The following is a 72089-nucleotide window of genomic DNA, read 5'->3' on the forward strand; positions in this document are numbered from 1 at the left end:
CCTTGCTCACTTTGCCACTGGATTCAAGCTAGCCTGGCTGATGATGGCTTATTAGCCAGAAACCGATCCCAGGATGCTTGTTTCCGGTCCACAGAAGACATGGCTTGGCAGTTCGGGCTGGACTGTTCCCATGAGGCACAGGGTCAGACTGATTTGCATATGGCCATGTCTGAACTTGGGTGGCGGAGTGAACTAAAGAATGATGATGGATTAAACCCAGATCAGTTGACTGGGGGTGAGTGTTTGCAATGTTCAACACTCTGTCCATCATCCCCTTTGGTTTTGCTTTGTTCGCCCTAAGTTGGCAGGGAATGCCCAGACGTGGGTCCCTTGCTCAGTTTGCCACTGGATTCAAGCTAGCCTGGCTAATGACGGCTGATTAGCCAGAAACTGATCCCAGGATGCTTGTTTCCGGTACAGGGAAGACATGGCTTGGCAGTTCGGGCTGGACTGTTCCCATGAGGCAAAGGGTCAGACTGATTTGCATATGGCCATGTCTGAACTGGGGTGGCGGAGTGAGCTAAAGAATGATGATCGATTAAACCCAGATCAGTTGACTGGGGGTGAGTGTTTGCAATGTTCAACCCTCCGTCCATCATCCCCTTTGGTTTTGCTTTCTTCCAACTACAACCTGCCAACTCCAATATCTCCTGTACATCCACATTGAATATGTTTCTGCCATCCTCCGATAGGTAAACCCCATTAGCAGCAAAATAGACTTTCATGTGTTAGTTGATTAAACTGCCTTATGAAGTGAAAATTCCTGCATGGTGTGAATTTCTGCATCTGGTCATACCTCTCAACCTTTCAGAGAATCTTTTTTTTTTTAAAGAATTTTTTATATAGCATGAACTTGAACACATTCATTTTTGTTAGGCACAGGGAGATTGTGGGCCAGATGTAGGAGAGAAAATACCAGTCGGTAACGGCCGAAAATCGGTATTTTCTGCCGTTACCGACCAGTATTTGGCATTTGAGATGTAGGGGACAGAAAATCGTCGGATTCGGTAAATATACCGAATTGGTAAATTTACAGATTCGGTAATCTTTCCGAATCGGTATACTTACCGAATCGGTAAATTTACCGAATCGCAACGGTTTGCGATTCGGTAAAGTTACCGAATCGGTAAATGTACCGAATCGGTAAATATACCGAATCGGTAAAATACCGAATCGGTAAATAAGAAGAGGCAAAAAATAAAATCGAGATGTAGCTAAGCTCTGAAATATCGAATTTGCCTGAAATTTGGTATTTAAGAGTCGGTATTTACCATGGATTGAAATCAGGTGGTAACCAGGTGCAGACTATAAAAAAGGACCCAAAATGCAATACTGTTTGCACAATGGCGGCATTCTATGTCATTGCGAGACGGCTACGGCTACAGGAGGAAGGAGAGAGGGAATGGCAGAGACAGGAGAAGGTCTACAGGCAGAAGGTCACCTTGTTCATTCAGACAGAGGCAGAGATACTCCAGAGGTACAGGTTGGAGCCAGACACCATCTTGGACCTCATCATGGACCTCCAACCACTGTTGGAGCACACTACCCCAAGGGCACATGCCATTCCACCCCACGTGCAGGTGCTGTGCAGCCTACACCTGCTTGCGTCAGGGAGCTACCAGAGTGTTGTTGCTGCGGTAGGTGGTGTGACCCAGAGCAGCCTGTCCCGCTTTTTAAAAAAATTCCTTGACGCCATGTTACAGAGGATGGACCATTATATATCTTTCCCTGCAACCCATGGCGAACTGCTCCAAACTAAAATTGACTTTTACCAGATGGCGCATTTCCCCAATATAATTGGCTGCATTGATGGCACCCACATTCCCATTTGTCCCCCTGCTGCCAGCGAATACATATATCGGAATCGTAAGTCCACCCACACCATCAATGTGCAGGTGATCTGCAATGCCAAGTCCGTCATCACTGACCTGGTGGCCAAATTTCCTGGGAGTACCCATGACTCCTACATATTCCAAAACAGCGGCATCTATGCACGGCTGACAGCAGGGGAATTTGGCAAAGGATACCTCCTAGGTAAGACACATTGTGCGACCACATTAACACCAATTGCAGTAAGAAGTACATGTATGCATGTGAGTAATGTATTCCCATTTCCTTGTAGGGGACAGTGCATATGCCCTACACTCCTTCATCCTCACCCCCTACCTCAACCCCTCAACACCCAGCCAAAGGAGATATAACAGGGCCCACAAGAGCACAAGAAATGTTGTTGAACTTTCTTTTGGCATGTGGAAGAGCAGGTTCAGGTGCCTGCACAACAGTGGAGGTGCCCGGCAGTATGCCCCCCCTGACCTGCTGTAAAATCTTTGCTGCCTGTGCTATGTTGCACAACCTTGCTGTGAAGAAGGGCACAGAGGTGGAGTTGTCAGACTTCGAGGATCATGACGACGAGAATGCTGTGCCTGAAACACAACCTGCTGGAGTGTCAACACCAAGTGATGGCAGATACAGACGTGAGGAGATTACACGCAACTATTTCTGAGTGAGTAATGAGACACAGACAGGTTGTGTATGGGAACAACGTATTTTAATGTTGCATCAACGTTCAAGCACTGCAGTGCAACAAAATAAACATCATAGACGTGGGGACTGTTTGTCCCGGGTTACTTCACCCATGACCAGTAATGTTACTTGCGGCCACGCTTCCCAGAGCCACTAGGGTGTTGGTCGCTTGGTTCAGTGTGCCCTGCAGCCTCAGCTTGGCGCCTGCTACTCCTCCGTGGCTCACCAACAGTGCTTGCCATGCTGCTCCGGCTACTAGTGTCCTCAGCCTCTGCCACATCCAGGGCAGGATTCTGTGCTGTTTGTGAAATCAACAGTGCCTCTAGTGCACTCGTAATTCTGGCCATGCCACTGGTGACCTCTGCTGTATTTTGTGTCAAGGCCTCCTGCATATTTATGCCCCTCCTGCATAGCAGGGATGTGGCAGTGGCCAATCGATTGATGGCCGTATTGTGGACACGGGCATCCCTGTGCCTTGTGTGAGACTGACTTTCAAGTTTTGAGCATAGCTGGTTAATAGAGTTGCTCATCTGCTGCATCCCTGCTGCAATGTCCGAATTTGTTTTAACTATATCTTTATTTGTGTCCACAATGTCTCTCATGCCCTTCCCCATGTCTCCTATTTGCACATTCAGGGCTAGGAGTTGTCGTTGGCAGGCTTGGATGGATTTGCCCTGCATCCGTTGAATGCGCACCATGCTCCCCTCCAGCCCACGGAAGACAGTACCCTCACCATGCCCACCTGCATTGCTGGGTCTGCATTGTCCTCTGCGACCAGTGACTTTCTCACTTGTGGACTGCAGTGCTGCTGACCTGACTTCTACGGTGACTTGATCCTCACCCTCTGCTGCCCCATTAATGGTAGTGGGGCCACGACACGCCTCCTGGCTGGTGGGCTTGCAGGAGTGGACTGATGATGTGATGGTGAAGTTGCAGGAGAAAATACCAAGGGAGGGGATTGTGAAAGCTGTGGGGAGTGCAGAAACTCTGGGGTCTGTACAGTCTCATCTTCATGGGAGATGGCAGTCGTGTCTCCTTCCTCCTGCGAGGCTTGCACTTGGCTTGGACCTGCATCCTCACTCTCCTCCCTCACTGGTGCAGTCCCTTCTGTCTCACTGGGTCGACTGCCTGATTTGGCCCCTAGGTATAAATAAACTTATATATCAACTGAGTGCTACTGTGTCACAATCACTACAATAAATGCTTTACACATTTCACTGTCTTTTATCTGCATTCAGTTCACTGACTTGCAGATGTCTAAGCTGTTGTACATGGTCTTACATTTGCTGACTACATTTCCCATCATGCATTGTTCCTGTATAGTGATAGCAGTACTGGAGTGGGGTTTGCTTGTACATAACAGGCTACTGGGAAGCAGGTTGGTATGGGGGGTTATGCAGCGCATGGTCTTACCTTTTTTTGCAGCAGCTCTGGCTGAGCTGTCCACATCTCCCAGTCCGCGGACGCTGTCTGCCTCAATGGTTGAGGCCACCAACTCCTCCAGGTCAGTCAGGGGGGGCGCTGTGTTCCTGCCACCACCAGTTAGGCCTGCCTGCTTGTGGATATCTGACATTTTTTTCTTGGTAAGGCTCCTGAGGTCATAGAACCTTTTTTTCAGATCCTCTGTATTCCTGTGGGTGACTCCCACTGCATTCACTTTTTCGGCAATTTCCAGCCAGATTTTTCTTTTTCAAGACTCTGGAACAGTGACGGAGTGTCTGCCAAAATGTTTGTTGTGCACCCTCACAACCTCCTCCACAAGTACCTGAGGCTCTGTGCAGCTGAACTTTATTTTCCTCTTTCTTTCTGAATTCTGGCTTTCACTGCTGCTTGTCATGTTTGAGTTGAAAAGGTTTCAAAAACTCTCCCTGCTGCTCTGTGACTCTGCTCAGCTCTGACTGCCTCTCCGGAACCTTCTTATTAGTTGCAGCTGCCTGGGTAGCCACTTCCTGGTAGGGAGGGGGAGGGTGGTAGCACCTGATTGGCTGTTTTATTAGGTTTCACTTTTGCTTGCTTTCCGTTTCGGATTGAATCGGTATTTACCGATTCGGTATTTACCGATTCGGTATTTCCCATTCATTCCTATCGGCCTTTGGTCCATAGGAATGAATGGGGAATACCGAATCGGTAAATACCGATTCTGTATTTTCCGAAAGTCATATTCCGATCTTTACCGATTCGGTAAAATATACAGATTTTTTATCTACATATCATTTACCGATTCATGAATACCGAATCGGTAAAATTCGGTATTTAAGAATCAGTAAATTGGATTTACCTACATCTGGCCCCTAGGGATTTGCCCAGAATCACAGGATGTTCAACATCATTGCAGAGACTCGAACCCGGTTGCCGAATTCGAGGTCGACTGCCCTAGCCGTTAGGCTAACTCGTCTGAAGGGTGAGCCCAAGATACTAGTCTACTGACCTCTGCAAGATCACAAAAATTGACATCACATTCTTTTTGACCCAGTGACATTACTGGAGTTGGCATGAGGAGGTTCTCACACAAATCCAGCATGCATTATAAAGCAAGCTCATGAAGAGACTTCATAAATTCAACTAAAAGTTGTAGATACCAAGTAGGGTACTGCCAAGATGTTCCCCGATACAGCCCAGCAATGTCCCTTTGTCCTTGCTTAACCTTTAAATGTAGGAATTTTCCACTGCCTGATGCCTGCACTCCCTTCCGAGTGTGTCTGTTGGCCAAATAAAAATTGCAATAAAACTATTTTATTGTCATTTTATTTTTGACTTCTAATCCACAAGTCTAGGGCAGGGCAAGGTCATGTTGTGTCAGCATCAGTGAGGAGTGGTGGTATGCACTGAAAATGCGCATGTCGGTTTTACCGGCCGTCCTCATCCGACCAAACCGACATGCAAACTTGGATATCTCCAGGCTGTTCTCTTGGAGGTATCCCTAGTGCTCAGGGCAGAGACTCCCACACCAGCCAGCTCTGCTCAATTCCAGAGCTGCTCTCCTGCTGGTAGTAATAGCATGAGAGCAGTGTTGGGATTGCATTGGGAGTCTGGGAGCCTGTGCTCCTGGGCATTGGAGTGTCAGAAGCAGAGGAGCAGCATGGTTCTGGAGCAGAAGATCACTGGGCCGGCTACAAAAAGTAAGCACATATATATATTTTTCCTCCGTACTGCCCCCAGGTCAAATTGGCAGCAGCCACAGCTGCTGTAAAGGACACTATGAGTTTCACACCAGATGCTATCAGTTTTTAGGTCGAGGACTGCGTCGCACTGTGTAGCAGTGTGGGCGAAGCTCCGAGATTTAATGTTTCTTAGTTAGGGGGCTTGAACCCACCCCTCTTCTCCATTGGCTGGGCTCCTAAATGCTGGCCAGCCATTGGAGGAGAGGGGCGTCACTCCCTTTAAGCCCCGTCTTTTCCAGATTCGGGGGCGTGTTTTTTCGTTTCTTTCTCGCTGTGACATCATCATGAAAAAAACACGCCCCCCAGTAGGAAAAGGACGGGGTTTAAATGCAAATGGCGGTCGCTACAAAGGGGCTGCATGCATATCTCTGTGCACAGCCTGGACTCTCTGCCAAAATTCGCCTGTCCATGTCATCCTAGGTACCGGTGTGCAATCGGCACACAGTGAGGCTTTGGAGGACTGCCGCTCTCTTTAACTGCTGCTCCGGCGCTCGAGAGTGCGACTCCGTGCACTGCCCGAGGCCGTCATCAAGAAGAGGCCTGAATCACCGCCGCGGGCCCTGTGCCACTGTGGGAAGACGTGCGAGTAATTTTTCCCCCGTGTTGTACCCAGAAAGATCATTGCTACAAAGTGCGTGGATGAAGCGGAATTCCAGGAAGAGAGGAGAGCCGCCGACGTCACCACTGGTCCGCACTGGGATTGGCCCCAGCTGCCGGAGTTCCCTTCGCGTCATCGAAGGGCCACGCTGTGATTGGTCTCAGCGCTCGTGAAACCCGCAGCGTCATCAACCAGCCGTGCTGCCATTGGTCCAGATTGGTCCAACTATAAGAAGTCAGTGACTATGGGGATGAGTGATGTCAGAGATCATTCAGATGTTAGTTCTTCATGCTTTATTAGAACTGCTTCCTGCTCTATTTGCCTAGGCTGTTTGACATATTTTCCAAATCAAAATGTTCAATGTTTTTAAAGCACGAACATTATATAGTGAATAAGTGCACACTTTTAATGTATTGCCCCTCCCTCTGTCTTGAACAGGTTCAGAGTGGCAGTCACTCTGTGTCACTTATGTCTGTGGCAGTGTAAGAGGTGGGAGAGCTTTACCTAGGCAGGATACTGCCTGCAGCAGGTGTTAAGAATGTTCTAGTGATCTTACACTTTTCTCTCTTTTATATGGCTCAATACTGGATCACAGATGCTTCAAAAGTTGGAAGTCTGTTGACTCTGACATCACAAGCCCCCTCCGTATTCGCATTGTAGCTGGGCATTGCCTGACCCATGGAAGCGCTCTATATAAGCATTGTGCATGAATATACAGGTTGACATGGCACTTTAAACATTTCAGCACTTGCTACAAAGCTTGTCTATACACATCAATTCCTGCTAAAATTGCGCTTTTGTAAGTATTGTTTTTAGGTCGAGGACTGCTTCGCACTTACTCATCTCCTGCATCTCTTTATTCTGTCTTATTCCTCTCATGCATCTCTTCATTTTGTCTTACTCCTCATGCATCACTTTATTCTGTCTGTCTTTTTCCTCACTGGCATCTCCTTATTACATCTTACTCGTTTCCTGCATCTCTTTATTCTCTCTTACTTTTACTCCTCTCCTGCATCTCTTTATTCCGTCTTACTCATTTAAAGCATCTCTTTATTCCGTCTTACTCCTCTCATGCCTCTTTTTATTCCATCATACTTGTCTCCAACATCTCCTTATTCCGTCTTACTTTTGTCTCCTTCATCTCTTTATTCCATCTTACTCCTTTTGCACCTTTCTAGTCTCTTACTCCTCTCATGCATCTCTTTATTCCGTCTTACTCCTCTCGTGCATCTCTTTATTCTGTCTTACTCCTCTAATGCATCTTTATTCTGTCTTACTCCTCTCATGCATCTCTTTATTATGTCTTACTCCTCTCATGCATCTCAATTCTGTCTTACTCCTCATGCATCTCTTTATTCTGTCTAACTCCTCTTATGCATCTCTTTATTCCGTCTGACTCCTCTCATGCATCTTTATTCTTTCTTACCCCTCTCATGCATTTCAATTCTGTCTTACTCCTCATGCATCTCTTTATTGCATGTTACTCCTCCTATGCTTCTCTTTATTCTGTCTTATTCATCTCATGCATCTCTATTCTGTCTTACTCCTCATGCATGCTCTTTATTCTGTTTGTCCTCTCGTGCATCTCTTTATTCTGTCTTAATCCTCTCATTCATGCATCGCTTAATCCTGTCCTACTCCTCTCATGCATCTCTTTATTCCGTCTTACTCCTCTGATTCATGCATCTCTTTATTCTGTCTTACTCCTCTCATGCATCTCTATTCTGTCTTATTCCTATCATGCATCTCAATTCTTTCGTACTATTCATGCATGCTCTTTATTCTGTTTGTCCTCTCGTGCATCTTTTTATTCTGTCTTAATCCTCTCATTCATGCTTCGCTTTATCCTGTTTTACTCCTCCCATGCATCTGTATTCCGTCTTACTCCTCTGATTCATGCATCTCTTTATTCTTACTCCTCTCGTGCATCTCTTCATTCTGTCTTACTCCACTTTTACCTTTCTAGTCTGTCTTACTCCTCTCATGCATCTCATCTCTCTAACCGTATCTTTTTCTCTCATACATCTTGTGTGCATCGAAGTCCTGTCATGCTTCTCTCTAGTTCGCATTTTACACCTATCATGTCACTGTCTTGTCTTGCTTACTCCTCTCATGCATATCATTATTCTTTATCTTATCATGCACCTCACTGGTCTTGGTTTTACTCCTCTCATGCACTTCTCTAGTCCTCATCTTACTGTCATCATGCAGCTCTCTGGTCTGTCTTACTCCTCTCTTGGATCTCTCTAGCATCTCCAGCATGTGTCTTGCTCCTCTCATCCACCTCTTGTCTCTTACTCCTTTCATCCACCTCTAAAGTCTGCATCTTATTTCTCTCATCTATCTCTGTAGTCTCTTAATCCTCTCATACATTTCTCTAGTCTTTGTCTTACTCCTCTCATGTACCACTGCAGTCCATGCCTTGCTCTTCTTATACACATGGTTAATCCAAGTCTTACTCCCTCCATGAAGCTCCCTAGTCTGCTTCTTACTCCTGGTGTGCCCACTGCCTTTGTCTTACTCCTTCCATGAAGCTCTCTAGTCAGTGCTTGCGGGGGCGGTGTAGACACTTGGGGGTAGGGGCACAGTATGGTGCCACCAGCGTGGGTCACATGGGGCACTGTACGGGGCAGGGTGGTACCAGGACGCTCATCCCCCTTTAAATGTGTCGTAATAGGGGAGGGGTGGGGATGCCGGGCTCCACCCGGCGATCGGTGCCAACCCGGAGCACCTGACTCTCTCTTAAAGGCACCATGCCCATCAGGACGTGGTGCTGACAATCCTGACGTTCAGGGCCTCTGACTCCACTGGCTCTTGGGCTCGCTGCTGTGTGGTGCAGGATATGCAGGGCAGTCTCACCTCTTCCCGTGCTGGCTGTTTCCGCCTTCCATAAAGTAGCGGATTTGCATTTGTATTCACTATAATATTCAGTGGCAAGTGCCTGTGGCCGATTTGCGTTTTTCACTCCTTGTTATTTTCAGCGCATGCTACTGGTATTTATTAATGCTAATATGTGTTAATATGTGTTAATCCTGGATTTTCTGTGCCTCTGTTCCCCCGGTTTTTCTGTGCCTCTGTTCCCTGCTTGTCATCCCGGTTTTTCTGTGCCTCTGTTCCCTGATTGTCATCCCGGTTTTTCTGTGCCTCTGTTCCCTGCTTGTCATCCCGTTTTTTCTCTGCCTCTGTTCCCCCGGTTTTTCTCTGCCTCTGTTCCCCCGGTTTTTCTGTGCCTCTGTTCCCTGTTTGTCATCTCGGTTTTTCTGTGTCTCTGTGTGCGTGGCTCTGTCTGTGTGTGCGTGGCTCAGTCTGTGTGTGAACAATATAGGGGGGTGTGGAATGCACTCCTATTCGTACTGTCTTAACTTCGGTTAGTCTCAATGTACTCCTTTTGCGTGCAGCTTAGTTATGGTGTCCTGCCCAAAGGACACTAAGTAGTTTGACAACATTAAGAAATGGGACGTATTCTCCGCCCCAAACCAAACGCACAGCGCAATGTGCCACCTTGGCTCAGCTTAATCCATTTTTAACCACTTTATCTTGTTTTCTTCATCTTTATTCCCATCCCAGGCAGAACATTAGAAACCTGGAAAAAAGGCATATGAAGCCGTGTGGGGACGATATTTCAAGAGTTAAAACAAAAAGATGGGAATAAAGATGAAGAAAACAAGATAAAGTGGTTAAAAATGGATTAAGCTGAGCCAAGGTGGCACATTGCGCTGTGCGTTTGGTTTGGGGCGGAGAATACGTCCCATTTCTTAATGTTGTCAAACTACTTAGTGTCCTTTGGGCAGGACACCATAACTAAGCTGCACGCAAAAGGAGTACATTGAGACTAACCGAAGTTAAGACAGTACGAATAGGAGTGCATTCCACACCCCCCTATATTGTTTACACAAGTGATTGCCCAGCCGTGGGGTTGCACCCGCTGAATTAAAGGATCATCAACACGATGGAAACAGAGTTAATTCCCCGCACGACACTTGGATCATCTGGTTCGTTTTTTAAACAGTGTAAAATTTCGGAGGACATGAACTATGAAATCGAGCCCACATTTAAGCCATCAGTATTATAGCGTTACATTGAGACTATTACACTAAGGTTATGTTAATTATTTTGCATCATGGGAGTTGTAGTATTTAGCTGATGCTAACCTAATTCTGTAGTTGACCTTGATGAGGTAAAGTCAAAACAGTTGGTGATTGGGATGAGTTTAAAAACGCAAGGGATTGTGGGAGGAATAATGTTGTTTGGGAGAAAAGAAGAGAATGGGCGGTTTTTGAACGTTGTCTGGCAGGTACGTGCTTATTCATGAGCAGGAACAGAATGTTACACGATTATTGTGCCAAGTAAAGAGTTAGTAATGATATTGAGCACGGTGAGAGCTGAGGGATAAATTAAATTAAAGTGGAACATGGAGTTTTACCGCTAGGACTGACTGTTGTCTGTTAACTAGGAGAGGAAGGGGGAGCTATCATTTGAGTTACAAGCATCCATGGGGGACGAGCAGAGTGAGATAAGAAATCTATGAAGTGAGCAGTTTAACCTAAGATAAAAACGCTTCACGAAGAAATGCTATTAAGATGTAAAGAGAAGATTAAATGCTTGATATAATTTCAAGATGCAGTAAAATGTATATTTATGGGCTGTTATTATTATTTGTTCATTTACAGTGACCCCCGAAGAAGGGCAATAAATGCCCGAAATGCATTGGGTTCCAGTTAATAAAACACTGCTTTTTACGAAACTATTGCATCAATCATGTTCTTTCAAGAGGCCGGAAGTGGCACAGGCAGAACATTAGAAACCTGGAAAAAAGGCATATGAAGCCGTGTGGGGACGATATTTCAAGAGTTAAAACAAAAAGATGGGAATAAAGATGAAGAAAACAAGATAAAGTGGTTAAAAATGGATTAAGCTGAGCCAAGGTGGCACATTGCGCTGTGCGTTTGGTTTGGGGCGGAGAATACGTCCCATTTCTTAATGTTGTCAGTCTGTGTGTGCACATGGCTCTGTCTGTGTGTGCGCGTGGCTCTGTGTGTGTGTGTTCGTGGCTCTTTCTGTGTGTGTGCCTGGTTCTGTCTGTGTGTGTGTGCATGGCTCTGTCTGTGTGTGTGTGCGTGGCTCTGTCTGTGAGTGTGTGTGTGCGTGGCTCTGTCTGTGTGTGTGTGTGTGCGTGGCTCTGTCTATGTGTGGCTCTGTCTGTGTGTGTGCATGGCTCTGTCTGTGTGTGTGTGGCTCTGTCTGTGTGTGTGTGTGTGTGGCTCTGTCTGTGTGTGTGTGTGCGTGACTCTGTCTGTGTGTGTGTGTGCGACTCTGTCTGTGTGTGTGTGCGTGGCTCAGTCTGTGTGTGTGTACGCTGCTCAGTCTGTGTGTGCATGGCTCTGTCTGTGTGTGTGTGTGTGGCTCTGTGTCCGCGAATACTCTCTACTACTCTCTAATGCTCACCTATTGCCATTGTAAATGACAATACCATTTATTTATGTTTTTTGAAAAAAATTTGTTAAGAGCAATGCCAATAGCTCTACCTTTAATAATGCCGAGACCATTGCATTGTAAATGCTTGTTGTTTTTTAAGTCGGGCTGCTGCGGAAGTGAAGCACTTGATAGAGCGCGCAGGTCACCCGACTCTGATTTTACCAAATATACACTACTGGGCCCATAACGTGTTTTATCACTATTTCATAAATCAGGTAACCTACACACCGCTATCAGTAATTCGAGTTTTCCTTTCTATTTATTTCCGTGTACCTGGCTTACCAATCCTCGAGAACAGGTACCTATGATCACCATGGATCAGGAGCTAATTATGAGATTCAAGCAGAGAAACACCAATACCATATACATTTATATTTTGTTTATAGATTGTAATACCCACAAACACAAGAAGTTTTAAAAGCTTTATCCAGTCAATAAAATCATCATTTGCAATGAGAATGAAATTCACACAGATCAAAACATCTATGACTAAGATTAGAAAAATAGTGTAACTATGAATCAATGTAGGGATCATCTAACAATTGAGAAATAAAGGAAATGGGAGAGAGAAGGAACACGCTAATTTTGTCTAATAGATTTGTATCACGTTACTAAAGGTTGGGTAAGAACAAGGGAAAATTCTACTAAAATGCTAATTTGAATATACTAAACGATATAGAAGAAAACGATACTCTCAGGGTGCGTTTAATTTCTATAGGAAAGGTAACAGTGGAACATACTAGATATGCAAAACAGTTCAATGTTTGAGTAAGGGTAAGGAGAAGATAAGGAACATGCTAGAAAAATACTTTTCGTGAGAGTCAAATGTCAGATATAATTCACATAGGCAAGATTGCTTTATTAAGGAAATAGGAGAGAAAGATTTAGATAGACAAACACCCACATATATTATATTTACCTAGGACAGAATGAGGACTAACCCTGGCCACGGGTCAGTTGGGAAAGGCGGGAAGGACCCTCAAGGACTTAGAATGCCAGTAGGTGAGCAGGTACAGCTCATGGATAGTCAGGACAGGATCACCCCAGGATTTGGAGCAGGAGTGGGCTCATCAAAGGGTACGACCAACACCTGCAGCTTCGGATGCAACGCCTGCGCTACGCCCTCTCTGCAAGGAATCTGCCAATAACCCCAATTGGGTTCTCGAATCTCCCAGTAAAGTGCTTCGCCAGCACTTAAGGTTTCTCCACCCCAGACTAAGTTTGTGTAAATTACGGACAGAGTGCTCCGCAGCTCTCTGTATCAATCACCTATAGAGTTTGTAGGGTCAGTGACAGGTCAGCTATTCTGACAAGTCAGACAATTTCTCTAGCAAAACCTAGGCCAGTTATACTGTTTTCGGGGCGATGTACCACCCACAAATGTTGCAAGTGAAAGGATCCCCAACTTCGGATTGGACAAGAGAGGCGGTTAGGTCCTGACACCACCTATATTTTGAACTTTCCCAGAATTAATATTCAGTTTTCGAACCCACCCCTTACATTCCAGTTCCCATGGCATAGAAATTCAGAACACAATAGGGCATACAAATATTATTGCAACATGTAACAAGTTCAGGTACAAGTCGAAGTCTTCTCCTGGAGCAGGGGTCACTTTCCCAGGAGCATCTTAGCTTCGGCAGCCAGCTGGCTAAGTTCCACTACTGCGTGATTCGTTTCTCCTTCATCACGTGGTTAGTACTACACGGGCTACAAAGATGGAGTGGCTCACCGCTCCCAGGCCCACAAAGATCGATACATGAAAAGTAAGCGAAAACAATTTAGAAACACAGAAAAATTGAAGACACTGTATACCATGATTGGCTTTACTACACCCCTTACTTTATAATATCTATAGCATTAGGAGTTAAGCAGAACAAAACGGCTGTGCAAAAGCAGCGGTCGCAAGCGAAGAGCATGTTAGAACAAAGCGGCCATATTAGCTGCACTGCGCATGAGCGAAAAATTCCCTCCAGAACTGCGAGTGCGTCACATCACATGGGTATGACCGACGCATGCGCAGACTAGAATCCCACATAGCAGCGACCATTTTAGCTGCAAGCGTAGTTAGGATTTTTAAACACATAGGCAAGCATCACTGGAACAACCGCGTGTAGTGTAAAAGTGCAATATTAATAAACAAAACATGTTGATTATAATGTTACATTATGCGAGGTTCATGAGTTTCAAGCAAGTCGCGTAGCGTGCGAATCCTTGCTCCAACACACTGATATAATTTCCACTGAAAGTAAAAGCCAATCTGCTCATTTCTATTTCACTAAATCATTGCTTGGGGGCATATCTCAGCCCCCAAAGCACTGGTTTTAGGGGGGGTATGATATTGTTGGAAAGCGGAAAATCTCCCTTATACATTGATAACTCTCCCTTGTGGATATCTACTTGGGAGGTCACCACAGGATGGCGACCCCTAAGCAGGGAACTACTCACTCACATAACGTGTGTTTGTAAGCACACGTTTACCCACAACGGAAAAAACAGATACCCGGGGAGTCCATAGTGGATTTTCTCGTATGGAGCCCAGAACGGTTTCTTACCCACAGTGCCCTGCAAAAATCAAACTTTGCCTAAAGTTGCAGATTTTCTTTGCATTTTTGGGATGTAAACCTCCATGAGACACTTCACCCTGAACCCCCCCACCCAGTGTCTAGGTTTCAGAAATGTCTCTGGATGGTTGGTTTCCATGGGTAGTGGCTGAGCACCGCCCAAAATACCGCAGCTAACCTATAGCTGATCTCTCAACGTAGCGCTTTAGGGCTGTTTGTGTCACAGACTCTTAGCTCACCCACACAAGTGGGGCACTGTTGATATCAGGAGACATGTGGGAACTGTGGGTAGTAGGAAATGTGTGGCTCCACGGGATTCCAGAACTTTCCATCACAGAAATGTGAGTAAAATGTGTGTTTTCAGCCAAGGTTTGAGGTTTGCAACAGCGTCTGGGTAAAATAGCCTGGGGAGAGCCGCGCGAGTCAGGACACTATGGACTCTTTTCAGTTTTCAGAAATGTGCAGGTTTGTTAGATTTTCCTAGGTTCTGAATGAGCTATTGTTTAGGCCATGGGAGTGACTCAAGGTTCTGACCTGAATGTCAGCCTCAGTGATGTGGGTCTCAAAAGGTTCCCTTCCCTTCATGATTCTCTTATCATTCATGTCTTCATCCTCAGATGTGCCCAGACCCCTTTGACCAGTGACATTCTTTCAGAATCAAAGATCCTCTATTGAGGTGCATCAAAGATCCTGGCTCTTCCTTCCTCCAATGTCTATCCTACCTAGCTCTCAGGAATGCAACAATACACAAATCTGTCTGGGGCAAACCTCTAACTCCCCCTGCTCCTCGAACAAGCCCCGGGACTCCCAAAACAGACCCCAGTGCCTTTCATGTGTTCTGCACATTACAAGTATACACACACCACTGTGCACAGCCGTCCATAAATCCCATTCGCCCTTACGCAACACTACACGCTAACTCCTACATGTGGTACCAGCTTTCTGGCCCAAACATAGCCCACCACCTACACGTAACCCTTGCACGCTAAATCTGAAGCACTGCACCTTCTCAGAGGCACATTTGTATCCCAAAGTCCATAAGCAACCAGGCTTGTTATTTTCTAATGCACTATACCTTCTCTCAGGGCCGCATGTATCTCAGCATGCACGCGCAACCACATGCGCCGTTTCAGGGTGCACTGTACCTTCTAACAGGCAGCGTTGCGCACAATCCCATGCAGGCCAAGGGTGAGTTAAGCATATAGCAGGGGGACTTTATAAGAGTTGGCCAGGAGGCAACATTCCCGTGCCGCAAGTAAAAAGGTGTGTTCACCGCACTGGTCACTAAAAACTGAAAGTCTGGGGCCTCATTTATGAAAAATGACGCATCGCTGCGTGAAAGCAGCGATGCGTCACTTCTCAGTGCGCACTCCTTGCGACATTCCTGATGCGTCATATTTAATGTATGACGCATCATGTCGCAAGGAGTTACAGATACGTCAGTATTTCTGACGTATCTGTAAGGGCAAAAGTGATGCATTGCTGGAGTGTGTCACAAAAGTAACGCAACTCCAACAATGCGTCCTTTCACATGGGGCAAGCCCCATGTGAAAGGGCCTGCGTCAGTCTTACACCTACTGTGAGGCAGGCGCAAGATTTTGACGCAACGGCGTCCTAAAAGTGACGCAGTGAAATCTCATAGATTTCAGTGCGTCACTTCTACGACCCTTCCTTGCGTCAATACGCCCCCCTTGCATACAATATACCTGACGTAGGTGTCATGTGGCGCAGGGGTTTACAAAGTGACGCATCCACCTAGATGCGTCACTTTGACACAACAGGGTGCATTTTTTACGCCACTGGTGCGTCGCAAAAAGTGACGCACCGGCGGCGTAAAAGTGACGCACAGCCTCATAAATGAGGCCCATGGTATGCTGCCGCCAGTACGCCCGCGCTGCTTAACTCCCTGTAAAGGCTGTAGCCTTCCACCTTTTACAGATGATGCTTTGGGCGACCCTCCTGATCTAAGCAGATCACACTGTCCATGGGACAGGCCTAGGTCATAGCACACACGCATGACCACAAATCATTACTAAAGATTCAGATGTCCCCACAGCTGGGACGCTGTGTAGTGGTACACGTCTATCACAATGACTGTTTGCCGCTATGACTCTGCTCAAGCTTCATATGTTAGTTTCTCACTGACAGATTCTCAGACTCCTCTGATTAAGTACATTTACGAAAATGCACTTCATGGATTTATCTAATCATAATAGATTGCTTACATAGCACTCGAGGAGGAAAATCATAAAGCGATGTTCCAACCTATGTTACTGTTGCCCAACTAAATGGTACTAGTTGTATCAACCTCAGAAGGATGAATGGCTGAGCAGCTCCACCAAAATTGAACCCTGTCACCTTCCTGTTACACACATATATCTGCAGTGAGTACGTGAGTTCACATAGGTATATTAGCAGCTACATGGCCCATGCACGGACAACTTCCACGTCGAATAACTCACTGCAAGGTCACATACTATGCATTTTGTAGCCCGATAAAAACCTCTCTTGTAAAAGCCTATCCCTAGCGCCAAGGAACAGAGGCTTCAGACAAGAGAAATAGACAGGTACATGTTCTTTCTCGGAGTGCCGGATTTAAACATGTGCCACCGCCTGGTGATGGGAAGCAGGTGTGGGGGGCAGTCCATCCTTCATGCTAGGAATGCTGCTAACACGCAGTGTATTAGGGCCTGCTGACATTAAGGGCGAGCCTGTCACTCAAACCCCAGCAGTAAATGTCTGCTGGAGTGACAGGCTGCACCTCTGTCCAGCCTGGTACAAGGCGTATTTACGGGGTGTGAGGCCAGAAGCGAGCAGCGTCAGCATCCAGCGGCCTGGGGTGTATTAAAAAGCTATGAGTAACGGGGGCGTCGGCAGGAGCGGTCGTAAAACATCCCAGGACAGACAGAGTAGCAATAAAAAGAACAGGGCGGCATTCACCCGGGCAGATCCATCGGAGCCTAAAGCATGTCAGAGAAAGACAGGTACATGGTACGGGACCAAGCCTCTTCTCTCGTCCCGTGAGGGGCCCCAGCCCGCGGAAATTCCACTTGGAGATGCAAATACTTTATGGGTATTCCCAAGGAAGCCAAAAGGCTCTATTAATTGTGTTTTTACAGCGCTTCCGATGCCTTCCGCGCTGGCACGGAATGGATACAGTATGTTTCTTGGAAGGGGAGTTTGCCTCTGATCGCGCATCGTGGGCTACCAAGTCTGAGTGGGTTTTGATTTATCTATAATTTCCTATAAGATATGGTAGAACAAAATCTATAATGTGTTGGTGCTGGCGGAGTCCCAGCGTTGCCAAGGGCCTGAGTGCGTTACATATCACATGCTGAAGTCTGGATACTAGAACAGCCACTATTGGGGCGCAATGGTCTCTTCAGAACGGTGAGTCTCGCAGCAGGGAGCACCCGGGTTCCCAGGCCACCCACAGCCAATCACAATCCTGCATTGCAGAGTTCCGATTGGTCTGAGCGCCCTGGTTCAGCGCTCAGGCAGGCAGTGGGGACCTGGGCATGTTCTCCACCAAGGCTGTAATGCAGCCTGGCGGAGAACATGCAAAGTGCACATGTTCTCTACAGCCAGCCAAAGTGCCTTACAGAGTGCCCACCACTCCTCCATATGCAGTGCTCTTTCAGCTCCACCCGCACATAACCAACTGAGCCACTGCAGTAGGAAAAATAAAATAATTATAACGCTGCATTATGATCATTTTATTTTTCCTCTTTCATCTGCTCAGAGAGGGGTGGGGCGACGCTCCCCTGCCTTAGTGGAAGAGCCGCCCTGGGTAGGGGCAATCCCAAAGCGTTCCAACCCCCTCCTCAAAATACGGCGGTCCAGGATGGGTTTCCGTAAACTGGAATAATTGTGCACGAAATTTGGGGGCCAACCATTGAGTCCTGTTCTGCTCATTGACGGACATAAAAGTAAATCGCTTGAGGGGGTCAGTTTCAATCCATCCACAGCAGCGAGCGGGACCCTTCGCAGCCTTCAATGGCTACGACAGGTTCCCTGACCTAGTGCCATGCTCATATTCTGTGCCATATAACCATCCCGTTGAACGTAGTGTAATTTTCTGAACTCCATTCAGAGGGCCACAGACAAACAGAACCTACTGGGCCCAACCGCGGGGGTTGAGGTCTTTTTTTCCTGATGTCCCAAAGCCTGACCTTCTATGTGCCCTGAGTAACTAGACCCAGCACTACCACTTCAGCACTTGACTATCTGTGGTAGCATGGGTCAAGCAGTCCATGGCTTCTCGGTAGAGGGGAGGTAGACACAGGGAGGTGAGCAGTCTCACAACTCAAAATACGTTCAATAGCAGCAATAAATTATTGTCCAGAGAAATATGTGCTTTTATGAAAAAAGGAGTATTTATATGCGAACACAAAGTAAAATACAACATTCACAAAATACACATAGTCTCCTGCGCTTCGGGCTTCAGTGTTTTATGCTGGGTCCTTGATTACCACTCCTCTCTCTCTAGCACTAGTGGTTATTCCCCTTTCCCTATAGGTGACATTCTGGTTAAGCCCCACTAGTAATCCGAGTCTCAGGAGTCCGAACCTTTATTAAAGTCAAAAGTACCCTAGTGCTGAAGCTCTATCTTGTAAGCAAGTTCCACCAAATCAATCATTCTTACTAACATCAGCTGGATTTGAGCGCCAGGAGCCTGAGCGTGCCCCCATTTGGGGGCACTGAAGGTAAGTCATTCGCACATGGCCCGGGAAGGGCTACGGTAGGGTGTCTTCCAGTTCTTCACATGTGGTTCTGCAGAGGTCAGAGGGGGGTTGTCAATGCTCCTTTAATGCTGGTAAGTTTCTTTGGATCCTCCCCACAGGTAGGAGCAAGGGATATGAAACTCATGGTGCTGGTCCACAGTCACAGCTTGTGCTCTCATGCAACAACTTGGTACCTGTACATGGGCAATGATCCAATCAATTGTCTCCTCACACCTTGCTCCGGGGATCCAATTTCCAGGATGCCCGACTGGATCTCATGCCCTCCTACAATCCCTTCTCCCTCCCAGGGTACATTGGTCTTGGCAAGCAGACAGACGCTGGCACTACAGACTCCATGGGCAGGTTGTCTTAGATTCCCTGGGTCATGTCAGCTCACTTAGCTGGGAGACTAACAGGCGTTGACACCCAGTCTTACTCACAAGCGGCAGAAGTCTTACAGAACTCCCCCTCCTCTGGCAGCCCAACTGGCTCCTTGACAGTTGACAATTTTGGAGGTCTCGAGCTCCCTTTGGTATAGACCATTTCCAGACACTACGTGATTTAGATTCTGAGTCTTTGAAATGTATGTTGAAGGTCTGCTTCCTTTTGAAGTGCTCTTTCCTCTGTCCTGCCTTTCCTCCCAGTCACCCAGTCATGCACCCTTTCATTCACCAATAACAGCCACTGACACACCCACAAACTCAACCATACAGCCACTCATTCATCACTATCATTGACAATTACAGCCACTTACACACCCACTCACTCACCCATACAGATTCTCATACAACCACTCAATTATTCATACACCCAATGACACACACGGGGCACGGGGTTGTGTTCCCTACCTTTGTTAAACCCAGATAGCCTAGGCACTTTGGCTCGCAAAGTGAAATCTGGGTCCCCTGAGGATCCACTTTGCCCCGAAGTGTTCAAGGACCTGGCGGCACATGACATCTCTCCGCTTTGTTCCTTGGTCAATGCGTCTTTGACATCTGGCGTCGTTCCACTTAAATGGAAGCGAGCCATGGTTCGTCCGATCCTGAAGAAACCTAGCCTGGATGGAAGCAAGCCGGAGAGCTATCGGCCTATTTCACTCTTGCCGTGGCCGGCTAAGGTGATGGAGGCACACGTAAATGCCGCTCTCTCGGAACATCTTCGTCGAGCTGACATACTCGACGCTACGCAGAATGGGTTTAGGGCAGGTCACAGCACGGAGACGGCTCTGCTTTACATGGTAGAGCACCTCCGCTCCGTGCTTGACGCGGGACAAACGGCAGCGCTGGTGCTATTAGATCTAAGCGCTGCCTTTGACACCGTCTCGCACCCTATCCTTCTGCAGCGTCTAGAGGATGCTGGTGTTTCCGGCATTGCGCTCGACTGGTTCCGGTCATTCTTATCAAACCGGGCCTTTAGCGTGACCGTCCCACCCTTTCAGTCAAAATTCCACCCGTTGAACCTGGGCGTCCCCCAAGGCTCCTCGCTGAGTCCTACGCTGTTCAATCTGTACGTAAGGCCGCTAGCTGAGGTTGTCAAACTATGGGGTATGACCATGGTGTCATATGCCGATGACACCCAGCTAGCGGTCACGATCAGCGGGGATGCGGAGGTTGACGCTCCTAGGTTTCAACAAGGACTGAGGGCGGTCGCTAGGTGGATGACGCTTAATTGTCTCCAGCTAAACGCTAGTAAGACCGAGGTGATGGTATTCGGTAGGCGACCGGAACTGTGGGGAGAGAGATGGTGGCCGGAGGAGTTGGGTCCCGCTCCCATCCCAGTCGCCGAGCTTAAAAACCTCGGAGTCTGGTTGGACCCTTCCCTTACGTTTGCATGCCACACCAAACGCACGGCTGCCTGCTGCTTCGGCATCTTGCGTGGGCTCCGTCCTGTGCTAAAGTTCTTCGACGCCCCCACCCGGCAACTCATGATCCAAGCGACCGTCATCTCTAGATTGGATTATGCTAGTTCTTTGTTGGCCGGGCTGAATGTAGCTGAGATAGGGCGCCTGCAGCGGATCCAGAATGCAGCTGCGAGAGCGGTGGTGGGTCTTCCAAGATTCTGTCCCACCTCCAGCACCATTCGAGCACTGCACTGGCTCCCGGTGGCGCAGCGGATTCAGTTTAAGGTCCTCTGCGTCGCCCATAAGATCTTGAAGGGGTCCCCGGCAACGATCCTCACGACCCTCTTGGCCAATTATATTCCGGCACGACCCTTAAGATCGTCAGATCTCGAACTGGCCGTGGTACCGCGCTTTAAGCGAAGCAGGGCCGGTGGTCGCTCATTTCGAGTGCGGGCCGCTGCTCTGTGGAATTCCTTACCCCCTGCAATTCGCGCCATGAGCGATGTGCTCTCTTTCCGTCGCGCCTTAAAAACATTTTTATTCCCTTAGTTAGTGTGTTTTGTGCTGTTTTATTTAGTTGTGTTGTGTAACTGCCTTGTCTGGCGCCAAGACGCTCCTTAGCTGGAGCATTTGCGCGCCTAATAAAAACTACATAACATAACATAACATAACACACCCATTCGCTCACCCAATACAAAAAAATTCATACACTCATGTATACAGTCTCTCACATATCCATTCACTATTCTATATACCACTCATACACCCACTGACTTGCCCATACAGGCACTCCCACGTCAGTTGTACTCAGTAAGTTTTAGAAAACACTCACACTCACTGGTTGATGTAAGCAGTGAAGTCATCAGTGATGCCATTTGAGATGTCATCAGTGATGTCATGAATAATGTCACTGACCATGTCATGAGTGATGTAATATGTGAGATCATAATTAGGCGGCCGATCACCTGGAAAGTGAGTGTGACGATTGTAGCAACCCTGTTGAGGCTCTGCTAGTCTGTGGAACACAGCGCGCTCATTAGGAGCATTTTAGCTTTAAAATTGTAGCCTATTTTCGTGTATTTTACTCGGTGACAAATTTTTTTGTGCACACTTTATCTGTGTAATTTTTAAAAAAACGTCCTGCTTACTGCATTTAACTTGCATTTAACCGTTGGCACACCGCGTTTTGGAGCGGATCCCTTTCCCTTCTGGGGCTCTCGTGTAACATCAGCAGCAGCGGACATCTTGGGTGGGGGCTGGGGATTGGAGCGGTCTAGTCGTCACAAGGACGCTAGACCGGTATATAACGCAGCCATGCTGACGCGCAGCGGGCACGCGCGGCGGGCTCGCCGGAGCACCGCCGGAGTCACGCCAGAGTCCAGCCCGTCTGCGCCCGTCCGCGCACGGACGGGCCCGGGGGCGGGGACTCTTGGCCAACGGCTTCTCTACTCCAGGGAGGAACTATACACCCTTAATAGAGGTGAGCAGCCTGTTGATCAGGCAGTCCTGTCGACGCTTAAGAAACACGCTATACTGCATCCCGGTAAGGCCACGCCCCCGCCGGTTCGGTTTCCTACATTAAAGATAGGGAGCCTTAACACTCGCTCGCTCCACTGCCATCACTTAGAGATCTACAACATGCTTCAGGATAGTGACATCGATATCCTGACTCTCTCAGAGACCTGGACGGGCGAGAACTCAATGCCGGATATAATCGCCGCTCTCCCAAGCGGATATGATGTGATGTGGCACAACCGCCCAGGTGGCGCCCGGGGAGGCGGGGTAGCTATCTTCTACAGGAAGACCCTGTTAGTTGAAAAGTTATTATCTGAGACAATTGATCTGACGGATGTGATTGGGGTAAAGGTCACTGTGCACGATGTGTGCTGGGTGATCCTGTCAGTCTACCGTCCGCCCAATTCAACTCCACTCTTCAATGATCTATTCTGCCCTATTATATCCGATTTATGTTCCAGATATATGAAAATCCTGGTAACTGGAGATTTCAATTTACATTGGGATAAACCCAACTGGGACTTACCCACGCGCCAGCTGGACACTTTAATGTCTGCGGTGGGTTTTAAACAAATTGTACATGTTCCCACACACGAAAAAGGTCATACTCTTGACCCCGTGTGGACCACAGACACCAGTCTAACCCTTATAGACGTAGCCCCTTGTGTCTGGTCTGACCATTACCTGATATCCTGTGAGGCCCGCATTAAAGGCTGTATCACCAGCTGTCCGCCTGGTATCAGGAAAACCCGGAAATGGGCTGAGGTTGATCTAGCATCCCTGACTAAAGCGCTCACGGCAATATCCCAGGCCACTGATCTGGAATGCAGCTTGGATCGCGAATATTCTGATCTTACCGGGAGCATGACCCGGGCCTTTGATCAAATAGCGCCGGTGAGACTACAGCAAATAAAGCGATCCGGTAAAGGAGCTCCTTGGTTTACGCCAGCCTTAAGGGAAACAAAAAGAAAGCTCAGAGCTCTAGAAAGAGTATGGAGGAAAACCAAACAGGACTCTGACAGGAAATGCTATAAAGCTTCCCTTCAACAATATAAAAACTTGATGACCCAAGCTAAAGCGGACCACTTCGAGTCCCGCCTAAGTCAGGCAGCAAATATTCAGAAAGAGACCTTTAAAATATTGGCAGAGTTGAGCAAAAAAACCGACAATTCTAGGGCTCCTATGGATTGCAACACCTTTCAGGCCTACTTTTTAGAGAAGGTGAAGCTCATCATCCAGGAGATAAAGATTGGGGTGGGATCAGGGACTGCTATAACATCAGCATCTGAGATCGTGACCGACTGCTCCCTTGAAATATTCCCAGAGATGGATGCATTGATCCTAGAACAACTGATGAGGAAAATCAAATCTGGTTCCCCAGCTGACCCGTGCCCACCTGAGATCTTCCGTGTGGCGCGCCCCTTGTTGGAGGAGTGTATCATCTCCCTCCTTAATAGATCTTTAGACACGGGGTACTTACCGGCTGAACTGAAGGAGGCGCGTGTAAGACCTTTACTGAAAAAGCCTGGATCTGATCCGGCGATGTTAAAGAACTATAGACCGATCTCCCAGTTGCCCTTCCTTTCTAAAGTTCTCGAGCAGCATATACTAAAGTCCCTGTCCCTCTATTTGGAAACTCACCATCTACTCCACGAGCGACAGGCAGGTTTTCGTGCTCATCACAGTACCGAGTTGGTGATGCCATCGGTGTTGGATGAGCTAAGAGGCATGGCTGACTCCAAGAAACCGAGCGCCCTGATTTTGCTGGACCTATCAGCGGCGTTCGACACTGTCAGCCATGCCTTGCTTTTGGACAGACTGAGGGACTTTGGGATTAAGGGCCAGGCTTTTCAATGGTTGCAATCATTCCTTACAGGAAGGACCCAAAAGATACAACTGGGGGACGAAACATCCGAGGTGGGGATTTTAGAGTGCGGGGTGCCACAGGGGTCCGCCCTGTCCCCGCTTCTATTTAACCTCTACTTGCAACCATTGATTGCCTCTCTGGCCACTATGGGCTGTAAAGTCTATAACTACGCGGACGACACGCAACTGCTGCTAAGTGTCGATGACACCACGGCCGCGCAACTCCAAGCTCAGAACATCTTGCGGTTCACAGTGCAATGGATGACAGATAATCTGTTAAAAATCAACCCTGACAAGACCGAGGTACTAGTAATTCCATCTACTGCCTCACCTTGGGGTGATCTCTATTGGCCTACAGAGCTGGGCCCGGCTCCAAAACCAAGCTCGTCTGTAAAGAGCTTGGGGATCAAACTGGATGACGATCTGTCAATGGCCCCTCAGATCTCTGTGGTTGTGGGAAGTTGCACGAACATCATTAGGCAACTGCGGAAGTTAACTCCCGTCCTCTCACAATCCATGATGCGATCAATAGTAACGGCCACCATCATTTCCAGAATTGACTACGGGAATGCCCTGTACCTTGGCTTACCGAAAACTCTGACCAGTAGACTCCAGGTCATAATGAATGACGCTGCCCGGTTGATTTTCAGATTACCGAGGAGATCCAAAACCACTCCCCTACTACAAAGCTTGCACTGGCTCCCCATCAAAGAAAGAGTGGAATTTAAGAACTTATGCACGGCCCACAGGGCAATTTATGGGAAAGCCCCATCTTACATCAAAGATCGTCTGCAACTTTATTGCCCCACGAGAACACTTCGATCCTCAGACTCCCAACTACTGGTCTGCCCTCGCTACAGGCTAGTGACCAAGGGAGGGAGAGCCTTCTCAGTGCTAGTCCCTCAGCTATGGAACAGGTTGCCGGAGGCACTGCGTCGGGAAGGGAACCTACTACGTTTCAGGAAGAGCCTGAAAACATTCTTGTTCAGACAAAGTATGAGCACAGTGTAATCCCATCTTGCTAAGTTATTGTTACTACCATCTTTCCTGGCGCTTAGAGGCCTGCAGGTGATTAGGCGCGCTATAAAAACCCAATAACAATAACAATAACAATAACAATAAGCAGTGTGTTGCAGGGGCGTAAGTTACAGTTATCCCAGCTAACTATAACTGCTGAATTTCTCTGGATTTCACAAGTGAAATGTCAGCCTAACTATAACGTTCCAGACTCTTTGTTTTTTTCGATGAATTTCTAAGTTAAAAGAAATTCTATTTCCTATGATGTTTCCGTAACCTTTGGTTTTTTTCTGTGAATTTCTAAAATTTTTACAATTTTATTTCCTAACTATAATGTTCCTGTAACCTCTGGGCTTTTTCAGTGGATTTCAACCTTTATTTTTAACTGTAAATCCTTTTTTTTACATTTTATCTACTCAACAGATCCCTTGCGGATCTGTAAACCAAAAGCACACATTCAATGCAAATGAGCATATTTAATATTTCTAGTAAAGTCTTTTGAACGGATCTCATATTGGGTATAACAGAGTCTAAAGGAGTATATTTTTAGGTGCATAAGTGGATTTGTGACTGGGAGTTACAGTGTCTTTATGGTATATAAATGGGGGTGACAATGTCTGTATAGGCGGGTCAATGGATGTAACATTTACTGTATGGGTTTGTGAATGGTTGTGATAGTGTCTCTATAGGTTTGTGAATAGGTGTCACAGAGTCTGTACAGAGTTGTGAATGGATATGACAGTCTCTGTATGGCTTTGCGAATGGGTGTTACAGTGTGTCTATGGTATATGAATGGGTGTGACACTGTCTGTATGGGATTGCCAAGGGGTGTGACATTGACTATATGGGTTTGTGAATGGGTGTCAGTGTCTGTATGGGTTTGTGAATGGGCGTTAGAGTTTCTGTATGGGTTTGTGAATGGGTGTGAATATGTCTGTATGGGTGTAAGTGTATCTGTGAGAGTCTCTGTATGGGTTTGTGAATTGCTATAACAGTGTCTGTACAATATCTGAATGGGTGTGACAGTGTCGGCATGGTTATGTGAATGGGCGTGTCAGTATCTCTATCAGTATGTGAATGGGTGTGACAGTCTGTGTAGGGTTGTGAATGGATGTGACAGTGTCTGTATGGATTTGTGAATGGGTGTAACAATGTGTCTATCGGTATTTGAAATGGTGTGACACTGTCTGTTTGGGTTTTAAAAAGGGTGTGACAGTGTCTGTATGGGTATGTGAATGGGCATGACAGTATCTCTATCAGTTACCCACTGATCAAGGGGGCCTGGCTGTGCCCTGCTTTGAGTACTACTATCTGTCAGCCCAACTTCAATGGATCGCCAGATGGATGGCAGACTGCCAGCATAATGGCACAGCGACCTCAGGCCCATCTTACACGCTCCCTCAGATCCTTGCGCTCTTTCACCCTGGGACGAGGGTGCGACCCTCTGAACTTCTTTTTCTGAACATCTCATACAGATGTTACTGTAGAAGCCTCTACTTAACCCAAGACACAACACCTTATGCCCCTGCCCTTCCTCTGGAGGGTATCCCTGCGGGCCGAGCAACACCTACGTCTACTACTCTGCAGCACTGGCACGATGCGGGTGTACAAACGCTGGGGGATCTCTATAAGGAAGGCTCACTTATTCCGTTTACTACCCTGATGTCTGGCAAGGGACTCCCGGCAGGACAGTTCCTACTTCACCGGTCTCTGATAACTACACTTTCAACAAAATGGGGGGATCTTGCAGTAGAACTGCAAACGCATCTTACAGTGCAATATTTACATGCCATGGGACGAGGTCAACACCTAATGCAGTGGTTTGTGGCTTCATTGCGGCAGCAGGCAGTGTAAACTTAGCCCCCCTCAGACACAAATGGGAACATGGGTTCGGCTGACAACTCACAGATAAAGACTGGGAGCGAGCGCTGGCTAGCCCGGTACAGAGCCCTAGAAACACTAGATTTAGACAAATCCAATTCTATATTGTGCATAGAGCGTACCTCACACCAGCCAACGTCAATAGATATTTTAACCCCAATGATTCAGCCTGTCACAGGTGTGCCACTGTAGATGCGGACTTGGTGCTCATGCTTTGGGGCTGCACCAAACTGGCTGCGTACTGGGAGGGAGTGGCAAGTATACTCCATACCTGTACTGAATGAGAAATACCTTTCGACTGGCCCACGTATTTGCTCCACATGTTCCGTAGGAGGCACAATCCCAAAGTCAACTCCAGACTCCTGGACCTAGGGATGGTAGCAGCGAAAAAATTAATCACTAAAAGGTGGAAAGCACCTGACCCCCCCCCACACATACAGGCATGGAGGCGTTCCAACTATGGAGTGGGCTAGGTTAGAGGGTATAGCGATCCGGCGTGAGGAAATCATGGGCCTCAGGAAAATACTCATATCCACTAATTGGGAGGCAATCCTGACGTCACTGCAACAAGATGCGGATCTGCCTGACCAGACCACACATAGCCCTGCCCCGATCGAGTGACTTCACGCACACGACACACACACTCACGGTCCCTTACAGGCACTAGACTCGCTGTCTCGCAGCAGCGAATTGACACTCTGGGGTGACCATGCTTTGGTCACCAACCTTCACGGCAACATATAAGGGCACATTAAACAACATGCATACGTGCAGCAACTAACAGCTGAAGGAGGCCACACCAGCTCTAATCCAAGTTTTGTAACACGTCTCCCCATGTATTGTTCTCCCCCCTCCTTTATTGAATGCACAATATGCCAGATGTACCAACCTTGAGCAGGGAATGGTGTAGTACTTACTATGTAGCACATTTTATTAGCAAACACTGTAATGTGATGTATGCGATGTAGCCAGACAATTGTGACATATACAAGCTGACGCATTATCCTAGTTACTGCGAAATCTTTTAATTACGATGCATCATGTATGTAAGACACAATGAAAAGAGATGTGATCTGTTGCTACGTGTTGTAGCAGTGTTTTACTAATTGAAGGCTCAATTGTAAAACATGCAAAATCAATAAAGATATATAAAAAATGACATTCTCTCTATCAGAATATGAATGGATGTGACAGTGTCTGTATGGGTTTGTCAATGGGTGTGACAGAGTCTCCATGGGTATGTGAATGGGTGTGACAGTGTATGTTTTGGTACGTGAATGGGTGTGACAGTGTCTGTATGGGTTTGTGAATGGGTGTGACTGTGTCTGAATGGGTTTGTGAATGGGTATAACAGTGTCTGTATGGGTTTGTGACAATAGATGTGACAGTGTCTGTTTGGGTGTTTAAATGGGTGTGACAGTGCCTGTTTGGGTATGTGAATGGGTGGGACAATGTCTGTATGGGTTTCTAAATTGGGGTGACAGTGTCTGAATAGGTTTGTGAATGGCTGCGATAGTGTCTTTGTGGGTATGTGATTGGAGTTGACTGACTCTCGATCAGTATGTGACTGGGTGTGACAGTGTCTGTATGGGTTTGTGAATGGGCATGACAGTATCTCTATCAGTTACCCACTGATCAAGGGGGCCTGGCTGTGCCCTGCTTTCAGTACTACTATCTGTCATCCCAACTTCAATGGGTCGCCAGATGGATGGCAGACTGCCAGCATAATGGCACAGCGACCACAGGCCCATCTTACACGCTCCCTCAGATCCTTGCGCTCTTTCACCCTGGGACGAGGGTGCGACCCTCTGAACCCCTTTTTCTGAACGTCTCATACAGATGTTACTGTAGAAGCCTCTACTTAACCCAAGACACAAGACCTTATGCCCCTGCCCTTCCTCTGGAGGGTATCCCTGCGGGCCGAGCAACACCTACGTCTACTACTCTGCAGCACTGGCACGATGCGGGTGTACAAACGCTGGGGGATCTCTATAAGGAAGGCTCACTTATTCCGTTTACTACCCTGATGTCTGGCAAGGGACTCCCGGCAGGACAGTTCCTACTTCACCGGTCTCTGATAACTACACTTTCAACAAAATGGGGGGATCTTGCAGTAGAACTGCAAACGCATCTTACAGTGCAATATTTACATGCCATGGGACGAGGTCAACACCTAATGCAGTGGTTTGTGGCTTAATTGCGGCAGCAGGCAGTGTAAACTTAGCCCCCCTCAGACACAAATGGGAACATGTGTTCGGCTGACAACTCACAGATAAAGACTGGGAGCGAGCGCTGGCTAGCCCGGTACAGAGCCCTAGAAACGCTAGATTTAGACAAATCCAATTCTATATTGTGCAGAGAGCGTACCTCACACCAGCCAACGTCAATAGATATTTTAACCCCAATGATTCAGCCTGTCACAGGTGTGCCACTGTAGATGCGGACTTGGTGCTCATGCTTTGGGGCTGCACCAAACTGGCTGCGTACTGGGAGGGAGTGGGAAGTATACTCCAAACCTGTACTGAAAGAGAAATAACTAAATACCTTTCGACTGGCCCACGTATTTGCTCCACATGTTCCGTAGGAGGCACAATCCCAAAGTCAACTCCAGACTCCTGGACCTAGGCATGGTAGCAGCGAAAAAATTAATCACTAAAAGGTGGAAAGCACCTGACCCCCCACACACATACAGGCATGGAGGCGTTCCAACTATGGAGTGGGCTAGGTTAGAGGGTATAGCGATCCGGCGTGAGGAAATCATGGGCCTCAGGAAAATACTCATATCCACTAATTGGGAGGCAATCCTGACGTCACTGCAACAAGATGCGGATCTGCCTGACCAGACCACACATAGCCCTGCCCCGATTGAGTGACTCCGCGCAAACGACACACACACTCACGGGGGCATATTATCAAGGGGGTTTATCTCCGCTTTTTTGGCTTTAAAAGCCAAGAAAGCGGAGATAAAATAATCTCCCTATTACCAAGCTGTCACTAACACCAGTTAGTGACAGCTAAAAGGAGATAGCGACCATCTTGGGCCCCGCTTTGCATGTCAGTGATATTTATCACTAATGACATGCAAAGTGGGCGTGCCAAGATGTTAGCGACTGGAAACAGTCCCTAACATCGCTATCTCCTATTACCAACTTTTGGAGATATTCGCGCTAAGCGCGAATATCTCCAAAAGCTAACACCTGCCCTGAGCAGTTCTTAGCCATGTTATCCAATGGGAGGTGGATAACATGGCTAAGAGCATTTGCTCGATAATGCATGAATATCGCTGACTTTTCAGCGATATTCATGTATTGCGGCCGTTTTTTATCGCATTTGCGATAAACCTTGCTAATAGCAAGGTTTATCTGCGATAAAAATCGCCGATGTGCGGCGATAATTTTTGTCTCTAAACAAGTTAGAGACAAAAATTATCGCTAGTTGTTGGTAATATGCCCCACGGTCCTTTACAGGCACTAGACTCGCTGTCTCGCAGCAGCGAATTGACACTCTGGGGTGACCATGCTTTGGTCACCAACCTTCACGGCAACATATAAGGGCACATTAAACAACATGCATACGTGCAGCAACTAACAGCTGCAGGACGCTACACCAGCTCTAATCCAAGTTTTGTAACACGGCTCCCCATGTATTGTTCTCCCCCCTCCTTTATTGAAATCACAATATGCCAGATGTACCAACCTTGAGCAGGGAATGGTGTAGTACTTACTATGTAACACATATTATTAGTAAATACTGTAATGTGATGTATGCGATGTAGCCAGACAAGGAGTATTCTGCATCATTCAGAAACTCTGTCCATCACCTTTTCCAAAATTGAAGAGGGTATACTCAGACGTGAGTCCCTAGCTCATTGCACCATCAGGATTCAAGCAAGCCGGGCCGACGAGGCTGAAATGCCAGAAACCGGTCCCCGGTAGCTTGTCTCCTTCCCAGTATAAGAATTGGCTTGGTAGTTTGGTTTGCCCTGTTCCCATCATGCACTGGGACAGGAACAGACTAATTTGCATATAGCCAGGTTCTGAAGCTGGGATGGTGCAGTGAGCTAAAAAACGGTGATGGATCAAGCCCTGATCTCTTGACTGGGTAGGAGTATTCTGCATCATTCAGAAACTCTGTCCATCACCTTTTCCAAAATTGTACTTACTATGTAACACATATTATTAGTAAATACTGTAATGTGATGTATGCGATGTAGCCAGACAATTGTGACATATACAAGCTGACGCATTATCCTAGTTACTGCGAAATCTTTTAATTACGATGCATCATGTATGTAAGACACAATGAAAAGAGATGTGATCTGTTGCTACGTGTTGTAGCAGTGTTTTACTAATTGAAGGCTCAATTGTAAAACATGCAAAAGCAATAAAGATATATAAAAAAATGACATTCTCTCTATCAGAATATGAATGGATGTGACAGTGTCTGTATGGGTTTGTCAATGGGTGTGGCAATATCTGTATGTGTTTAAAAATGGTGTGACAGTGTCTATATGGGTTTGTGAATGGGTGTGACAGAGTCTCCATGGGTATGTGAATGGGTGTGACAGTGTCTGTTTTGGTACGTGAATGGGTGTGACAGTGTCTGTATGGGTTTGTGAATGGGTGTGACTGTGTCTGAATGGGTTTGTGAATGGGTATAACAGTGTCTGTATGGGTTTGTGACAAAAGGTGTGACAGTGTCTGTTTGGGTGTTTAAATGGGTGTGACAGTGCCTGTTTGGGTATGTGAATGGGTGGGACAATGTCTGTATGGGTTTCTAAATTGGGGTGACAGTGTCTGAATAGGTTTGTGAATGGCTGTGATAGTGTCTTTGTGGGTATGTGATTGGAGTTGACTGACTCTCGATCGGTATGTGACTGGGTGGACAGTGTCTGTATGGGTTTGTGAATGGGTGTGACAGTATCTGTATGGGTTTCTCAATAGGTATAACACTGACTTTATGGGTTTGTGAATGGGTGTCACAGTGTCTCCAAGGGTATGTTAATGGGTGTCACAGTGTCTCTATGGGTATGTGACTGGGTGTCACAGTGTCTGTATGGGTTTGTGAATGGGTGTGACCGTCTGTATGGGGTTGTGAATAAGTGGGCCAGTATCTGTATGGGATTCTCCATAGGTGTAACAGCTACTGTATAGGTTTGTGAATGGATGTCACAGTGTCTCTATGGGTATGTGAATTGAAGTCATAGTGACTTTATGGGTGTAACAATGGATATGAGAGTGCCTGTATGGGCATGCGAGTGGGTGTAGCAGTATCTGTAAGGGTATGTGAGTAGCAGTGAGAGGAAGAGAAGTTTTATATATATATATATATATATATATATATATATATATATATATACATATATATATATATATATATATTAAATTAAATTAATATTCCTTCTCTGCTTAAGGACGGTGGAGTCGCACTGCACTGGGCTGAATTACTTTATTTTAATAAAGCAGGTTTGGCAGTCCTGACGCGTTTCGTCGAACACTCGACTTTTTCAAAAGTATGCCGCTTTTATTTGCACGGAGTTCCCGCAGTACCAGCTTGTTCAATTAGTGATGCTTTTATTTCATATTTTTCATTTCCCTCTGGTGGGCATGCTGGTCCTTGTAGTTCTTCCATGCATTGCCTGGGTCCTCCGGTGGATTTTCAATTTTGCCTAGTGCCCCGCTTCAACCCCTCTTCAGGTCGATGCAGGAGTCATGCTGGAGCCGGTCTCCAGCGGTAGCCACTTCCCTTTTGTGTCCGCTTTCACGGTGTTTCAGGTGTAGTCCTGGTCAGGGAAATGTTGGCGCTCTGGCTGACTGTGCGCTGCTCCCACGGCTGGACCATGCCGTAGTAAATTAAATTGATCTTCCTTCTCTGTTAAAGGACGGTGGAGTCGCACTGCACTGGGCTGAATTACTTTATTTCAATAAAGCAGGTTTGGCAGTCCTGACGCGTTTCGTCGAACACTCGACTTTTTGAAAGGTATGCCGCTTTTATTTGCACGGAGTTCCCGCAGTACCAGCTTGTTCAATTAGTGATGCTTTTATTTCATTTTTTTCATTTCCCTCTGGTGGGCATGCTGGTCCTTGTAGTTCTTCCATGCATTGCCTGGGTCCTCCGGTGGATTTTCAATTTTGCCTAGTGCCCCGCTTCAACCCCTCTTATATATTTATTTATTTATTTTAAAAAAAAATTACCTCAAAACTATGACACCGTGGGGTCTGAACAATGATGAGGAGATGTGGGTGCATCTGTAGATCAAGAAGGGTTGCTCTCCAATAGTTCAGAACTGGAAAAGAAAAACAGAAGGCTCTACTACTATACTTATGATCTCCTAAGATTTAACATTGTATATATACATTTTTCTCAAGTAACAGCTATAATTAAACCCATACAGAGCAAAACAACCATTCTGAGAATAAGTTGTGAAGTTCCCATTGTGCCAAAAGAATTACTTAGGGGATACACCCCGCTATAGTAAAAAACAGGAATTTGCAAAAAACGAATGGTGAATATTTGAACATGGGACTGTTTTAATACTTGATGAACTTAATGAAATGAAGTGTGCATGTGAATAATGAAATGTTTGCTGCTGTCAATGTTTTTAAATTTGCACTAGAGCACTTTATATTCGCCATAATAACCAATGAAATGCATGTGTAATGCTACACTCCAAAATGGCCACCACGTTTACCAAGATTCACCATCTTCTATGTCGTTGAAAAATGAAATGTGAGGTGGGGTTTAAAATGGCGATCATTCCTATGCACAAACTGACACTGACAAAGCTTTTTACAGTGAAACGCATCTGTCGAGGGTGAAGGGGGTCTGAAATAAAGGCTTTCACAACAGGATACCCGTGTGGTTGTCGTTTATCAACTAGGATTAGTTGATTTGTGCTGCTATATATATATATATTTTTTTTTTCAGCCTGCTAAATTCACAGTGAGGTTGCATGGGGGACCATGCTGAGCTCAACGAGCAAAACACGGATTTTGCAAATGAATAAAAAAAATTGGGAGGAATTTTCATGGCCATAATACATCCTCACTCATCATTGTAAGCCTACCCAAGGGGTCAGAAAACCTCTCACCTGACTCCTTCATTTAATATTCACTCTACATTTCAAACCCAGCAACTGTTCCCTGGTAAACAAAATGGTGGACGCAACTTTTCTGTGAAGGTGAGGTAGGTCAATCAGGAGGTCGGTAGTGCGCATGAATCCGCAGAGTACCCATGGGTGGATCTATGTACCAAAATATAGCTTTCTCTCAAATTAGGTGTAATTCTAGGCAGCGGTTAGGGCTGTAGTCATGTCCATTGGTCCTATGGGAGTTAACATGGGGGGAAGCATTTTGGGACCGCCTTTTTTTCTCTGACCCTGCTTGACTGATCACCCCAAAACTTATCAGACATTGGTTGAAGTACCAGGCAAATTTTCGGAGAAAATGTCATGGAGATTCAAAGATATAGGCACCTGAAAATCACCTTTTTGATGGAAACTGTCCTAACTATAACTACCTACTGGTGACCGCCAATAGGTAATATACACATATACATATATGATGGAAAATTGCCCCTCTGAAGGGTCACCCCAAACATTTTGCCTTCCTCCTCCTTTTCTGACCTCGTTTTTTGCTGGATATACAAGAAAGAAACGGAAGGTGCACACAATTAGAGTCAGTAGAAATAGTGTATTAAAGTTTCTTCTTCTTTATTCAACAGTATTCATAGGACATAGGCACAGCCAACGCGTTTCGTTCCATTTGCCTTTTAGGAACTTCGTCAGGGCTGTAAAAAGTTACAAACATATATATACATAAATATACATTTAAAATGACACATATAAACAAAAAAATAATCACAATAGACTAAATACAACTGGCCCAAACACACACAGACTAATAGGACCTACTGTCTACAGGAGACTAGTGACAAAATTTAAAATACAGCAGCTACACTAACTGCATAGAATTATTAAAAAGTGTTGTGCCACTTGTGTGGAAAAAACTTTACACAAAATTATTTACAAAGATTTACAGCTAAAGAGGACTTTTTTGCTGGCTTTAGTATTCTGAGTACTTTACCACTGCTATACAGTGCTAAAGTACACGTGCTCTCTCCCTAAAATGTGGTAACATTGGCTCATACCCAATTCACATATTTAATTCACATATACGAGTCTAGTAAAGTGCACTACATGTGTCCAGGACATGTAAATTAAATGCTGCTAATGGGCTTTCAGCACTGATTGTGTCACCCACATAAGTAGCCCTTTAGCGTTGTCTCAGGCCTGCCAGTGCAGTGCCGGTGGGTGGAGTTTACTGCACCCTTCTCCTCACCTGGGGTCTGAGTGTGTGCAGACATAGGGATCCAATTGAGTTCAGAAAGACATAGAACTATCAAGTGCACCTGCTGTAGTGGGCCATTGTCCATGTTCTATCGACCCTAGCAAGGAAGTCCATCAAGGTATTAATTAGTATACCCTGGCTTTAGGCTGGAGGGGAGTTGTGTTGGAAAATGGCCCTTTAATGCAGTGGTATAAGTACTGGGTCCATGACCCAGACATATTAGATACTTCTAGACCTACAACTGGACTCTGTCAGAAGAGCTGCTGACTCAACTGGGCTGCTGATCTTGAAGACCAGCTTATCTGCTTATTTCCCTACTGCCTGCTGCTCTCTGACTCTGCTGAAGGAAAGCTGGACTCTGCGATCTTCCAAGCGATCTACAATGCTTGTTGGCTTGCCTCCTATTGCTTGAGACTCAGGGAAATCAAACTCTCTACCCCTCTGCTGTGGCTGTTTCACTGGACATGGCCCATCTAATTGCAACATGGTTTTCGATGCAATTCCTGTCTGCTTGTCGTAGAACCTGTGCACCGACCTGGGTGTGGGAATCAACATCAGCGCATTGCTTCAAAACCAGCAATTTGCCTCCAGAGATTGGTGCATTGGACAGCATATCGCCACTGCTGCAGCTTGGTGAAATCGATGCATCCCCTCGACTGCGTGGCAGAAAAGAGTGCATCACTCTAAGCCTCTTGCTAGTGGCACCTAACTTCGGAACTGACTCATCACCTTCACTGAGTGGAGAAGATCGACGCATCTCACTGTTGGAGACCAAGAAAGGTACTGTGTTCACCCTGGCCTTTGGGGACCCTGTACCTGGCCGGTGCTCCATCGCGGTCACCTGCACTGTGACTTTTCCCCATTCCAGTGCAGCCAAAAGTAACCTTTTTAGCACTACTTGCTTCTAGTCGCTTTACTGCATTTACTTCTCTAAAATGTAATATCTTTTTATCAATTTTTGTCGTTTTGGTCTTAATTCAGTCAGACAAATATGCTCTATTTTGCTAAACTGTTGGGGAGTCTTTTTGTGATGTTTTCACTGTCTTATTGTATGGGTTATTGAACAAATACTTTACACATTGCCTTTTAAGTTAAACCTACCTGCTATGTGCAACGGTACCAGAGGGTGAGCACAGGATAATTTAGGTTGTGTTTCGACTCACCCTGATTAGGATTGTGGTCCCAAGGTGCAACCTCTGCCAACTAGAGACCCACTATCTAACAATATACATATATATATATATATATATATATATATTCATTGAAAAACCACAAGGACGTTATATTTAGGCTCGAATTTAATTCATACAAAACCATTGAGATTCAGAAGTTAAAGTTAGCTGAGCTAACTATAATGTATGCCCTCCCAATACACTGCTTACGACCTCACATATTATGTCACTTATGACATGGTCAGTTACATAACTGATGACATCTCAAATGAAATCACTGATACCATCATCTAGTAAGTGTGACTGTTTTATGAAAGTTTATGAGTATTAAATACATATACCAAGGTACTATAAAAGTTCAAATAGTATGCTTTCTGTAGTACTAATGAGAGATAGTATTTCTAACATACATTATGTGTGTGGCTGTGTGACTGTGTGTATCTGTGTGTGAGTGGGTTTCTGAGTGCCTGTATGGGTTTTGAGTGGTTATAACAGTGTTTAAGTTGTTGTGTGAGTAGCTGTGTGGGTGAGTGAGCGCTTGTGTGAGAGACTGGTGAGAGACTGGGTGAGAGAGTGGGTGTGTTAGTGGCTGTATGGATAAGTAAGATGCTCTGTCATTGGCTGCATGGGTGGGTGAGTTTGGGTATGAGCGGCTGTATTGTAGATTATGTTTTTGTGTGAATTGTTGTATGGGTGAGGTAGCGAATATGCGAGTGCTTGGATGGATGAATGAATGGGTATGTAAGTGGTTGTGTGGGTGTGTGAGTAAGTGAGTGTGTGAGTGCTTGTATGGATGACTGAGTAGCTGTGCGGAGAAGCTACATGAGTGAGTGGGTTTATGAGTGGCTGTATAGGTGAATAAGTGATTCTGTGAGTACTTGTTTGAGTCTGTGAATGGGTTTGTGAGTGGTTGTGTGGGTGTGTGAGTGGGTGTATTGGAGGTTCTATATTGATGTGAGTGGGTGTATGATTGTTTCTGTGGATGATGTCATCCGTGATGTCATCAGTAATGTCACTAGCCATGTCATGAGTGATGTAATATGTGAGGTTACAAGCAGTCTATTGCAGACGTATAAGTTATAGTTACTTCAGTTATCTATAACTGTTGAATTTCACTGGCTTTGTACGAGTGAAATTTGAGCCTAACTATAAGCTTTTTTTCAGTGAATTTTCAAGTTGTTTAAAATTCTATTTCTAAACTATCACATCCCTGTAACGTTTGTTTTTTCTGTCAATTTCTAAAGTTATTTTAATTATATTTCCTACTTATAAAGACCCTGTAACCTTAGGTTTTTTCAGTGAATTACCAAGGTTTTTTAACTTCTATTTCCTAACTATAAATCCTGTGTAACCGTTGGTTTTTTAATGTGAATTTCTATGTTTTTTTAAATTTTATTTCCTAACTGCAACTACTAACCTATAATAACAGTGTGTGTGATTGCAGGAATGTCTCAGTAGGTCTGTGAGTGGCAGTGAGAGTGTTTGAGTGGGTCTGTCAGTGGGTGTGTGAGTGTCTGAGGTTGTCTGTGAGTTAATAAATATGTTTCTGAGTGGGTGTGTGGGTGGGTGCGAGAGTCTGTGAGTGGGTCTTTGATTGGGTGCATGAGTTTCTGGTGGCTCTGTGAATAGCTGCATGACTCACTGAGTAGGTACGTGAGTGGGTGCATGGGTGTCTCAGTGAGCCCGTGAGTGGGTGCATAAATGTCTGAGGGGGTCTGTCAGTGGGTTTGTACATTTCTGAGTGGGCCTGTGAGTGGGTGCATGAGTGCCTGAGTGGTGTTATGAGGCACTGCATTAGTGCCTGAGTGGATCTATGAGTGGGTGCATGAATGTCTGAGTGGGTCTGTAAGTGCATGCATGAGTATCTGAGTGGGTCTGTTAGTGGGCACATGTGTGTCTGAGTGGCTGCATGAAAGTCTGTGTAGGTATGTGAGTGGGTGCATGAGTGTTTGAGTGGTAAACAAAAGACCTGTCAGTTGTGTCTCCAGAGATCCATTTGGAATAGTTAGCCTTTACATGTGCATTTTAGTTAAAAGATCCATGTTAGTGCGCGACTACACCTTGGCTTTGATTTTCTACCTATTCGAGCCTCTGAAACAGAAACAGAAATAAGACAAGGCTTTGTGTTTGACTTCCCAACGTGTGGCACAAGTTTCCAGAGAACATCTACAATGTATATTTAGATTTTAAAAAGTTTGTTCAGGTTGAGGATAGTAAAGGTGTGGCCGAACCAAAAGAAGCAGAATGAGTAATGTTTTCTGATGTGTCACTAGTTTAAAAACAAAAGGGAGACGAAGACATACTTTTTTTCAAAACTGTAAAATATTCTTCCACAGTGTCTTAGTAGAAAAGGGTGGAACGGTAAGAGTACCTTCAAGGGATTTTCTTAATGTCAGTTGGAGCTTCAAGCTTGTGATGCTAATTGGTGACCAGAGACAATTTAGGTCAAGAGTGCAGAAATGCAACAACAGTAACTCATTTACTCTAAAACAGTCACAGTAAGTGATCGGAGAAGAAATACCAGAGGTGGAGGGTGTATATGGAAAATTGTATTTAATACTCTAAAAATGATTAAAAACAGGGTACAGAATCAATGTCAACAATGTTACAACCCTTACACCATCCAACACTTACCCTACTATTACGTCCCCCTGGAGTTAGAATAGTAATTTTAACCCCTACACTATCCAACACTTACACTACTATTACATTCACATTAATTAAAAACAAAAATACTTACCCATACTTACGTTGTAATGGCATGCGTTGTAATAGCAGCTGCGTTGTAATGGCATGCGTTGTAATGGCATGCGTTGTAATGGATCCTGCGTTGTAAAAGTTTTGTTGTAATGGTATACATTGTGAATGTATGCGTTGTAACGTTATACATCCCTGCCAGTAGCTGTCTTGGTAACCACACACTGCACCATTGCAGTCCACAGACATGTTAACAGCGTTAATAGATTTAATATGTTTTTATGTTTAGGATTCGTTTTCTAAAATAGATATATACACTTTTGGTGTTGAATATTCTCTTCGTAATTATCCTGGTGACTGTGATTGCATTGTCTAAGTGTACGAGATACCTATCTGTGACCCATATTGTTTTCATCCCCGGGGGCCTGGCCATAATTTAATGGGGGGAAATGGACTCTCCTGTGAGGCCTGGTTTTAACAAAGCAGTTCAACCATTTTAGCATAATGGTAAGTTATAACATAAGAAACCAAATATTAAGGATTGTGGGTTTTAAAGCAGATCCAATTTACACTATAACTTTGTAGTAGCTATGGACTATAAATCCAGAGAGAATGTCAGGCTGCCCCAGATGTAGGATCAGGATGCTGACTTTCTACACGTGATCTGGAGGTGCCCAGAGATCTCAATAGCTTCTATCACTCAGAAGCTCCACTTGGCCACGGGATTGGAGGTCCCCAGGAGGATAATCCAGAGTTTACTGGCGTACATCCCGTTCTGAAAGAAAGAAAAATGAGTTGGAAATGTCTTATTCTGGGTTTAATTTTGGTTAAGCAAAGATTTGTAATTGGACTCGCTTTTCCTTTGACCCGGACCAGGGACGGACTGCTGTATTTCCTATCACTCACCCGGATTCTCCTCAAGGCTGCTGCTAGCGGAACCCGCTTCGCGGGTCCCGCGTCGCCCTAGGACCAGGGGCAGAAGACCACTTGTTGCAGAGCGGGACCGAGGGCTGCGAGCGTCGGGGTTTGGACTCCGTTTCCCAGGAGCCAAAGGGAAACCCCGAGCCCGTGTCACCTGGGCTGCTCTCCCTCATCGTCCCGCCCCCTGCCGCTGGGTCGGGATAAAGTGCCCCGTGTGATTTGTGAAGGCGGGACTCGCTTTTCCTTTGACCCGGACCAGGGACGGACTGCTGTATTTCCTATCACTCACCCGGATTCTCCTCAAGGCTGCTGCTAGCGGAACCCGCTTCGCGGGTCCCGCGTCGCCCTAGGACCAGGGGCAGAAGACCACTTGTTGCAGAGCGGGACCGAGGGCTGCGAGCGTCGGGGTTTGGACTCCGTTTCCCAGGAGCCAAAGGGAAACCCCGAGCCCGTGTCACCTGGGCTGCTCTCCCTCATCGTCCCGCCCCCTGCCGCTGGGTCGGGATAAAGTGCCCCGTGTGATTTGTGAAGGCGGGCCTCGCTTTTCCTTTGACCCGGACCAGGGACGGACTGCTGTATTTCCTATCACTCACCCGGATTCTCCTCAAGGCTGCTGCTAGCGGAACCCGCTTCGCGGGTCCCGCGTCGCCCTAGGACCAGGGGCAGAAGACCACTTGTTGCAGAGCGGGACCGAGGGCTGCGAGCGTCGGGGTTTGGACTCCGTTTCCCAGGAGCCAAAGGGAAACCCCGAGCCCGTGTCACCTGGGCTGCTCTCCCTCATCGTCCCGCCCCCTGCCGCTGGGTCGGGATAAAGTGCCCCGTGTGATTTGTGAAGGCGGGACTCGCTTTTCCTTTGACCCGGACCAGGGACGGACTGCTGTATTTCCTATCACTCACCCGGATTCTCCTCAAGGCTGCTGCTAGCGGAACCCGCTTCGCGGGTCCCGCGTCGCCCTAGGACCAGGGGCAGAAGACCACTTGTTGCAGAGCGGGACCGAGGGCTGCGAGCGTCGGGGTTTGGACTCCGTTTCCCAGGAGCCAAAGGGAAACCCCGAGCCCGTGTCACCTGGGCTGCTCTCCCTCATCGTCCCGCCCCCTGCCGCTGGGTCGGGATAAAGTGCCCCGTGTGATTTGTGAAGGCGGGACTCGCTTTTCCTTTGACCCGGACCAGGGACGGACTGCTGTATTTCCTATCACTCACCCGGATTCTCCTCAAGGCTGCTGCTAGCGGAACCCGCTTCGCGGGTCCCGCGTCGCCCTAGGACCAGGGGCAGAAGACCACTTGTTGCAGAGCGGGACCGAGGGCTGCGAGCGTCGGGGTTTGGACTCCGTTTCCCAGGAGCCAAAGGGAAACCCCGAGCCCGTGTCACCTGGGATGCTCTCCCTCATCGTCCCGCCCCCTCACCCAATTGGAGGAAGCGGTCAATATTAATTGTTGAGCCCTGCTGCGCGGGAGCGCGCGGGAGCGCCCGGGGCTAAGCCCGGGCAAAGGGCGGGCCCTCTGAGGCCCTCGTAGGCCAGCGGAGGCCAGGCAGGGCCATCCCCCTAACAACTGCTGTACGTAGACCCCTATCTCCTATATTTGGGTCATGGCTACTGAGGAGGACACCCCAGGGAGAAAGGTCAGTCTGCGTAATGGGTCCCTGGAGAACTACTTCCAAAAAAAGAGTGAGGGGGACGAGGACTCCACACTAGCTAAACGTAGGGCAGAGCGTCGCCGTTCTGTCGAGAGTATGAAGCTCAAACCTCTCTTGGATAGCTCCTCGCTTGCCAAAAATCAGGAAGTAGGTTCTATACACTTGAATGTGGCTAACACCAGTTTAGAAGACGTCCCCTTATTATTCCGTGACTTTGTATCCACACCGTCTCTAGTGGAGGATAATATTTCAATTGTTACCCCTACTCCCGGCCCCAGCCGCACCAAGACAACCTTTAAACCTAGGCAACAGAAACCCAAGCCGTCACCTGCGGTACAGATTCACCGTCCACCACCAAGTAAAAAAAGAAGGAAATGTAGGCAGGTCCTAGGCAAAGCTAAAACCTCGCATTTAGATTTTGGGAATAAGGATCAAACCCCCCCTCTAAATGATATTACCTTAGCAGACGTTCAGGACCCGGCACCCTTAGTAGATCCAATACTGATTTGCAGCTTACCTGAAGCAGCCACAGAGGTTGGGCCCCCAGACAATAGTACCAGTAATATTGATAGGGACATTACATCCTCCCCAACATTGATGGGGAACTTGGAGTTCATGTTAAGATCTCTCCTTGTACCTATCAACGAGTCGATCAAAAAGGTGGAAATTAGACTCACCATATTGGAAGCTGCTATGACTAGTTTAGCTACTCTGGCAAAAACCCAAGGGAGTGGGGTGGCGCAACCTACACCTGCAATAAAGCCCCCCCCCATGAATGCCCAAAAGACCCCACATGTGATAGCTCAGCTGTCCAAGGAAACATCCCAACCCAAGGGTACAGCCGACCCTCCCCCTGTAAACCCAAAGCCTCCTAAAAAAGACAGGTTACCTGCTGTTGAATCAGGTGGTGCTCCAAACACATCAAACCCTAAGGTCCCGGCAAGCATCAGTCAAGATGATCAAGGGGAACATAGCAAAAATAGAGTAACATGCAAAAAGGTGCCGCCAGTGGAGATTCCCCCTGAAGCGGTGCCCTTTGTGGTGGTACTAACAGGGGTTCCCCAGCTAACTGCTAACAAAAAAGAGGGATATGTTGACCTGAAGAATAAAATCATTCATTGGTTAAGAACGTACAGACCGATAGCGCCAAATATAGATGGAGATATAGCCCACGTCAGGCGCATTAATTGGTTGGGCTCCAGAACAAAAGATCTGGAGGGGGACCTAGTTGTGATCAACTTTAGAGACCCTCGGGCAGTCGACTACATATTAAACTGGTCATCAGGAAATGGGGGAACTTGTATAATCCCTCGGGCCCTCACATATTTTTACCCTAGGCAAGAGGATGCTCCCTTTAAATACCCAAACAAGTCTTATCCCCTTAGGCCTCCACCCTTACCACTTATACTGCCCCATAACAACAATTATAATTATTTTGGGCAATATTTTCCCCTACCACCGGATCAGTTCTCTGCCTGGTCTACTGTCCCTTACAGGCATACGACAAACCATGGTAATAGGATGAACCATCTGAGGCCTTTTACTCCACTGGACACTTACAATCGGTTTTCCCAGCTTTCTAGGCTGGAGGATTGTGATTGATGTTCAGCTCTAGGGGGGGAGGCCTGTGAACCTCTGGGTGGGGAGGCTCCGACAAGAGCCCTTGGTAGTATAGATATAGGAGACGACTGCCCACCACTAGTACAAACGGTTAGTACATGTGACGTTATAGAGGCTCCTCCTTTTGATGAGCCAATGTCTAGTGTGATTGGTCACCCTATAATACCTACTCTCCGGGTTCAGGAGGGGGGGGGTCTTAAGAACAGGGCGGATAGGATAGGTGTAAATGGGGGGGAGTTAACCCTGGTACCCAATGATCGGCAAGTAATAAATTTCCTTTCATGGAACATTGCAGGCCTAAAAAGGAAGCTAGATATCCCTGAATGGCACGCGTTTATTGAGAGGTTTGATGTCTGCCTTTTTCAGGAGACCTGGTGTCCACTACCCCTACATAAATCAGGGTACACTACTCATTTCCTGCCAGCGACAAGTAAGGGGAAGGGTAGACCTGCGGGTGGTCTTATGGTGTGGATCAAAGTGGAATTAAATTTGGAGGCCACACCCTATAACCTTGAGTGTAAGGACATACTCCATCTTTCCCTTAAGGGGAAGTCAGTAGGTAGCAGGCTTGACATCTTTAATGTCTATGCGAGGGGGACACCTGGGGATTCGGCCTCTTTGACACTAGCAGCTCTGGACTCCGCCCTAGATAATTGCCCTGCTGCAGCAAAAATTATCGTGGGGGGGGATTTCAACTGCACGTTTGAACCCCTCCTCGGGGATGACCCTTTGGGTATCGAGGAGGAGGATTCAAAATGGTCCATCCCAAGTTTATCTCTGCCTCCCATTAGGAAGTGGTCGGCTAGGGCAATTCAACTTAATACACTGACTAGGGTCCATAAGCTCAGAGCCCTCAATGGTAGGACTACATCCGATCAGGTTGGGGCACTGACCTTTAATAGGCTCACTGGGCCATCTCGTATTGATTACATCCTAATGGATATTAGTTTTTGGCCGGAGCTTATAGATATGGAAGTCCTCCCAACCCAGGATAGTGACCATAACCCCTTGTGCTGTAAGTTCTATTGGGGCACTCTTAAAGTTAAGAGGCCGAATGGCCCTTTAAAATCATCTAAAGAGATTATCCCCTATAGTAACAACCGAAGATTAAAATGGGACAAGGCCAAACTTAAGGAGGAAGATCTTGGGGCGATAAAGCAGTTGGTGGAGGGCTTGACCTCCAAGCTGGAAGACGGGTTGGATGAACATAAGACCAGCAGGGTACTATACCCCCCTCTTGACTCAGTATATAAGGATACAATCGATCACGTTGGTAAATATTTTTCCCCAAAAGGGAAAAGAAATAGGGTGGCCTTAATCCCCCCCGCTACTAGTAAACCATGGTATACGCCATTGTGTAAGGGCAAAAGGAATCAGCTAACAAAAGCCCTAACCTTGGGGGATCCTTCGATGGTTAGAGCGGCCAGGAAGGATTACCTCAAAGTTCAATTAAAGGCCAAAAGTGAGTGGGAGGAACAGCATTGGCTGGATTTATCCAACGCTGTTAAAAGCAGGAACCCGAACCTGTTTTGGGATCTGATCAATGGTTCTAGACGTAGGAAAATGCAACCCTTGGCTATCCATATAACCAGCCAGCAGTGGTTTGACCATTTCTCACTACTGTATGGTGGAAATGTGGAAAAGCCCAGCTGTGAGGTAGTTAGCCGGTGGGATGGTGATCTCGTAGGGGCGGACGAGCCTCCCTTTACGTCTATAGAAGTAGAGACGGCGATTAGACATCTAATCCCGAGGAAGGCAGCAGGACAAGATGGGATCCCCGGAGATTTGTTGATAGCTGAGCCGCAGGTTTGGGCTAAATTAATTGCCACAATTATGAATCTGATCTCCAGGGGTCACCAGGTTCCTGAATCCTGGAAGGGGGCGGAGGTCGTCACTGTGTACAAGAAGGGGGCTAGAGAAGACCCTGCGAATTACAGGCCCATTAGTCTGATTGATATAATTCAGAAAGTAGTCGGCAGGGTCATCATTTCAAGAGTAGGAGATTGGATAGAGGGGGACAGTATTCTCTCGCACCTGCAGGCGGGTTTCAGAAGGAAGGTTGGCACGATGGATCAGGTCTTTCGCTTTTTTGTTATCTATTGGAAGGAAGTCACCATCAAGAAAGGCAGTCTATATATGGCCTTTATAGATCTCAAAACTGCTTTCGACCTGGTCCCCCGTGCAAAATTATGGGAGATTTTAGGTGAAATGGGATTCCCAAGTGGTCTCCTGACCCTTGTCATAAGGCTCCATGAGGGGAACTATGCAAGGGTTAGATGGGGAACCCAGGGGAATTTGACAGAGAAAATCCCTGTGCAAAGAGGAGTACGCCAGGGCTGTGTTATGGCTCCGACTCTTTTCTCCCTATTTGTGAATGGAGTGGTGGACCATCTGAAGGGGGAGGAGTCGGATGCTCCATCCCTGGCGGGGGAAAGAATCCCCACTCTCCTCTTCGCCGATGACACCATACTAATCTCCAAATCCCCTGGGGGCTTACAAAAACTCCTGAATCGGTTTAGCTCCTTCTGTACTGCTCGAGGCTTAACCATCAATACCTCAAAAACTAAACTGATGGCATTCTCCCCCTCTAAGAGATTTAAAAATAACTTCTTGTTGAACGATGTCCCCCTGGAGTTGGTCGAGTCCTTTGACTACCTTGGAGTCAGGATAAATAGCCGTATGTCATGGAAGGATCACTTGGCCAAAATGTTACTCAACCATCAAAGGGTTTCGGGGATGGTCCTGAGGGAATTCCGTGAATCCAGCAGTAAACCTATCTCCCCGGCGATGGCCATTTATGAGGGCCAGATCCTCCCAGCTGCACTATACGGCGCTGAACTATGGGGGTTCGAAAATGTATCCGATTTAACAACTGCGGAAAACAAATTCTTAAGAAAGTTGGTGGCTCTCCCTGCCTCCACCCCATTAGTTCCCTTGAGACTAGATCTGGGTAAGAGAGCATTAAATGACCTGGTGAGACTACGCCCGTTGCTCTACTGGACCCGCCTACGTAGGACGGAAGAACTTGCTAAATATGCCGAGGGGCTGGATGACCTCCTCCTATTGGATACCGGAAAAAAAATTGGATGGTTGTACAAATTGAAGGACTTAGTGCTCAAGTTAGGCCTAAGAGACGCTTGGGAGACACAATCGCCTCCATCAAAGGAGGTGATCAAAAAGCTATACTGGGACTGGGTCCTGAGTAACATGTGGAGGGACCTAGAAGGAGGCACTCTTACGGACCTATTTTTGTCATTTAAATGCACGAGGAAATTAGAGCCCTTCTTGGACTTGATAACCAAACCCCTTGACCGCGCTCTATATATAAAATTGCGTTATGGGACACTTCCGGTGCACGACTTTACGTCAAGATGGTCTAATTCTGGTACCCCCCTGCGTTCATGCCCTGGATGTGCTGCACCAACTGAGTCAGTGGCCCATGTATTTTTTGCCTGCCCTGCTTACAAAGGGGCGCGCAAATCTTGGCTGAAACCTGTGTGCAGGGAACTGGGTTTGAGGTGTCACAGATCAGCCCTTCGGGTCCTCTCTACTGACTCCTCATCTTCCTTCATGATTTGTGGGGTAGCTAAGTTCTTGGGAAGTGTATGGATGATACGATCCCGCCTACTGAAAATCCAGTCGTGATGTTAATATACTGACGGGGTCTATAAGTATCACAACGGTGTTGGAGTTGCAAATCGTTCTTTTAATTCTATTTTAAATATTTATACCTGTTTGGAAATGTATTGTATTGTATATGTTTACTTTTATGGTGACAAAGTCGCCGAATAAAGTACTTGAAAAGCTTCTTCTTGTAATTGGATGGTGTTATGAAGTCAGCATACTAGTAGTTGGGAGTGGGTGGAGCTAGGGGGCCAGAGGAAGAGGAGGAGCGGACACAGGAAAGGGCAGTTAGAGTAGGGACAGGGCAGGAGCAAGAAGTGGTGAATAAAGCTCAAGTTAACATAATACCAGTGTCTATATTTATTGTAGCACGATGCTACAACTGGCGACGAGGATGGGATTGAGCAAGACTGCAGCCCACAGAATCGTGTGAGAGCACCCTGTTCCTTGCAGCGCTGGAAAAGAAAAGCCTGCTGCTGTGTAATGCTGCCAGCCAAAGGAGAGACCAACAGTAGGTGACCCTGCCCCTCCTGTGATCGTGGGAGCCCAGAGGGAGCCGCTACCACGAGCGTTGAAGCGCTCAAGAAAAGGAAAGTTTCGCGCTGAAAACGCGAGTCCCGCCTGATGCGTGAGCTTTGGCACGCTATCGGCACTGAAGAGCGGGAATTCAGGAATCGAGTTGGGAGCCCACCCCAACCCGATCTGGCGACTGTGGTGGCCAAGAGACGAGTAAATCCTGGGGTAGATCGCCCCACGAAGGCCTGCTGTCGCGCGCTGCTGAGCGCGAAATAATTGGAGCCTGAGCTCCGATGTCGGAGAATCTCACGCCGGATGCGTGAGGATTGGCCCGCCGCAGCCGAGGACTCTGCAACGGAAGGCGGGAGCCCACCCCAACCTCACCTGACTGCAGTGGCGACCAGAGGGAGTTGAATCGGGAAGATACTGCTCCTGGAGACGACGGCCGGTGAGTCTTGGATGAAGAAAAAGGCTGAATGCAGAGAGAGACAGTAGTGCCTACCGATAATCACCGCGGCCATCTTTGAATCAGGCAACTCTCAAGACACCCTCCCTGTGCAAGCTGCAGGCGGCCATCTTGAAGTCAGGCATTGAGCAAATGAACAAGCACTGGCAGCAGAAATAAACAAGCATTGGCCAACAAACAAGCATTGGCAACAGAAATAAAACAAGCACTGGCAAACAAACAAGCATTGGCGTTAGAAATAAAACAAGCATTGGCAAACAAACAAGCATTGGCAAACAAACAAGCATTGACACCGGAAATCAAACAAGCATTGGCGAGCAAACAAACATTGGCGAAACCAAGTGAGATTGCTGCAAAATGACCGACGAAGATGACACCACTCCCCAGGCCGCAGGCGGGTCGCTCCTGCGGGCACCCGCGCCCCTCAAGGTGACAACTGGAGGGAGTATGGGTCCCAGATGGCAAGAATGGCTGGAAGAGTTTGAAGACTTCGTTGAAGGATCGGACATTGTAGGGGACAAAAAGAAGTTGATTGCCCAGCGCAACCTGGCGGGGCGAGAGATAGTTAAAATACTCAAAGACCTTCCTGCTACTGACACGGATACTTACGACAAAGCACGTGACGTCTTGAATAAGAAATTTCTTCACAAAAGAAATGTAGACTATGAACGTCACACGTTCCACTCCGCTCGGCAAGGGAAGGATGAGCCCATGAGTGCCTTCATGATGCGTCTGCGGAGACTAGCCAAGCACTGTGAATTTGATAATTTCTCAACAGATGCTGCCATCAAATCACAAATAATAGACAGATGTTATTCTGATCAACTTAGGAGGCGTCTACTGCGAAAGATACATGGACTAGATGACATAGAGGAGATGACACGAGTTTACGATCAGGTGGAGAAGTACGCAGCCGAAATTGAAACGGAACACAAAGGGAGTCATGAACAAGTGCGACGTGTACACGCCAAAAGCGACAGTCGAAGGAGCTCAAGAGACAGACAATGGAGGTCGCACACGTCTTCCCGTCAAGATCAATCAAAATATCAGTGACGAGAACCATGGAAAAAGGAGAGAAATTCGGAAAGGGTGAGGAAATGCTACAGGTGTGGGTATGATTACCCTCATGTGGACAGCTGCCCTGCCATGGGTCAGAGGTGTCGGAAATGCGGTCGAACTAATCACTTCGAAGTGATGTGTGGGGACTACAATAAGGAGAAACGAAGTGGTACCACAAGGACACCACGGTCTGACACACGAAGCAGAGCCCCAAGAATGTCTCGGTCCAACACCCGAAGACACCATGTGCGAGCTGTCCAAGACCAGACGGAGCAGTCATCTGGGTCATCGCACTCTAGCAGAGAGTCACGTCGGTCCAGGTGGGAGTGGAGGTCACCTTCCAGAGAATCCAGACCGTCGTCCCGAGACTCAGCATACACCATCGAGTACCTCAACCTGGCGGCAGATCCGGACCAGCTTAAGAAATACCCTCGGCTGGACATCAAGGTTGGCAATCACGACACAAAGTTTGTATTAGACTCTGGTGCATCCTTAAACTACATTCCAGTCACCGAATATGAAAGAATGAGCCCACGGCCTCCTCTGACATTTGCACCCGTGAGAGTTTTCACGTGGATGGCCAAGAAGCCACTTCCCTGCCTGGGGAAGTTCTCGACGACTCTTAAACATGACACCACCACCATATCAGCGGTCATCTATGTCATCAAGGGCCCCGAAGCAGACAGTCTATTGAGCTTGCCAACCGCTGAACGGCTACACTTAGTAGAAATTCTTTTCAAGGTCAGCGACAACCAAGATGTGACTCGCCAGTTTCCCGGATTGTTTCAGGGTTTGGGCAAATTGAAAGACTGTCAGGTGCGACTGCATATTAATGAACAAGTCAGACCCGTCGCCCAACACCCTCGGCGGGTACCATTTCATCTACAGACTGCTGTTGAGGACGAACTCCAGGATCTGTTAGCAGCAGATATCATCGAGCGCACTGATGGCCCGACCCCATGGGTATCACCAGTAGTTATTGTCCCAAAGAAGGGCACGGCCAACAAAGTCAGACTCTGTGTAGACATGCGCCTGCCCAACACTGCAATCGAAAGAGAACGACACCCGGGACCACATTTGAGCGATATGATTGCAGCACTCAATGGGGCCACCGTGTTTTCCAAGTTAGATTTAAATAAAGGATACCATCAACTGGAACTGGATGTGGGGTCACGATATATCACCACCTTTGCAACCCATCTGGGGCTGTTTAGATATAAAAGACTGAGCTTCGGAGTTTCCTCAGCGGCCGAAATATTTCAGGAAACAATTCGGCAAGTCATTCAAAACATTCCTAACTCACTCAACTATAGCGATGACATCCTTGTCTATCGTTCTGACGTACGAGAACATGATATCACACTCAATCGTGTCTGTCATGCCCTATTGGAGGCAAACCTGACTCTGAACAAAGAGAAGTGCGAGTTTCACCAGGACACACTGAAGTTCTTTGGACATATCTTTTCTGGAGCTGGCATGAAGGCTGACCCTGACAAAATTGTGACCTTAAACAACACCAAAAGTCCCCAAGATGTCAGTGAACTCAGGTCATTCCTTGGAATGGCCAGCTATTGTGCTCGTTATATTAGGGACTACGCAACGATCAGCCATCCCCTCCGCATGCTAACCAAACAGGGTCAACCATTTGAATGGACTCCCCAATGTGAGCAGTCATTCAAGGAAATCAAGAAAGCGGTGGAGTCAGCGGATCACCTGTCATACTTCAACCCAAAGCGAAAGACTGAGATAACTGTGGATGCCAGCCCCGTGGGGCTTGGAGCGATCCTGGCACAATATGAAAATGACTCAGATCAACGCCGTATCATTGCCTACGCGAGTCGTAGCCTGACTGACCCTGAACGGGCCTACTCACAGCCCGAAAAGGAGAGCCTAGCCGTAGTATGGGCATGTGAACATTTTCATGTTTTCATATATGGCAAACATTTCACTTTAATTACAGACCATCAAGCTCTTATCACCATTTATGGAAACCCTAGATCCAAGATGCCCCCAAGGATTGAAAGGTGGGGCCTACGGTTACAGGAATACACTTTCACCATAATCCACAAGCCGGGGAAGTCTGAAAATCCAGCGGACTACATGTCCCGGCACCCGCTTCCATCGTCAGCTTCCAAGTCATCCATCGCAGAAGAGTACATTCATTTTGTGACCGACCGAGCTCTACCTCCAGCTATCCCCATGGAGACCATTCGGGAGAGCACGGCGCAGGACGTCATCCTGCAGAAAGTCCTTCACAGGGTTCGACACAATCGATGGAGACACGACTCTCAGGATGAGAATGCCGACCCTTTGGTCCAACGTGAAATGCAAGCCTTCAGGCATGTGAGTGGCGAACTGTCAGCCACCACTGATGGCATACTATTGCGAGACCAGAGGATTGTAATCCCCACTCAACTGAGACAAGGAGTGGTTGCCCTTGCACATGAAGGGCATCGGGGGATTGTGTCAACCAAACGAGCACTAAGGGAACGAGTGTGGTTTCCATACCTCGATCAACTGGTGGAAACCACCTTGAAGGATTGCCATCTCTGTCAACTCACTAGCAAAAGCGATCCCCCGGCACCATTACACATGACTACCCTACCCAGTGGTGTGTGGCAAGAGATCGCTATTGATTTCTATGGACCCCTGTCATCGGGCAAATATGTACTGGCCATCATTGATGAATATTCTAGATATCCCATTGCATGTTTTGTACCGTCCACAAATGCCTCCAGTACTCTTAAAGTACTTGATGAAGTCTTTGCTACGTGGGGGGTTCCCAAGACAGTTAAAGTGGACAGGAGAAGTGTGGCTCAGGGGTTAGAGGCGGCAGACCCGGAAGCTGAGATCGGCCCTGGACCAGGGTTCAATTCCCGCCTCGGCGGGTCTTTGGGCTCAAAAATTCCACGGACTCGATAATTATCGCTCCGGTGCCTTCTCAACTCACGGGTTCACACTCTGCGACTCTGGGCAATAGCTTGCTTAATCACCACAATGGCCCCTCGCGGCGGGATGCCTGGCTTTCACCTTGAGGATACCCTGCCGGGGTTATCTCACAGGGGAATACCAGGACGGGTTCCCTAAGCAAGCGCCGGGAAACCCTTTGTGGGTAGCTGTGCGCTATATAAGCTCAAATACATTTACATTTACATTTACATTTACAAATCAGATAATGGGCCTCCTTTCAATGGGAATGACTTTGCAGCCTTTGCGAAACACCTAGACTTTTATCACCGTAGGATTACACCCCTCTGGCCACAGACAAATGGGACAATTGAGAAATTCATGGCCACGCTCAAAAAGACCTTTCAACATGCTACTGCGGAAGGAAGGGATCTGCAAGCAGCACTCAATGAGGTCCTCCGAGCCTACCGCACAACTCCTCATGCAACGACTGGCCAGTGCCCAGCGACCCTCATGCTGGGACGTCCCATGAGGAATCGCATTCCAACGTGGTATGGAGCCTTGAAAGCATCATCATCTTCAAAAGATCCACATGAAATAAGAGTAACTGACGAACGAAACAAAGAAAAAATGAAGGCCTACGCAGACCATCGGAGAAGAGCGAGATCACTATCGCTACATGAAGGGGACCATGTTATCGTCAAGCAGGAGCCGCAGAAAAAGACCGACTGTCCATTCAAGGACGAACCATTGGTGGTCACGAAAAGGAAAGGAACTATGTTGACGGCGGAGTCCGAGCAGCGGCGAGTCATGAGAAACATTTCGCACTTTAAGAAATTGCCACAGGATACCTCCGGAACCATGACGAGTGAAATGGACACTCCCAGTTCGGAAGAATTGCATTCAGATGATCGTGAGAGCACTGCTCCGATCATTGAGACACTGAGTACCAATCGTCCGAGAGCCCGGTCACCACGACCTCATCGTGACGTACGTCCACCCAAGAGACTGATCGAAGAGATGGACTGAGAAGTCAGTATGTTTTGTTTGTTTTGTCACAAAGGGGGGAGATGTTATGAAGTCAGCATACTAGTAGTTGGGAGTGGGTGGAGCTAGGGGGCCAGAGGAAGAGGAGGAGCGGACACAGGAAAGGGCAGTTAGAGTAGGGACAGGGCAGGAGCAAGAAGTGGTGAATAAAGCTCCAGTTAACATAATACCAGTGTCTATATTTATTGTAGCACGATGCTACAGATGGTTGTCCCCCAGATGTCCGAAGGTGGATGACTGGCTGAAAGATATGGAAGATTGGATCAATGCTGAGGGATGTCACATGAGGCTAACACGCTGGGATGAGAAACTAGAGGAGGACATAGTGTGGTCATACTCTATAATGCATAATATTAGCAACTCCCAGATGTGGTACGGAGGGGAGGGCCTTGGCCTGACCTAGCCCACCCAGAATGTTTTCATCATAATTCAGTTTGGTATCATTAGTCCCGCATACAATGAGCGGGGGGAGGGGAGTATGGTGTGGCTGAGCCGAAAATCAAGTGGGAGGTACTCGCTAGATGCGATTCTACATGTGGCTCTATATTGCTGTATGTTGTTTATTTTCTGCAAAAACGAATACAATTATATATTTTAAAAAACTTGTAGTAGTGTCATGTGTCTCGATAGCATTGCAGGTGGCGAACTTCGCCCTTAATACATTTCAAGGGATATTCCCGTGTTCATAACAAGGTTCCACATCGTAAAAGTCATCAGACAAGGAATTAGTTCTCCATTATACATCTGTCCTAAACATACAGGAACACTGCCAATGCTGCATATCTTATTTTTCTTGACCCCAATAGCCTGCATAAAAGGGCATGATCTTTCTAAAACCTCCTATAATCAATCATGGAGAGGTGTGGCTCACTGGTTAGAGGCGGCAGACCTGTAAGCAGAGAACGGCCTGGGACCAGGGTTCAATTCCCTACTCTAACCAGGGAACACACTTGGTAACTCTGGGCATTAAGCTTGCCTCATCGCTACAACGGCCCCCCACAGACGCTGGGGATGCCTGGTTTCACCCTGGAGATACCCAGAAAGGGACAATCTCATAGGGAAAACCAGGACGGGTTCCCCAGCGGTCTACAGCGCCAGTACACTCGGGTAGAGTAACAGTGCGCTTTACAAGAATCCCACATTTACATTTATGCATCCAATGGATGGCTATGCATGTGTCCTAAAACCTTGGACCATTTAAGCCTCAGTGGGCATACAAGTGTCGCCATGATCCTAAAGGAATCAGAAAGGGGCACAGTCTAGCTATAACCTCACATGGTGAATCTCAATAGTTTTTACATATAGTAGATCTTAAAGTACATAACCAATTATACCCAAGTGGACGAATACCTGTGTTTCTAAAGGCAAAGTCCACAAACTTAAAAAGAAGAAAAGAATCTCTACTATACCCCAGTCCATTTCAATTAAGGTGGAAAAAGGATGCCCAACTGGGCTAGACATAATTGGCTCTCTTGCATTTCTTATCCAAATTTGCAGCACCAGGAGCTCTTACGGGTACCCGCTGGGCCAGCGGAGTTTGCAGAGATTTGCCTACCCCGCGCTCCATGGCGAAGGTGGAGTAGGCAAAACCTCCGCCTCCATGGCGGAACAGAGTTAGCCAATCCCTCCCCCTCTCAAAGTCTTTAAAAATGTAAAAGAAGCCACTTACCTGTTGTTTGCCGCCATCCCTGCTTGGCCGCTCTCTGTCCTGCTCCTCGCGTCCTTCTGCAATTACAAAAACACTAAGTTGTACGCATGTACGACAGGCGTAAACATAGTGTTTTTTTAATTACAGAAGGACGCAAGGAGCAGGATGGAGAGCAGTCCGGCAGGAGAGGCGGCAGACAACAGGTAAGTGGCTTCTTTTATATTTTTAAAGACTTTGGGAGGGGGAGGGAGTGTAGCGTATTTCCAAAGAGTTTTTTTAAATCTCTGTGGAAATACACGTAGAGGCACTACACCTGCTACGCCCAGAGTTAATAAAAAGATAAAGGAGTACAGTGAAAAATACATATTACAATGCAATTTAAAACAAGCAAACCTAACGTGCTAGGGAAAATGAATAAGGGGGAGGGGGGAACAGCACTTTGAAGATTTCTTTAAGCCCTTGAGACCTACAAGTCACACAATTAGTAGTGTCTGCAAAAGTAGGAATATCATGGATCATCCTAAATGGACTGCCAATTCCTCATCCAGGTTCAATGGATGAAGGGTGCCATATCCAATTTCGAGCCTCATTTCAAGTCTTCGTAGTCCCTCTACTCTATTGCCCCCTCTTTCTTGAATTGGAATTCTGTCTAGCACACAAAATTGTAGTTGGCTGATGTTCTTTTCATAAATCAGCTTAAAGTGCCTTGCAATGGGGTACTGTATTTCTTCGTTGGTGATTGCCCTTAAGTGTTCTTGCCCTCTCTTTTTAGCGTTATGAATTGTACTCCCAATGTAATACTTATTGCATTGGCAGCACAAAGCATACACATAATAGTCTGAGTTGCATGTGACATGTTTCGTTATTTTACATAGTCGATGATCTGCTAATAGTTGAACCATTTTGCAATGATTACTATATTTGCAGGCTTTGCATGTTCCACATGTAAACAAAACCTTGTATGTTGCTTGCACCACCACCAGACTTAACTAGACTACGGCTTAGAGTATCCTTAAGGGACATAGGGGCATATTATCAAGGGGGTTTATCTCCGCTTTTTTGGCTTTAAAAGCCAAGAAAGCGGAGATAAAATTATCTCCCTATTACCTAGCTGTCGCTAACACCAGTTAGCAACAGCTAGTAGGAGATAGCAACCATCTTGGGCCCCGCTTTGCATGTCAGTGAAATTTATCACTAATGACATGCAAAGTGGGCGTGCCAAGATGTTAGCGACTGGAAACAGTCGCTAACATCCCTATCTCCTATTACCAACTTTCGGAGATATTCGCGCTAAGCGCTATTATCTCCAAAAGCTAACACCTGCCCCTGAGCGGTTCTTAGCCATGTTATCCAATGGTAGGTGGATAACATGGCTAAGAGCATTAGCTCTGTAATGCATGAATATCGCTGACTTTTCAGCGACATTCATGCATTTCGGCCGATTTTTATCGCTTAGGAGATAGACCTTGATAATAGCAAGGCTTCTAAGCGATAAAAATCGCCGCAGCTCGGCGATAAAAAAATTGCCGCTAAGCCAACATAGCGATAATTATCGCTAGTTGTTGGCAATTTGCCCCATACTTCTTCTAAAGGTGACTTGTGAGTTATCTCTTATGTGACTAACTAGATGTTTGTCAATTTTCAACATCTGCCAGAATTTGATAACACTGCGTTTGGCTTCCAATGCCTGCATGTGAAAGGAGGTAATAAATGTTACCGGTTGTGAGACTTGATTGTTCCACTTTCTTGGATTCAGTAATTCTTCTCTCCCAATTTGCCTTGCCTTAACACAAGCCTGATCTATTGTTCTATTGTTTTTGAGGAATATCCTCTTTCCATAAATCTGTCTTTAATAAAGTTCAGTTCTTTTTGAAAGACACATTTGGAACTGCAGTTCCTTTTTGCCCTACGCAATTCACCATAAGACATGCTTTGTATCAAATTCTTAGGATGGCAACTTCCTGAATAAAGCTGGCTATCACCTGCTGTTTCCGTATGGAAGAGACAACCTTTTAGTTTATTATTTTGTACTTCCAGCTGTAAATCTAGGAATTCTATTCTAGCCTGATGTATATGACTGGTGAACATTAGATTTAAAGAGTTGCCATTAAGTACATTACCATATTCATAGGCTTCTTCACTACTGGCCTTCCAGATGTAAATAATGTCAACTATATGCTGCACCCAGAGGACAACGTGCTCGTTAAAATGACAGATGTTACTGATGACCCGCTCCTCCCACCGCCATTGTAGTTGGGGGCGAAGCAGGGGTCCCCATCGCCGTCCCTAGGTTGCTTATAGATGTTCTTATCCAAAATGAAAAAAATATTGGTCAAACACACACATCCTATCTAGATTAGAAGCATCTCAATATGAAGCAGTTAAGATAGAGAATGAGCTCTCAGGAATGTCTGCTAGCCTTGATCTCTAAGTCATGGGTATGCATGTGTAAAGGCTATTGACATCAAGAAACATAAGCATATAGTTCTCCTCCCATGTGATTCCATTAATCAGCCTTAAAAAAAATCTCCTGTATCCCTTATGTATGATGGAAGGGAGTGTACAAAGAGCCATACATTGAAGTATTTTCCAATATACTTCCTATAGAGGAGACACATTAGTCTCCCTGGAGCGTTGGCTGTATCTTTGTGTAACTTAGGTAAGAGATATAATGCTGACATTTTGGGAAAATTGCAACTATGAAATTGATATTCTTCCCACTCTATCAAATTTTGATCTCTCCAATCAATATGTTTATCTTGATAGTCTCTGTTGGCTTTGTCGAATTTCTGTCTAGTGGATGGCTCATAGCTGTTTCTGTCATTAAGCTGCATTAAGCTGTCTATATATATATATATATATACTAGCAGCCCGTCCAGACGTTGTCCGGGTATGAATTGCTGGCGGCCAGTAGTACATTGCTTTGTAGGATTTCGTTTTGATAGCATTTCTTATCTTTGACGGGCCTGTGAAACGCTCCGATTCACAGTGCACTGCTGATGCACTTAAGAGTGAGCGTTCAGTAGTGTGTGAACTCGAGTTTCCTTACTTTATATTTCCTTGCAGTATTATATAGCACGAACTCGACATGAGTACAATTTACATTACAGAAGAACACATTCATTTGTGGTAGGCACGGGGAGACAAAGCGATTTGCCTGGAATCACTGGACGTTGAGCTGATGCCGAGATTCGAACGTAGCTCCCGAGCTCCCCAGCTCCCCAGCTCTAAAGTTCGCAATTCTAGAACTTGTGGCGGGAGGTGTGTCTAAAATTGTATGTCGGTGCTGGCCATCAATGAGAGAGACCTGTGCATTTTTCAAATGGGTGGTGAAAAAATATGAGTATGTTGCTGGAGATGTGGGCCGCCGTGCCACCCATTATTCCGCAACTTTCTTTCCGCATACCATCACTCTGCATACTTTCATTACGAAAGTACCATGACTCCGCAATGCCATTATAACGCATGGCATTACATTTTATATGCTTTTACCACACATACATTTACAACAAAATTCGTTGTAAATTCATGAATGGTAAAAGCATGTTTTTTTTTAAATGTTTGGATAAGGTAAGTATGGGTATAGGGGTATACGTTTTGGGGTACTGAGGTATATGTTTTGGGGTGTTTGGGTATTTTAAGGGTTCAGATATAGTTTTGGGTTACGGGGTACAGGGGTAGTTTTAGGGTTTATGGATAGGTATGGGTTTTGGGGCACAGGGGTATTTTTAGGGTTCAGGGCTAGGTTTGGGTTTTGGGGTATAGGGGCATTTTAAGGGTTCAGGGCTAGGTTTGGGTTTTGGGGTACAGGGGTATTTTTTAGGGTTCAGTGCTAGGTTTGGGATTTGAGGTACAGGGGTATTTTAGGGTTCAGGGGTAGGTTTGGGTTTTGGGGTACAGGGTTATTTTTAGGGTTTAGGGCTAGGTTTGGGTTTTGGGGTACAGGGGTATTTCTATGGTACAGGGGTAGGTTTGGGTTTTGGGGTACAGGGGTATTTTAAGGCTTCAGGGCTAGGTTTAGGTTTTGGGGTACAGGGGTATTTTAGGGTTCAGGGGTAGGTTTGGGGTTTGGGGTACAGGGGTATTTTTAGGGTTCACGGGGTAGGTTTGGGTTTTTAGGTACAGGGGTATTTATAGGGTTCAGGGCTAGGTTTGGGTTTTGGAGTACAGGTGTATTTTTAGGGTTTAGGGATAGGTTTGGGTTTTGGGGTACAGGGTATATTTATAGGGTTAAGATGGGTTAGTGTTTAAGGGTGTTGGGGTATTTTAAGGAGTAAGGGTGGGTTATGATTATGGGGTGCAGGGGTATTTAAAGGGAGCAGGGTGGGTTTAGAATACGATATGAGACATGGCATTAAGGGCGGAACGTACCACACGCCCCCAGCGTTTGTCACGCCCACAGCACAACACAGACACGTCCACAAGGGACTACTTTCCTGCCATGGTTCTTTTACCTTTTAAATGTATATGGTGAGCGTCTGCATAGCCTATGTCCTTCTGCTGCAACTGCCCTTTCCAACGCTGTATTGGGTGTTGTGATTGGTGCTGTGGTTCCTGAGATTAACCACCTCAAAGGTATGGGCTCTCTCTTTATTATATTAGTGTGTATATAAACATTTCTCCTTTGTGGTTGCTGCCTTCTTCCGTGTGTGGAGGGCCTTTGTGGACATTGTTATGTGCTAGCCAATTGCGCATATAATCAACCCCTGTCACGCTTTTGGGAAGAAGTAAAATTGGCGCTGCCTCACGGCTTTCAAAACTTTCCTGTTAAGGAACACTTCGAACCTGCCCTTCTTGGGGCGGTAGAGGTATTTCACCTCTCATTGCGGCAGTTTGCCCCTACTCCATGACAGCTTCACCCTGGGGGCTGTGACGGTATCAAGGAGATCGGAGGAGCGGCTTTGAAGAAGGAGTACGGGTATGATGACAACGAGCCCAGCTGACCCTGGCTCCCGCTACAAATTACAGCTTGAGAGCCTCTCCATTACATCAGCCCTCTTTGTCTGAACATGTGGCATTGTGGGAGTTGTGGTGCAACGATGTCTGTCAGCACTACAACAGGTGGTTTGAACATCAAGGGGGAGGAGCGGAGCCAAGTCGTCATCATAAAGCAGCAGGAGGCACTGACCGGGACAGTTGGTCGGGTGTAGGGCGCTGAGGAAGGCGGAATGTGCCGAAATGCATTCGCCGCCACCAGACCTTGAACTCCATCAATAAAGCCTCTCCGAAACATTTCTCCTTTGTGGTTGCTGCCTTATTCCGTGTGTGGAGGGCCTTTGTGGATATATATATATAATATATATATATATATATATATATATATATATATATATATATATATATATATATATATATATATATATATATATATATATATATATATATATATATTGTAAAACGCAAAACCCCAGGTTGTGGGTTAGGAAATGAGAGCACTCCAAACCAATGTAGCGTAGGTTCGCCAAGTCTTTTATTAGTCAAAGACCTCCTCAGCAGTCAGTTTACAAACGCGTTTCGGCGTTGCCGCCTTCGTCAGTGTAAGCTGACATTATTTACACATTACATTTAAATCAAAGACCGTGATCATCATTAGTCACGTGGTCTGCAAACATGAACGTAAACATAGAAAACGGTACATAAAGTAATTCATTCATTGTTATTGCGGCGGCCATCTTTTAACGGATAAATTCCTATTCCACATATATACAATTGTAAGTAAATTAAGAGAAGCAATTCAGGGTTAAGTAAAATCAAAACATGACATCACATTTTTCCCAATTTTTGTTCTCATTTCGACCATATGTCTAGATGGTATTCATGCCGCATTTAGTACCTAAACCTGTGATTTCCGTACTCAATTTTTAGTGAAAATCACATCAGTACACATCATTATAAGTCACAAAAATGGTGTCGCAGTTGGATTATTTACAATTTAGCCCTGGATGGGCATTGGCATTGTTTACAATCTAGCCCTGAATGGGCTTTTTTATCTGAGCACGTTTTATCCAATTTTTTGCTGCGCTCCATCAAGATTTTCCAAATTAATTAAGTAATACAAAAAGCATCTGTGGTGACGGGTCACACTACTCTGTGTATGGAGGAAACTATATACATATCTATATTCCGGATTCCATAGAAAGAAGGTAAGGAAAAACAGGAGGAATGTTTAGATGTGAGTCCACATTTCTTCTTCATTATTCATCCCTCCCGGGGTCTTGGTCTGTAACTGGATAATGAATCTGGATTCTAGTGTTCTCAGTTTCCTTATCCAGTTACCCCCTCTTTCTGTTCTGGCTAGTTGATCCAAGATGAAATAGGTCAATAGATTGCTATTGCTGTCATGTTTCTGCTCAAAATGGCGGGCTACTGGGTAATTGGGGTCCTTTGACGAGATAGCCCTCATATGCTCTAGGACCCTGAGTTTGGTTTGTTTCACTGTACTCCCTATATACCTCTTCCCACAGGGACATGTCAGACAATAGACTGTATAGTCAGAATTGCAGTTCACCAGTTTAGTTATTCTACCTTTCTTCTTTCTACCCGGAATATAGTATTCTTTGACTTTCTGAGAATTCTTACAGGCCTTGCACTTCATACAAGGATAGAAGCCTGAAACAGTTGTTTTTCTCTTTTTTCTTTTTTCATAATGGCTATTTACAAGATGGTCTTTGAAAGACTTGCCCTTTCTGTAAGTGATCAGAGGATAATCAGACAATGACTTCCTGACTGCAGAATCAGATTTGAGAATCTTCCAGTTCTTGCGCATTATATTGAAGATTTCTGGAGATTTCTCAGAGAAGTCAGTAATTAGTCTGATCTTATTATCTGAGGGCTTGACTTTATCAGTCAACAGATCTTTTCTTTCTACCAAATTGCTTCTCACTTCTGCTTGTTTGAGTATTCCTCTTCCATAGCCTCTTTGAGAAAATCTAGTTTTGGACTGTTCCCTGGAACTCGCAAACTCCTTTGCGGTCGAGCAGTTGCATTTAATTCGCAAAAACTCTCCCAAAGGGATATTGTTAATGACGCTGCGGGGATGATAACTACGTGAGTGTAATATAGTATTACCCGCCGTAGGTTTTCTGTAAACAGCGGTTTGTATTTTATTATCTTCCACAAAGACCCGAAGGTCTAGGTAGAAAACCTCACTTTGACTTATGTTGCTGGTAAAGCTGAGATTTAAGTTATTCCTGTTCAACTCTGAAATATATTTCTCAGCCTCGTTCTGTGAGCCCCGCCACACCAAAAACAAGTCGTCGATGTAGCGGGTCCACAGGACAATGTTGTCCATCCACCATTCGTTCTCCCCCGCCCAGGCCACGTGCTTCTCCCACCAGCCCACAAAGAGGTTCGCGTAGCTGGGGGCGAAGGACGTGCCCATCGCGGTCCCTTGCAGTTGTAGATACAGTTTGCCTGCAAATAAGAAAATGTTATTTCTGAGACAGAAGTCTGTGAGTTCCAATAACATCATGTTATGGCTTCGGTATTTGATGGGTCTTAATTCAAGGAAGTTTTTCATTGCCATGAGGCCATCTTCGTGTTTGATGGATGTGTATAAGCTGGCAATGTCCAAAGTTATTAAAATCATATCCTCTTCCCATACCACATCCTGTATAATTCTCAGAAAGTCCTTCGTATCTTTGAGATACGAGCTGAGATCCTTCACGAAAGGGGCAATGAAGCTGTCGATATAGCTTGATGTTTTTTCCAGTAAGCTGTCTTTAGCAGACACGATAGGTCTGCCTGGAGGCCAAATTTTGCTCTTGTGCACCTTGGGCAGGTGATAGAATGTAGCAATCTGTGGGAAATCACACTTCAGGTTTTTCCAGTCTCTGAAATCAAGGATTCCTTTATCCTTCCAATTGTCAATTAGGTCATTGAATGCTTTGATTCTTTCGGTGTATTTTATTCGTTTTATCTTCACATAGTGTTCCTCGTTGTTTAGTTGGGATAGGGCTTCATCTTCATATTGTCCTCGTTTCAAAATGGCAATATTACCCCCTTTGTCACTGGGTTTTATAATTATGGTATCATCTTCTTTAAGATTTTGAATCACCGCCCATTCCTCCTTACTCATATTTTTCTTGTTGGAATTGAAGTTTTCCATTTGGAGATACTTTAATTCTTCAATGACAATTTCCTGGAAAGTGTCTATTCCGTCGTGCGGTGTCCTCGGATTAGTCTTTGATTTAATAGTCATTCCACTTTTGCAACCTTGTTGAATGATACCACAGTCCTCCAAAGCCTGTGTAGGTTGAATCTCCCAATCTTGGGAATGGCTTGTTCCAATCAGTGTCTGTGCTACTGCAATGGCCTCAAGATCTTTGCCTGTTATTATTGCTAGGGGATCTTTCCCTTCAATATTAATTCCATCAGCTGCTTTCGGGTTGAGAGTATGTAGTTTCTGCAGTTTTAATTTTCTGATAAATCTAAAGAGATCTATCCTTGTCTGCGTATAGTTAAATGCTGGAGTCGGACAAAAGGTGAGTCCAAGTTTCAACAGTTCTTCTTCTTTCGCGGTTAGTACCCTGTCCGAAAGATTAATTATTGTATTTTCTTTCGGATTCATCATGGTCCTTTCCAGGTCTTCCCTCGAGCACTCCTTGTTACTACCGGAGTAGATCTTCCTTGGGCGCCCCCGCCTCCCCCTCCTCGTTTTCCTTTTGGTGTTTTTGGAGGGTGTGTGGTTGCTGCGGGTCGCTCTCTGAGTCCTCTGATAACTTCGTACTCCTCGAAAAAAGGATCGTCTTCGGTTGGGCCTTCTCTTGCTTCACCGCCCTCTGCACCTCTGGATTCCACAGTGCTTCTCGCCCTGACTGACTCGTCTTCTGAAATTTCAGATTCCTCAGTACTAACTGGGGTTCTATTCTTAAGCTTTTCTTGTTGTATTTTCCTTCTGGGGGCGTCGTATTTTCGTGCAAATGTCAGTATTCTCCCATTTGCATAATCCTTTTCATCGCGAATGAACTTGGATTGTTTCCTCAATTTTATAGTGTTTTCATAATCAATCAACCTTTTCTTCATTTGTTCTCGCAACTCCTCGCATTTTCTGGTATCTTTCTCCTCGCCGATCTTAGCTTCAATTGCCTTAATTTCTTCCTGTAACTTATTTCTGTCATTCCATGCATGCTTTACCAGCAATTTCAGCATCCCTTGCATGACATCATTCATAAATTCAGACCACTCTCTTAAAAGTTCATTGTTGGGTTTCTCATAAGAGGGGACCAATAGGATTCTCAATCCCCTAGGAACCCTCCCAACTTCCAAATATTTTTGTAAGCTGGTGGCCTCCCACCACTTGCGGATTTCTCGCTCATATGTTTTCTCAAGGGTGGCGAAAAGTTTTGTAGGCGTGTCAGATGCACTTGCTGTCTGCAATGGAGTGGTTTTCTTTCGTGCCCCAGTTTGGGGAATAAACAGAGAGCCTGCCGCTTGCTCCCTCTCACTGTCCGTGAACATAACTTGTGCCGAGAGGTTAATATTCCTATGCGTGGCTCTACCTTTCGCTCAGGCTGTGCGTGTTCTTGCCGGATATTTAAAAGTGATGACAGCGTCGCTCACTCACCCGTTCTAGAATTTCCCAGCCTCCGAGTTCCCTCACGGTCGGTTGTTCTTTTCAGGGTTGCGTTGCGGAATCTCGCTTTCTCTCCAAAGTGTGCTCCTCGCACGCTTGTCCGGCGGGGCCAGACGGCAATTCAATTTTTCGGCACTCAGGTTCCACCAACCGCCGCTCCACTCGAACACGGGTGCCTCTCTCGCACGGTGGAATGCGAAATGTATTTGTAAAACGCAAAACCCCAGGTTGTGGGTTAGGAAATGAGAGCACTCCAAACCAATGTAGCGTAGGTTCGCCAAGTCTTTTATTAGTCAAAGACCTCCTCAGCAGTCAGTTTACAAACGCGTTTCGGCGTTGCCGCCTTCGTCAGTGTAAGCTGACATTATTTACACATTACATTTAAATCAAAGACCGTGATCATCATTAGTCACGTGGTCTGCAAACATGAACGTAAACATAGAAAACGGTACATAAAGTAATTCATTCATTGTTATTGCGGCGGCCATCTTTTAACGGATAAATTCCTATTCCACATATATACAATTGTAAGTAAATTAAGAGAAGAATTTCATGGTTAAGTAAAATCAAAACATGACATCACATTTTTCCCAATTTTTGTTCTCATTTCGACCATATGTCTAGATGGTATTCATGCCGCATTTAGTACCTAAACCTGTGATTTCCGTACTCAATTTTTAGTGAAAATCACATCAGTTCACATCATTATAAGTCACAAAAATGGTGTCGCAGTTGGATTATTTACAATTTAGCCCTGGATGGGCATTGGCATTGTTTAAAAAAAAAATAAAAAAAAAAAATATATATATATTTTGCCACTTTGCACTTTATTTACACTAGTTTTCTGCTCCAGGTTATTCCTGGATATATCATGTTTGTTCCTCAACAATGTGATTTAGCACTTTGCACTTTTCTTCTTACACTTTGGAATTAAGTAGTGGTTTTAGATCAGTATACTGTAAAAATAACGGACCCTACGGGTATTGATTCATTGTCATTCAGTTATTATATGCACTTTAATTTTGCAACAAACCATTTGGGCACTTGCCCTTTATTCAGTGAACAAAGTATAGATGTTCAATAAGGTTGATAATGTGTTGTTGCAGATATATGCATTTGTGCATGGAGTTTCATTACATTTTACATTGTAATTGTTATTGTTGCATTTATACATTGTGAATGATATTTCTTCCATGTTTATTTATGTGGGAGGAGTTCCGTTTGTTAATCAGTATATAATCACCTATGTCTCTGGGTCTTGTCATGTGATCAAGTCCGGGTTTCCCGGACGAAACGCGTCATGCTGCCATCCCCATTGGAATAAAAGCACACTATTTTTGTTGAATCCTTGGTCGTGTGGTCTGTACCTGGCTGTGTCCGTTTGGTTTCCTCGGCGCTTCAGGATTGTGGATCTTGATATATATATATATATATATATATATATATATATATATATATATATATATATATATATATATATATATATATATATATATATATATATATATATATATATATATATATATATAATACCAAAAGGCCTCTCGCGCTGACAGAAGGGCTCACCACGGCGCTCCAAAGCCCTCCGGCTGTTTGTGGCTCCCGATCAACTGTGAAGCCTTTCTCCTAATTTTAGTAAAGTACGACGCATTTCGGGGCCAATAACGCCCCTTCCTCATGGACGCTCATCTTAGTAATTCAAACACATATTTATTTGATTGAATTCGTCCGCCCTAAGTGGGTGTGGCTCTCAGGATGATATCGCCAGGGATTCTGGTGAATGTAGTCCCACGGGTGAGTTTTTATTTTTCTTCAGTAGGTTGTGGTGCCTCTGTACGCTTTAGTCATTTATATAACCTTCAGTGAAGCCTTTCTCCTAATTTAAGTAAAGTCCAACGCGTTTCGGGGCAAATAACGCCCCTTCCTCATGGATGTTAGCACAGAAGCACACCACGCTCACCTTAGTAATTCAAACATCTACCTAGATGCGTCACTTTGTAAGTATGACTCAATAAGGTGCATTTTTTTACAGCACTGGTGCGTCACAAAAAGTGACGTACCGGTGGAGGAAAAGAAACGCATGGCCTCATAAATGAGGCCTTCAGTCTTCTACTCTTATTTTTTCTTTCACTTTCTCTGTTTCTTCACTGCCTTACTTACCTGGTCTCAAACTTACTTGTCTTTATCCAGTCTGTATCTCCACTCTCTCCAAAACATCACTGCTATTTTCTTACCCTTCCACACCCCCGTTCCTTTACTAAATTTTCTTCGCATATCCACATTCCCCATGTTCACTCTCCTTCTCCTCACTCTCCTTCCCCACACTCACCTTCTTTCACTCCCCCTACTTCACTTCCCTTCTCCTCTCGTCCCTTTCTGTGCTTTCTTACTCATTTTCCTCTCCTTTATCAATGCACTCCACTTAATTACTCTTTTTCATTTTTTTAAGAACACAGCTCTTTGATGAGAATTGGAGTTAGTTCTGAAAATAACTTTTTTTTTCTTATTTCCTTTTTCAGAACAGGAACAAAAACAGGGAATGGGAAACTGCTCAACCGGAGCAAAAACAAAAAAAAACAAATTTAGGGCTGGGAACGGCAGCGATGGTTCTCCAATGCTCGAACCATGAGCAGAACACTTTGTTCCCCATAGCAAAGTAGCTGATCACAGTCTCTGCATTTAAGGACGCCTTTGTTAAAAGCAGGCTGAATATTCGGAACCAGCTCTTGCGATCGCCCCCTCACCGATGTTGTTGGTCCTCTGGTTGATATAGAGGTCCCATCCCTGGGAGCCTCTTGTGCTAGAGCCCTAACACTCTCCCGGGCATAGTTCTGGGGGTGCCTCCTTTCTAAGTGGCAAATCATAGTTGAATTACCAAAACTGTACTTCTTTCGGGGGTCTCCACAGAAAAAGTACAGTTTGGCAGATTTTGCTTTCAACTTTTGGTGCATTTACTTTTTTATGCCCGTCAGGTATAGAAATTTTTTTCCAGATGAAATGTTCTTTCACCTTCGGCTGAGGAGACACTTCATCGATGAAATCATTTAAGTCCTCACTGCTGCTGGATGGTCTGGCAGCCATTCTCTCCACAAATTCTTAGCACAGAAAAAAAGAGGTCTTGCTCTCACCAAAGTGAAGGAAGAAGTGAAGGAAAAGGGTGGGGTTTTCATTAGTTGTAAAAAAAACTGTTAGCAACCAATGAAAAGAGTTATTTTAAGGTCACATGACTTGGCACTCTTACGCTGAGCGCACCGGAGCGCTTCCGGGGGGGCTTACGCGGCGCAAACGTAGATGCTTCCGGGGTCGCTTACGCGGCTCGAACGTAGGCACTTCCGGGGGCGCATACGCGGCACGCAAGAGTGAAGTTTTGATAGCTTTACAAAAATGAAAATTCATTTCCATTTCGTAAATTATAAATATTGCTTTTATAAGTATGGTACTAAATGTCTTGCATTATTATTTACTTTTCATACATATTTTTTTAAACGAACGCAGAAATAGCTTACCGGTGCGCGCACCCTGAGCGCCCCAAGAAAAAATGATTAAAAAAAATAAAAAACATTGGAAAATATTATTATAAAAAAATATTAATAATTAATACTCACACAAAACAATAAATTAAAAAAAAAACCTAGGTTACAAACTCGATATAGAAAGGAATTAGCTTTTAAAACACCTTTGAAATTTAGTGAAAAAACCAGAGGTTTCACAATCGTTATAGTTAGGAATTAGCATTTAAAAAACCATTGAAATTCACTAAAAAAACCATAGGTTTTCACAATCGTTATAGTTAGGAATTAGCATTTAAAAAACCTTTGAAATTCACTGAAAAAACCATAGGTTTCACACTTGTTATAACTAGGAATTAGCATTAAAAAAACCTTTGAAATTCACTGAAAAAACCATAGGTTTCACACCAGTTATAGTTAGCTGAACAGTTTACTCATAAAAAACCATTGAAATTTCAACGTTATAGTTAGTTGGACTCACTATAACTCGCGTGCCCGCAATCCACATCTGATGATGTCACATATTGCCTCATTCATGACATGGTCAGTGACATCACTGATGACATCACTGATGACATCTCAAATGACATCACTGATGACATCATCCGTGTGATAATACGATGCACCTGCTCACACTCTAATGTAACCTTTGATACACCCAGTGTTAAATACAAACTATTATTCCTGTAATTATTGACACACCAATACCAGTAACTGCATACGCATTCACTGATTCCTAGGTCTACGCACACATCCACTCATTCACCCATACAATCACTCATACATGCAGACACTCATCAATACAACACTATCATATCCACTAATACACCTATGCAGACACGTACATGCTGACACTCATCCACAAAGTTACTCAAACACCTAGTCAGTTATGCAAAGAATCAATCACACTCCCATTTCCTCAACTACAAACTTATACACACTAAACCTTACTTATTCAAACATATACTAACACATACTTACTCTCTTTTACAATCACTAATACATGTACACATTGATCCATACAGTCACTTACGCAATCACAGGCTCTGATGTTTAGTCATTTATATATACCAACTCTCACATGCACTGTGTTTTATATATGTACTTACATGGACATGTAGAACTGATATATCCATTCACTCAGCAACACACCCATGCACACAGTCAACCGCCCATACAGCTGTTTCTATATGCACTCTTGAACCCATATACCTAGTGAATCAACTGGTCACACATGTATGCACAGTCACACACCTCACAGCCACCCACACACATACTCACCCTCACATTCAAATACTTAGACAACCAATCAATAACCCATATAGCCACTCATATAGCTACGGATCAACACATGCAGCAGCTTACTCAACAACAGACATACTGATGCACACATTCAGACAGTTTAGTCACTAACCAATGCATTCAGTAAGACACATTTAATCACTCACTCATACAATCAGTCACGCACCTACTAAATCCTTCATCCAGACACTCATACATACACTCATTCTTCAATATGTTAGACCCATTTTAACTTTACAGGAACACACATTCACTGGATGATGTCATCAGTGATGTCATCACTGATGTCATCAGTGATGTCATCAGTGATGTCACTGACCATGTCATGAATGATGTAATATGTGACATCATCAGCAGTGGATTGCGGGCGCGCGAGTTATAGTGAGTCAAACTAACTATAACGTGGAAATTTCAATGGTTTTGTATGAGTAAACGGTTCAGCTAACTATAACTGGTGTGAAACATATGGTTTTTCAGTGAATATATATATATATATATATATATATATATATATATATATATATATATATATATATATATATATATATATATATATATATATATATATATATATTGTCCCAAAAAAGCTCCAAGCTTTGAAGTAGCACTCCACGAAGGCAAAGTTAAACAAACCCTTTATTCAGGAATAATGGATGTGCGTCCGATAAATGTCTTTCCCTGACGCGTTTCGGTGTTCACAAACACCTTAATCATAGGGCGGCGCTTGAGTAAACCATGAAACAGACTTCCACCTTTTATCCCCACGTGGCACTCGCTTTCCAGTAAGCGGTATGCCGGGAGTAGAAGTCCCGATTCTTCCATTCAGGTATGGCCATCTGTTTACCCAATGTTTTTACTGCCATTTCATTACCATTCTTTCACAGCCCTCCGGTGGGCTTCAGATTCACACGTCCGTTATTCTTTCTGGATGCCCTTGTGCTGTAAGGAGGCTGCAGTTCATTTAACCGGCCCCACAGACTCAGTCCAGTTGTAAGAAGCGGTGCATACTTCCACGGCTGGAGGCGCCGTGTGATTAATTGTCCCAAAAAAGCTCCAAGCTTTGAAGTAGCACTCCACGAAGGCAAAGTTAAACAAACCCTTTATTCAGGAATAATGGATGTGCGTCCGATAAATGTCTTTCCCTGACGCGTTTCGGTGTTCACAAACACCTTAATCATAGGGCGGCGCTTGAGTAAACCATGAAACAGACTTCCACCTTTTATCCCCATGTGGCACTCGCTTTCCAGTAAGCGGTATGCCGGGAGTAGAAGTCCCGATTCTTCCATTCAGGTATGGCCATCTGTTTACCCAATGTTTTTACTGCCATTTCATTACCATTCTTTCACAGCCCTCCGGTGGGCTTCAGATTCACACGTCCGTTATTCTTTCTGGATGCCCTCGTGCTGTAAGGAGGCTGCAGTTCATTTAACCGGCCCCACAGACTCAGTCCAGTTGTAAGAAGCGGTGCATACTTCCACGGCTGGAGGCGCCGTGTGATTAATTGTCCCAAAAAAGTCCAAGCTTTGAAGTAGCACTCCACGAAGGCAAAGTTAAACAAACCTTTTATTCAGGAATAATGGATGTGCGTCCGATAAATGTCTTTCCCTGACGCCTTTCGGTGTTCACAAACACCTTAATCATAGGGCGGCGCTTGAGTAAACCATGAAACAGACTTCCACCTTTTATCCCCACGTGGCACTCGCTTTCCAGTAAGCGGTATGCCGGGAGTAGAAGTGGTAATGAAATGGCAGTAAAAACATTGGGTAAACAGATGGCCACACCTGAATGGAAGAATAATTTTGATATTTGCTATTAAAAAACCATTGAAATTCACTGTAAAAGCCATAGGTTATAGACCATATATAGTTAGGAATTAGCATTTACAAAACCTTATTTTACTCACACAAAACCATTGAAATTCGCATATATAATTAGTTGCACTAACTATATTTCGCGCACCCGCAGTCCACTGCTGATCATGTCACATATTACATCATTCATGACATGGTCAGTGACATCACTGATGACATTACTGATGACATCTCAAATGACATCACTGATGACATCACTGATGACAACATCCAGTGACTGTATGTTTCTGTAAAGTTAAAATATGTCTTACATATTGAAGAATGAGTGGATGTATAAGTGTCTGGATGAAGGATTTAGTAGGTGCATGACTGACTGTATGAGTGAGTGATTAAATGTGTCTCACTGAGTGCATGGGTTAGTGACTAAACTGTCTTAATATGTGCATCATTATGTCTGTTCTGTAAACTGCTGCATGCGTTGATCAGTAGCTATATGAGTAACTATATGGGTTATTGATTGGTTGCCCAAGTATTTGTATGGGAGACTGAGTGTGTGTGTGGGTGGCTGGGAGGTGTATGACTCTGTGCATAGATGTGTGAGCAGTTGATTCACTAGATGTATGGGTCAAAAGTGCATGTGGAAACAGCTGTATGGGCGGTTGACTGTGTGCATGAGTGTATTGGTGAGTGAATGGATATCTCAGTGCTACATGTCAAAGTAAGTACATATGTAAAACACAGTACATGTGAGAGTTGACATATATAAATAACTGTGCATAAGAGCCAGTGAATGTGTGAGTGGCTGTATGGATCATTGTGAACTTGTATCAGGGATTGTATAAGAGAGTAAATATGTGTTAGTATATGGTTGAATAAGTAAGGTGTGTATAACTGTATAGTTGAGGAAATGGAGGTGTGATTGATTCTTTGCATGACTGACTAGGTGTGTGAGTAACTCCATGGATGAGTGACAGTCTGTGAGTGTCTGTTTACACTGAGTGTATCTAAGGTTATATTAGAGTCTGAAGAGGTTCATCGTATTATCACATGAATGATGTCATCAGTGATGT

Source organism: Lissotriton vulgaris, chromosome 3_1 (assembly GCF_964263255.1).
Source record: "Lissotriton vulgaris chromosome 3_1, aLisVul1.2, whole genome shotgun sequence".
Taxonomy (NCBI): domain Eukaryota; kingdom Metazoa; phylum Chordata; class Amphibia; order Caudata; family Salamandridae; genus Lissotriton; species Lissotriton vulgaris.